The following is a 70,798-nucleotide window of genomic DNA, read 5'->3' as shown; positions in this document are numbered from 1 at the left end:
CAGCCCACTGGCTCGAGGTCCAGGGTAGCCAGAAGGATCCCATGTGTAATATGGGGAGTGGGCTAAACTTCAATACCTTTGCCTCCAGGGACTGTTGGTGTGCAATTTTGACAACAATTTCTCCCATTAACAAGTCTGGTTTTACGACACTGGAAACATATTGCATCCATTCCTATTGATAAGTGTCAAACAATGATCTCTTTTTTGTTTTAACAAATGCATCAAACCCTTAATATTTCCCTATATGACCCAGAACATTTTGTGTTCCAAAGTAGCTCGTGCAAGTATCTGCATTTCAGTGCATCCCATAGCTATGGCTGCGTAGTTTCCTATTTCTAATTTTTTTCTTATGCATAAGCCATGTGGTAGTATTAAGCCATTGCCAAAGATTCCATCGGGCTTTTAGGTTACCCAGACCAATTTGGACCAAGTCTACATAGCCATGTACTTGTTTTTGTATCAGGCTGTCCTGTAGCTGGGACAGAGAGCTTAATTTATTTTTAAGTACCTGCAGGTCTGCAGTATTTTTTTTTAAACACACAACAATGCTAGCAACAAGACAAAACACAAGACAAAACATAGAACACAAAACACAATTTCTATTGTGACAGTAGATTCGTGGTATTGGGTTGCTCTTCAGCTGGCATCAGCTTTTCCTGATTTTCTGAAAGACAAAAAGAACATGTTTCTACCCCTTTTGGGGTGGCAGATTATTGCTTAAAATATTTCTTTTACAAATACGCTTGCTGATTGCAGGCAAAACAGAGAAATTACCCCCATATTTTCCTGTTTTTGTTCTATAGGCAGGCCCCAGCTTTCAATGGCTTCTATCTTTTAAGGGTTATGGGGAAATTATCCCACTGTTTAGTCATTAAATCCATGAGGTGGGGTACCTCAGTTTCCCTTCTTATACAGCAGACCAAGTTTATAACATTTTTCCTGCTGTGTTAAGCTTTCATAGATACTAAGGTCAGAAGGGACCACTCTGATCATCTAGTCCGACCTCCTGCACAGCGCAGGCCACAGAATGTCACCCACCACTCCTATGAAAAACCTCACCCATGTCTGAGCTATTGAAGTCCTCAAATCATGGTTCAAAACTTCAAGGAGCAGAGAAGCCTCCCTCCAGTCAACCATGCCCCATGCTACAGAGGAAGGCAAAAAAACCTCCAGGGCCTCTCCAATCTGCCCTGGAGGAAAACTCCCTCCAGACCCCAAACATGGCAATCAGCCAAACCCTGAGCACATGGGCAAGATTCACCAGCCAGATACCCAGGAAAGAATTTTCTATAGTAAATCAGATCCCATCCATCTAATATCCCATCTCAGGGGATTTGGCATATTTACCCTGAATATTTAAAGATCAATTACTTACCAAAATCCCATTATCCCATCATACCATCTCCTCCATAAACTTATCGAGTAGAATCTTAAAACCAGATAGATCTTTTGCCCCCACTGCTTCCCTTGGAAGGTTATTCCAAAACTTCACTTTAAGCTTTAAGTTTATTTACAGATAATAACTGAGAAGCATCATTACCATATGACTTTAAAGGATTTTTCCAAAAATCATACACACTATACATTCGCAAAAAGAAAAGGAGTACCCGTGGCACCTTAGAGACTAACAAATTTATTAGAGCATAAGCTTTCGTGAGCTACAGCTCACTTCATCGGATGCATTTGGTGGAAAAAGCAGAGGAGAGATTTATATACACACACACAGAGAACATGAAACAATGGGTTTATCATACACACTGTAAGGAGAGTGATCACTTAAGATAAGCCATCACCAACAGCAGGGGGGGGAAGGAGGAAAACCTTTCATGGTGACAAGCAGGTAGGCTAATTCCAGCAGTTAACAAGAATATCAGAGGAACGGGGGGGGGGGGGGGGTGAGGTGGGGGGGAGAAATACCATGGGGAAATAGTTTTACTTTGTGTAATGACTCATCCATTCCCAGTCTCTATTCAAGCCTAAGTTAATTGTATCCAGTTTGCAAATTAATTCCAATTCAGCAGTCTCTCGTTGGAGTCTGTTTTTGAAGCTTTTTTGTTGAAGTATAGCCACTCTTAGGTCTGTGATCGAGTGAGCAGAGAGATTGAAGTGTTCTGCGACTGGTTTTTGAATGTTATAATTCTTGACGTCTGATTTGTGTCCATTCATTCTTTTACGTAGAGACTGTCCAGTTTGGCCAATGTACATGGCACAGGGGCATTGCTGGCACATGATGGCATATATCACATTGGTAGATGCGCAGGTGAACGAGCCTCTGATAGTGTGGCTGATGTGATTAGGCCCTATGATGGTATCCCCTGAATAGATATGTGGACAGAGTTGGCAACGGGCTTTGTTGCAAGGATAGGTTCCTGGGTTAGTGGTTCTGTTGTGTGGTGTGTGGTTGCTGGTGAGTATTTGCTTCAGATTGGGGGGCTGTCTGTAAGCAAGGACTGGTCTGTCTCCCAAGATCTGTGAGAGTGATGGGTCGTCCTTCAGGATAGGTTGTAGATCCTTGATGATGCGTTGGAGAGGTTTTAGTTGGGGGCTGAAGGTGATGGCTAGTGGCGTTCTGTTGTTTTCTTTGTTGGGCCTGTCCTGTAGTAGGTGACTTCTGGGTACTCTTCTGCCTCTGTCAATCTGTTTCTTCACTTCAGCAGGTGGGTATTGTAGTTGTAGGAATGCATGATAGAGATCTTGTAGGTGTTTGTCTCTGTCTGAGGGGTTGGAGCAAATGCGGTTATATCGTAGCGCTTGGCTGTAGACAATGGATCGAGTGGTATGATCTGGATGAAAGCTAGAGGCATGTAGGTAGGAATAGCGGTCAGTAGGTTTCCGATATAGGGTGGTGTTTATGTGACCATCGCTTATTAGCACCGTAGTGTCCAGGAAGTGGATCTCTTGTGTGGACTGGTCCAGGCTGAGGTTGATGGTGGGATGGAAATTGTTGAAATCATGGTGGAATTCCTCAAGAGCTTCTTTTCCATGGGTCCAGATGATGAAGATGTCATCAATGCCACAACAATGGTTCCCGTAACCCACCCAGCAATATTGTTGATCTATCCAACTATACTCTTAGCCCAGCAGAAGAATCTGTCCTATCTCGGGGCCTCTCCTTTTGCCCCTCCACCCCCACGAACATGATACAGTTCTGTGGTGACCTAGAATCCTATTTTCGACGTCTCAGACTCAAGGAATATTTCCAACACACCTCTGACCAACATATTAACCCACAGAGACCTTCCTGCCAACACTACAAAAAGAAGGATTCTGGGTGGACTCCTCCTGAAGGTCGAAACAGCAGCCTGGATTTCTACATAGACTGCTTCCGCCGACGTGCACGAGCTGAAATTGTGGAAGAGCAGCATCGCTTACCCCATAACCTCAGCCATGCAGAACACAGTGCCATCCACAGCTCAGAAACAACTCTGACATCATAATCAAAAAGGCTGACAAAGGAGGTGCTGTCGTCATCATGAATAGGTCAGAGTATGAACAAGAGGCTACTAGGCAGCTCTCCAACACCACTTTCTACAAGCCATTACCCTCTGATCCCACTGAGAGTTACCAAAAGAAACTACAGCATTTGCTCAAGAAACTCCCTGAAAAAGCACAAGAACAAATCCGCACAGACACACCCCTGGAGCCCCGACCTGAGGTATTCTATCTGCTACCCAAGATCCATAAACCTGGAAATCCTGGACGCCCCATCATCTCAGGCATTGGCACCCTGACAGCAGGATTGTCTGGCTATGTAGACTCCCTCCTCAGGCCCTTCGTTACCAGCACTCCCAGCTATCTTCGAGACACCACTGACTTCCTGAGGAAACTACAGTCCATTGGTGATCTTCCTAAAAACACCATCCTAGCCACTATGGATGTAGAAGCCTCTACACCAACATTCCACACAAAGATGGACTACAAGCCGTCAGGAACAGTATCCCCGATACTGTCACGGCTAACCTGGTGGCTGAACTTTGTGACTTTGTCCTGACACATAACTATTTCACATTTGGTGACAATGTATACCTTCAAATCAGCGGCACTGTGATGGGTACCCGCATGGCCCCACAGTATGCCAACATTTTTATGGCTGACTTAGAACAACGCTTCCTCAGCTCTCGTCCCCTAATGCCCCTACTCTATTTGCGCTACATTGATGACATCTTCATCATCTGGACCCATGGAAAAGAAGCTCTTGAGGAATTCCACCATGATTTCAACAATTTCCATCCCACCATCAACCTCAGCCTGGACCAGTCCACACAAGAGATCCACTTCCTGGACACTACGGTGCTAATAAGCGATGGTCACATAAACACCACCCTATATCGGAAACCTACTGACCGCTATTCCTACCTACATGCCTCTAGCTTTCATCCAGATCATACCACTCGATCCATTGTCTACAGCCAAGCGCTACGATATAACCGCATTTGCTCCAACCCCTCAGACAGAGACAAACACCTACAAGATCTCTATCATGCATTCCTACAACTACAATACCCACCTACTGAAGTGAAGAAACAGATTGACAGAGCCAGAAGAGTACCCAGAAGTCACCTACTACAGGACAGGCTCAACAAAGAAAACAACAGAACGCCACTAGCCATCACCTTCAGCCCCCAACTAAAACCTCTCCAACGCATCATCAAGGATCTACAACCTATCCTGAAGGACGACCCATCACTCTCACAGATCTTGGGAGACAGACCAGTCCTTGCTTACAGACAGCCCCCCAATCTGAAGCAAATACTCACCAGCAACCACACACCACACAACAGAACCACTAACCCAGGAACCTATCCTTGCAACAAAGCCCGTTGCCAACTCTGTCCACATATCTATTCAGGGGATACCATCATAGGGCCTAATCACATCAGCCACACTATCAGAGGCTCGTTCACCTGCGCATCTACCAATGTGATATATGCCATCATGTGCCAGCAATGCCCCTGTGCCATGTACATTGGCCAAACTGGACAGTCTCTACGTAAAAGAATGAATGGACACAAATCAGACGTCAAGAATTATAACATTCAAAAACCAGTCGCAGAACACTTCAATCTCTCTGCTCACTCGATCACAGACCTAAGAGTGGCTATACTTCAACAAAAAAGCTTCAAAAACAGACTCCAACGAGAGACTGCTGAATTGGAATTAATTTGCAAACTGGATACAATTAACTTAGGCTTGAATAGAGACTGGGAATGGATGAGTCATTACACAAAGTAAAACTATTTCCCCATGGTATTTCTCCCCCCCACCTCACCCCCCCCCCCCGTTCCTCTGATATTCTTGTTAACTGCTGGAATTAGCCTACCTTGCTTGTCACCATGAAAGGTTTTCCTCCTTTCCCCCCCCTGCTGCTGGTGATGGCTTATCTTAAGTGATCACTCTCCTTACAGTGTGTATGATAAACCCATTGTTTCATGTTCTCTGTGTGTGTGTATATAAATCTCTCCTCTGTTTTTTCCACCAAATGCATCCGATGAAGTGAGCTGTAGCTCACGAAAGCTTATGCTCTAATAAATTTGTTAGTCTCTAAGGTGCCACAAGTACTCCTTTTCTTTCTCCTTACAGTGTGTATGATAAACCCATTGTTTCATGTTCTCTGTGTGTGTGTATATAAATCTCTCCTCTGCTTTTTCCACCAAATGCATCCGATGAAGTGAGCTGTAGCTCACGAAAGCTTATGCTCTAATAAATTTGTTAGTCTCTAAGGTGCCACGGGTACTCCTTTTCTTTTTGCGAATACAGACTAACACGGCTGCTACTCTGAACACTATACATTGTTACAGGGGTACTTATTATCATTAAATTTATTAAAATTATCTTGTTATACCATGCCTTTTATTTAGACAAATTTGTTTGCTGACCAGGTATGTCCTTTATCAGCAGCTCCTTTGTGCTGCTAGTTCTTTCCTTCCTTTATCATTTAGGTAATTTGCATTTTCACAGAAGTTTCCTGCTTTTGGATTTAAACCCATCAGCAGCTCAGAGACTCTATCTTAAAAGGGACACAATCAACTTTCACCAGAGCTTTGATTACTTTTTTAACTTCTACTTCCAAAACACACAGCAATCTGAAAAAGAAAACCCAACCTATTGTGGCTTCCTTTGGAGCCCGAATAGCATTTTAATTAAGTAGCATGGTATGTTTGCATTTCTTTTGCCCCTTCTACTATATACCCTGCACATGTTCTGGGGCAAATGCACATTTCTTCCATAGTTTAACTTCTATAACATGATCCATATAAATTTTTACATAAGGTGTAACTATTTCTTATTTTTTTTTTGCTTACAAAGTTTTCATGTACCTTTATCAAAGTGACAGTCTGATTATTCAGAGCCATTTTAAGGCTCAGTGTTTCTAATATTGCTTCTTTTTGTTTTGTGCACCTCACCCCTGCTGTTGCTTCAGAGGGGCACTGTCTTTTTAATTTCTTATTTATTTATTTACTACAGCTCTCATCTGCTATTTTGTTACAAAAACTAACAAACAAACAGAAATCAACCAACCAAACAAAAGAATGCAGAATTTTTTTTTCTATTCTCCTGATTTTGACTGCCTTGCTGCAGCCACAACTTAAAAACATTTTACATTTTGTAAAGCATTGAGTTACCTTTTAAGGGTAAAATGCCAAATCCCAAAGCCAAACAACACTAATTACCGGTGTCTAGCAAAAAGGTCTGTCAGTTTTGCAACTTTGAATTAAAGAGTCAAATGGATTTTTAGTGGCATTATTTAAAACAAGAACAAAACAAATTGGTCCTTAGAACTTTACATACTTACACACACACAGATAGATACATACACATTTTCTTTTCCTTAACATCCCTTCCACACTGCTCTGTTTTTACATCTTACATTCCCTTTATACATTTGAGGCAGTTAAGTTCCAATAGAACCCCCTTATGTTCTTTTAGCAAATTTGACTAAATTGTCCAGTCAAATGATTTTAATCAGATCGTTTTTGTTGCCTGGCTAATTTACAGACATTCCTTTGGAAAAGGGCCCATTTTTCCTTCAGAACGGCTGCAAAGAAACCAAGAATGCTCTGTCTCTAACACTTTTCCTTTTTAACATTTTCATAAAGTTTAGCTGCTTAATTCCCTCCAGCCTCTGCAGAGTTAACTTTTTCACTCTCTTTTCTCTTCGTAATTCTGCCTGGGAGTGCTGTACATAGGACCTTTTTCCCCTTTCACCCGCTATAATGGCTGCTACCTGGTTAAAGGCAAAGCCCATTTTTTTTCTCAGACTCTTAATTAGTGACTCACAAGGACTATGATTTGCAGGTGCTCTACCCTGCTTCAAGGTTAATTTCTTTACCATACCTTGGAGCACATGATTCTCTCTTTCAATTTTCTCAGAGGCTTTAGCTTGGTCTGCCAGGAATCTCTTTCTCTCTCTTTTTGCATTCCTGGAGTGCCTCTTTCATTATTTTCAGCTGACTTTGGGTATTTGTAGCCAGCACCTTCCAGTTGTCTGCTCCCTTTTCCGTTTGTGCCTTTTCCTCTTTACATGAAGACAAGCGGAGGTAAGAATCCTTACATGCCTCCCACAATAACCGAATTGCTGCTGCATCTCTTTTGGCAGCACTAGGAGGTTTGTATATGAGGATATACAGAGCCGATCTATCCTCTAGGTCTGAAATAGTGCAGACATCAGCTAGGGTTTGTTTAGTCCAAGGATTGTGCCCAAATTTTTGAAGGATTTGTTTAAAAGGTGTAATTTTTTTTTTAATAGAAGGTGAGGTTGGAGTTCCTTCTGACTCCATTCCTCCCTTTGGTACTGGCTTACCCTGTTTTCTTTTAAACATCTTAACACGGATATTTCAATCTCTTTTCAGAGTAGCAGCCGGGTTAGTCTGTATTCACAAAAAGAAAAGGAGGACTTGTGGCACCTTAGAAACTAACAAATTTATTTGAGCATAAGCTTTCGTGAGCTACAGCTCACTTCATCGGATGCAAGTGGTGTTCTCGTCCATCCTCCCCGTGGAAGGAAAAGGCCTGGGTAGGGACCGTCGAATCGTGGAGGTCAACGAATGGCTACGCAGGTGGTGTCGGAGAGAAGGCTTTGGATTCTTTGACCATGGGATGGTGTTCCATGAAGGAGGAGTGCTGGGCAGAGACGGGCTCCATCTTACAAAGAGAGGGAAGAACATCTTTGCCAGCAGGCTGGCTAACCTAGTGAGGAGGGCTTTAAACTAGGTTCACCGGGGGAAGGAGACCAAAGCCCTGAGGTAAGTGGGAAAGCGGGATACCGGGAGGAAGCACAGGCAGGAATGTCTGTGAGGGGAGGGCTCCTGCCTCATACTGGGAATGAGGGGCGATCAACAGGTTATCTCAAGTGCTTATATACAAATGCACAAAGCCTTGGAAACAAGCAGGGAGAACTGGAGGTCCTGGTGATGTCAAGGAATTATGACGTGATTGGAATAACAGAGACTTGGTGGGATAACTCACATGACTGGAGTACAGTCATGGATGGTTATAAACTGTTCAGGAAGGACAGGCAGGGCAGAAAAGGTGGGGGAGTAGCACTGTATGTAAGGGAGCAGTATGACTGCTCAGAGCTCCGGTACGAAACTGTGGAAAAACCTGAGTGTCTCTGGATTAAGTTTAGAAGTGTGTGCAACAAGAGTGATGTCATGGTGGGAGTCTGCTATAGACCACCGGACCAGGGGGATGAGGTGGATGAGGCTTTCTTCCGGCAACTCACGGAAGCTACTAGATCGCATGCCCTGATTCTCATGGGTGACTTTAATTTTCCTGATATCTGCTGGGAGAGCAATACAGCGGTGCATAGACAATCCAGGAAGTTTTTGGAAAGTGTAGGGGACAATTTCCTGGTGCAAGTGCTAGGGGAGCCAACTAGGGGGAGCGCTTTTCTCGACCTGCTGCTCACAAACCGGGTAGAATTAGTGGGGGAAGCAAAAGTGGATGGGAATCTGGGAGGCAGTGAGCATGAGTTGGTTGAGTTCAGGATCCTGACGCAGGGAAGAAAGGTAAGCAGCAGGATACGGACCCTGGACTTCAGGAAAGCAGACTTTGACTCCCTCAGGGAACAGATGGCCAGGATCCCCTGGGGGACTAACATGAAAGGGAAGGGAGTCCAGGAGTGCTGGCTGTATTTCAAGGAATCCCTGTTGAGGTTACAGGGACAAACCATCCCGATGAGTCGAAAGAATAGTAAATATGGCAGGCGACCAGCTTGGCTTAATGGTGAAATCCTAGCGGATCTTAAACATAAAAAAGAAGCTTACAAGAAGTGGAAGGTTGGACATATGACCAGGGAAGAGTATAAAAATATTGCTCAGGCGTGTAGGAAAGATATCAGGAGGGCCAAATCGCACCTGGAGCTGCAGCTAGCAAGAGATGTCAAGAGTAACAAGAAGGGTTTCTTCAGGTATGTTGGCAACAAGAAGAAAGCCAAGGAAAGTGTGGGCCCCTTACTGAATGAGGGAGGCAAGCTAGTGACAGAGGATGTGGAAAAAGCTAATGTACTCAATGCTTTTTTTGCCTCTGTTTTCACTAACAAGGTCAGCTCCCAGACTGCTGTGCTGGGCAACACAAAATGGGGAAGAGATGGCCAGCCCTCTGTAGAGATAGAGGTGGTTAGGGACTATTTAGAAAAGCTGGACGTGCACAAGTCCATGGGGCCGGACGAATTGCATCCGAGAGTGCTGAAGGAATTGGCGGCTGTGATTGCAGAGCCCTTGGCCATTATCTTTGAAAACTCGTGGCGAACGGGGGAAGTCCCGGATGACTGGAAAAAGGCTAATGTAGTGCCCATCTTTAAAAAAGGGAAGAAGGAGGATCCTGGGAACTACAGGCCAGTCAGCCTCACCTCAGTCCCTGGAAAAATCATGGAGCAGGTCCTCAAAGAATCAATCCTGAAGCACTTAGAGGAGAGGAAAGTGATCAGGAACAGTCAGCATGGATTCACCAAGGGAAGGTCATGCCTGACTAATCTAATCGCCTTTTATGATGAGATTACTGGTTCTGTGGATGAAGGGAAAGCAGTGGATGTATTGTTTCTTGACTTTAGCAAAGCTTTTGACACGGTCTCCCACAGCATTCTTGTCAGCAAGTTAAGGAAGTATGGGCTGGATGAATGCACTATAAGGTGGGTAGAAAGCTGGCTAGATTGTCGGGCTCAACGGGTAGTGATCAATGGCTCCATGTCTAGTTGGCAGCCGGTGTCAAGTGGAGTGCCCCAGGGGTCGGTCCTGGGGCCCGTTTTGTTCAATATCTTCATAAATGATCTGGAGGATGGTGTGGATTGCACTCTCAGCAAATTTGCGGATGATACTAAACTGGGAGGAGTGGTAGGTACGCTGGAGGGGAGGGATAGGATACAGAAGGACCTAGACAAATTGGAGGATTGGGCCAAAAGAAATCTAATGAGGTTCAATAAGGATAAGTGCAGGGTCCTGCACTTAGGATGGAAGAATCCAATGCACCGCTACAGACTAGGGACCGAATGGCTCGGCAGCAGTTCTGCGGAAAAGGACCTAGGGGTGACAGTGGACGAGAAGCTGGATATGAGTCAGCAGTGTGCCCTTGTTGCCAAGAAGGCCAATGGCATTTTGGGATGTATAAGTAGGGGCATAGCGAGCAGATCGAGGGACGTGATCGTTCCCCTCTATTCGACACTGGTGAGGCCTCATCTGGAGTACTGTGTCCAGTTTTGGGCCCCACACTACAGGAAGGATGTGGATAAATTGGAAAGAGTACAACGAAGGGCAACGAAAATGATTAGGGGTCTAGAGCACATGACTTATGAGGAGAGGCTGAGGGAGCTGGGATTGTTTAGTCTGCAGAAGAGAAGAATGAGGGGGGATTTGATAGCTGCTTTCAACTACCTGAAAGGGGGTTTCAAAGAGGATGGCTCTAGACTGTTCTCAATGGTAGCAGATGACAGAACGAGGAGTAATGGTCTCAAGTTGCAATGGGGGAGGTTTAGATTGGATATTAGGAAAAACTTTTTCACTAAGAGGGTGGTGAAACACTGGAATGCGTTACCTAGGGAGGTGGTAGAATCTCCTTCCTTAGAGGTTTTTAAGGTCAGGCTTGACAAAGCCCTGGCTGGGATGATTTAACTGGGACTTGGTCCTGCTTTGAGCAGGGGGTTGGACTAGATGACCTTCTGGGGTCCCTTCCAACCCTGATATTCTATGATTCTATGATTCTATGCATTTGGTGGAAAAAAAACTTTTTTTTTCCATTTTTTTTTTCCACCAAATGCATCCGATGAAGTGAGCTGTAGCTCACGAAAGCTTATGCTCTAATAAATTTGTTAGTCTCTAAGGTGCCACAAGTACTCCTTTTCTTTTTGTAATGAGACTGATCACTTAAGGTGAGCTATTACCAGCAGGAGAGCGGGGGGGGGGGAAGAACACTTTTGTAGTGATAATCAAGGTGGGCCATTTCCAGCAGTTGACAAGAACGTCTGAGGAACAGTGACAGAGCCAGAAGAGTACCCAGAAGTCACTACTGCAGGACAGGCCCAACAAAGAAAATAACAGAACGCCACTAGCCATCACCTTCAGCCCCCAACTAAAACCTCTCCAACGCATCATCAAGGACCTACAACCTATCCTGAAGGACGACCCATCACTCGCACATATCTTGGGAGACAGGCCAGTCCTTGCTTACAGACAGCCCCCCAATCTGAAGCAAATACTCACCAGCAACCACACACCACACAACAGAACCACTAACCCAGGAACCTATCCTTGCAACAAAGCCCGTTGCCAACTCTGTCCACATATCTATTCAGGGGACACCATCATAGGGCCTAATCACATCAGCCACAGTATCAGAGGCTCGTTCACCTGCACATCCACCAATGTGATATATGCCATCATGTGCCAGCAATGCCCCTCTGCCATGTTCATTGGTCAAACAGGACAGTCTCTACATAAAAGAATAAATGGTCACAAATCACACATCAAGAATGATAACATTTAAAAACCAGTTGGAGAACACTTCAATCTCTTTGGTCACTCGATTACAGACCTAAAAGTTGCAATTCTTCAACAGAAAAACTTAAAAACAGACTCCAATGAGAGACTGCTGAATTGGAATTAATTTGCAAACTGGATACAATTAACTTAGGCTTGAATAGAGACTGGGAGTGGATGGGTCATTACACAAAGTAAAACTATTTCCCCTTGTTTATTCCCTCCCCTCTCCCCGCACTGTTCCTCAGACGTTCTTGTCAAATGCTGGAAATGGCTCACCTTGATTATCACTACAAAAGGTCCCTCCGTCCCCCGCTCTCCTGCTGGTAATAGCTCACCTTAAGTGATCAGTCTCATTACAGTGTGTATGGTAACACCCATTGTCTCATGTTCTCTATGTATATAAATATCCCCACTATATTTTTCACTGAATGCATCCGATGAAGTGAGCTGTAGCTCACGAAAGCTTATGTTCAAATAAATTTGTTAGTCTCTAAGGTGTCACAAGTCCTCCTTTTCTTTTTGCGAATACAGACTAATACGGCTGCTACTCTGAAACCTTCTTAATTAGTAATACCCTGGAATTTAAACTATGGGGAATCAAACTCATTTGTGATTTTAATACAGAACTTCTTTAATATGATCCAACAGAGTGACCTAGACAAATTAGAGGATTGGGCCAAAAGAAATCTGATGAGGTTCAACAAGGACAAGTGCAGAGTCCTGTACTTAGGATGGAAGAATCCCATGTGCTGCTACAGACTAGGGACCGAATGGCTAGGCATCAGTTCTGCAGAAAAGGACCTAGGAGTTACAGTGGACGATAAGCTGGATATGAGTAGGGTGACCAGATGACAAGAACAAAATATCGGGACACATGGGGGAGAAGCCACAGGCTCACCAGGGCCGACTCTAAGTATTTTGCTGCCCCAAGCAAAAAACAAACAGACAAAAAAACTGGAGTGCTGCCGAAGAAAAAAACAAAACAAAAAAGCTGGAGTGCCGCCGAAGGAAAATATTGGAACAAATGGCATCCCAACCGTACATCAATCAGGACGCAGGACAAACAATTAAATATTGGGACAGTCCCCATTTTATTGGGATATCTGGTCACCCTAGATATGATATGAGTCAACAGTGTGCCCTTGTTGCCAAGAAGGCTAATGGCATTTTGTGCTGTATAGGAGCATTGCCAGCAGACCAAGGGACGTGATCATTCCCCTCTATTCGACATTGGTGAGGCCTCATCTGGAGTACTGTGTCCAGTTTTGGGCCCCACGCTACAAGAAAGATGTGGAAAAATTGAAAAGCGTCCGGCAGAGGGTAACAAAAATGATTAGGGGACTGGAACACATGACTTATGAGGAGAGGCTGAGGGAACTGGGATTGTTTAGTCTGCAGAACAGAAGAATGAGGGGGGATTTGCTAGCTGCTTTCAACTACCTGAAAGGGGGGGGGGTTCCAAAGAGGATGGATCTAGACTGTTCTCAGTGGTAGCAGATGACAGAACAAGGAGTAATGGTCTCAAGTTGCAGTGCGGGAGGTTGAGGTTGGATATTAGGAAAAACTTTTCCACTAGGAAGGTGGTGAAGCACTGGAATGGGTTACCTAGCGAGGGGGTGGAATCTCCTTCCTTTGAGGTTTTTAACACCTGGCTTGACAAAGCCCTGGCTGGGATGATTTAGCTGGGGATTGGTCCTGCTTTGAGCAGGGGTTTGGACTAGATGACCTCCTGACGTCCCTTCCAACCCTGATATTCTATGGTAACTGGTCTAGTGACTGGGGTGGAAGCAGTAGATGTGATTTATCGTGAATTTAGTAAAGCTTTTGATACTGTCTAACATGACACTCTCATAAGCAAGCTAGGGGAAAATAGTCTCGATGAAATTACTATAAAATGGGTGCACAAGTGGCGGAAAGACCATACCTGAGGAGTAGTTATCCATGGTTCAGTGTCATACTGCAGTGTTCTTTCTTGGGTCTGGTACTAATCAGTATTTTCATTAATGACTTGAATGATGGAGTGGAGAGTATGCTTATCAAAATTGTGGATGACACCAAGCTGGGAAGGGGTTGGTCAAACTAAATTGATATCTTTTTTGATGAGATTACAAGTTTGGTAGATAAAGGTGATAGTGTTGATGTAATAGACTTCTGCAAGGCATTTGACTTGATACTGCATGACATATTGATTAAAAAACTAGAATGATATAAAATTAACATGGCACACATTGAAAGACTAAAAGAACATAAGAACAGCGATACTGGGTCAGACCAAAGGTCCATCTAGCCCAGTATCCTGTTTTCTGACAGTGGCCAGTGCCAGGTGCCGCAGAGGGAATGAACAGAACAGATAATCATCAAGTGATCCATCCCCTCTGGCTCATTCCCAGCTTCTGGCAAACAGAGGTTAGGGACACCATCCCTGCCCATCCTGGCTAATAGCCATTGGTGGACCTATCCTCCATGAACTAATCTAGTTCTTTTCTGAACCCCGTTATAGTCTTGGCTAAGGATTAAAAACTGGCTGGCTGGTAGGTCTCAAAATGTAACTGTAAAAGGAGGATTGTCATTGAGCAGGTGTTTCCACAGGGGGCCCAACGCTCTTTAACATTTTTATCAATGATCTGCAAGAAAACCCCAAATCGTCACTGATAAAGTTTGAAGATGACACAAAAATTGGGCTGTGGTTAATAAAATGAAGAGGACCAATAATTAATTTAGAGCAATTTGGATTGCTTGATAAACTGAGCAAACCAGATGCATTTTAATATGGCTTATTCTAAAAGAATACATCTAGGAACAAAGAAGGCATGACCTACGCCCACGATCGGGGACTCTATCCTGGCAAGCAGGGACTCTGAAAAAGATTCGGGTTTCACGGTGGATAATCAGCTGAACATGAGCTCCCATTGTGATGCAATGACCAAAACTGCTAAGGCTGTCCCGGGATGCACAAATAGGGGAATCTCGAGTAGGAGTAGAGAGGTTATTTTATCTCTGTATTTGATACTGGTGCAATGAATGGCCTGCATCATGGTATGTGAGTGTCTCCCATGGGTGGTGGGTATCGCAGGCTAGGGGAGGCTAAGCCTCTCCAAACAGCCAGACCTGGTCCCACCCATGCTCTATCACAAGGCCCCCTCCTGCTTCCTGTTCTTTCCCCATGGCCCCAGCTCGACTGCTTCTCTTCCCCAAAGTGGGCATGAGCTGGGGTTGGGGCTAGGATGGGCCAGCCTACAGCCCGGGACTCAAGACAGGTGGGGCCAGTGCTTGGGCCACCAAGTGCTCCAGGGATGGGGCCCCCCATCTGGCATTCCAGGGCTGGGGGCACTTGGGCCACCCACTCAGCACTCCAGGGCTAGGGGCACTGAGACTGCTGGGGCACTCCATGGCTGGGGGTACTTGGGAAGGCCGGCTGGGGCGGCCCACGACTGGGGTGGGGGAGCTGGCAGCTGCAGTGAGGGGCTCGGAGCTCTGGTGGGAGAGGGGGAGGAAGGGGCACGAGAGGGGACTAGCCCCCACAATGGGCGGTTCACGTGCAACCCATGGTGGCTCCCCTTTGGAGCAGCAAACGTTCCTTTTCTTATACAGACTGTATCTGAGTTCCTGGCCTGCTACGTGTATTTCTTAAACAAAATACTGTGGGGTGTAAATGAAATTCCCATCACAGGGCTAATGAGCAAACAGACCAGTATCTAAAACAGTGGTCACCAACCAGTAGATCGCAATCGACTGGTCAATCCTGGAGCCTCTGGCAGTCGATCGCCATCTCTGGCTGCTGAAAGTCCAGTGGTGCAGTGGGTCTAAGACAGGTTTCCTGCCTGCCCTGGCCCCATGCCACTCTCGGAAGCGGCTGGCATGTCTCTGCAGCCCCTTCGGGGGGGGGGGGCAGGCAGCTCTGTGCACTGCTGCTGCCCCCACCCCCATCCCAGTGCTGACTTGGCAGCTTCCATTGGCCGGGAACTGCAGCCAATGAGTGCTGCGGGGGTGGCACTTGCGGAGCCCCCTCCTGCAGATCTCCTGCTCCCCCAACACTCTGCCCCAGTCTGAGGCCCCCTCCTGCACCCAAACTCCCTCCCAGAGCCCGCAGCCCACACCCCCTTGTACCCCAACCCCCTGCCGCAGCCCAGAGCCGCCTCCTGCACCCAAGCTCCCTCCCAGAGCACGCACCCCTCATCCCTCCTGTAACCCAACCCCTTGCTCCACCCCAGAGCCCTCTCCAGCATCCAAACTCCCTCCCAGAGCCCGCACCCCTCACCCTTCCTGTACCCCAATGCTCTGCCCCAGCCCAGAGCCCCTCCTGCACCCAAATTGTAGGGGACAATTTCCTGGTGCAAGTGCTGGAGGAACCAACTAGGGGAAGAGCTCTTCTTGACCTGCTGCTCACAAACCGGAAAGAATTAGTAGGGGAAGCAAAAGTGGATGGGAACCTGGGAGGCAGTGACCATGAGATGGTAGAGTTCAGGATCCTGACACAAGGAGAGCAGCAGAATACAGACCCTGGACTTCAGAAAAGCAGACTTTGACTCCCTCAGGGAACTGATGGGCAGGATCCCCTGGGAGAATAACATGAGGGGGAAAGGAGTCCAGGAGAGCTGGCTGTATTTTAAAGAATCCTTATTGAGGTTACAGGGACAAGCCATCATGATGTGTAGAAAGAATAGTAAATATGGCAGGCGACCAGCTTGGCTTAACAGTGAAATCCTTGCTGATCTTAAACACAAAAAAGAAGCTTACAAGAAGTGGAAGATTGGACAAATGACCAGGGAGGAGTATAAAAATATTGCTCGGGCATGCAGGAGTGAAATCAGGAAGGCCAAATCACACCTGGAGTTGCAGCTAGCAAGAGATGTTAAGAGTAACAAGAAGGGTTTCTTCAGGTATGTTGGCAACAAGAAGAAAGTCAAGGAAAGTGTGGGCCCCTTACTGAATGGGGGAGGCAACCTAGTGACAGATGATGTGGAAAAAGCTAATGTACTCCATGCTTTTTTTGCCTCTGTCTTCACGAACAAGGTCAGCTCCCAGACTACTGCACTGGGCAGCACAGCATGGGGAGGAGGTGACCAGCCCTCTGTGGAGAAAGAAGTGGTTCAGGACTATTTAGAAAAGCTGGACGAGCACAAGTCCGTGGGGCTGGATGCGCTGCATCCGAGAGTGCTAAAGGAGTTGGCGGATGTGATTGCAGAGGCATTGACCATTTATCTTTGAAAACTCTGGCGATTGGGGGAGGTCCTGGATGACTGGAAAAAGGCTAAATGTAGGGCCCATCTTTAAGAAAGGGAAGGAGGCAGATCCAAGGAACTACAGGCCAGTCAGTCTCACCTCAGGCCCTGGAAATATCATGGAGCAGGTCCTCAAGGAATCAATTCTGAAACACTTGGAGAGGAAAGTGATCAGGAACAGTCAGCATGGATTCACCAAGGGCAAGTCATGCCTGACTAATCTAATTGCCTTCTACAACGAGATAACAGGCTCTGTGGATGAGGGGAAAGCAGTGCACGTGTTGTTCCTTGACTTTAGCAAAGCTTTTGACACGGTCTCCCACAGTATTCTTGCCAGCAAGTTAAAGAAGTATGGGCTGGATGAATGGACTATAAGGTGAATAGAAAGTTGGCTAGATTGTCGGGCTCAACGGGTAGTGATCAATGGCTCCATGTCTAGTTGGCAGCCGGTATCAAGCGGAGTGCTCCAAGGGTCGGTCCTGGGGCTGGTTTTGTTCAATATCTTCGTAAATGATCTGGAGGATGGTGTGGATTGCACCCTCAGCAAGTTTGCAGATGACACTAAACTGGGAGGAGAGGTAGATACGCTGGAGGGTAGGAATAGGATACAGAGGGACCTAGACAAATTAGAGGATTGGGCCAAAAGAAATCTGATGAGGTTCAACAAGGACAAGTGCAGAGTCCTGCACTTAGGACGGAAGAATCCCACGCACCACCACAGACTAGGGACCTAATGGCTAGGCAGCAGTTCTGCAGAAAAGGACCTGGGGTTACAGTGGATGAGAAGGTGGATATGAGTTAACAGTGTGACTTTGTTGCCAAGAAGGCCAATGGCATTTTGGGATGTATAAGTAGGGGCATTGCCAGCAGATCGAGGGACGTGATTGTTCCCCTCTATTTGACATTGGTGAGGCCTCATCTGGAGTACTGTGTCCAGTTTTGGGCCCCACACTACAAGAAGGATGTGGAAAAATTGGAAAACGTCCAGCGGAGGGCAACAAAAATGATTAGGGACTGGAACACATGACTTATGAGGAGAGGCTGAGGGAAATGGGATTGTTTAATCTGCGGAAGAGAAGAATGAGGAGGGATTTGATAGCTGCTTTCAACTACCTAAAAGGGGTTTCAAAAGAGGATGGATCTAGACTGTTCTCAGTAGTAGCAGATGACAGAACAAGGAGTGATGGTCTCAAGTTGCAGAGCGGGAGGTTTAGGTTGGATATTAGGAAAAACTTTTTCACTAGGAGGGTGGTGAAGCACTGGAATGGGTTACCTAGGGAGGTGGTGGAATCTCCTTCCTTAGAGGTTTTTAAGGTCAGGCTTGATAAAGCCTGGCTGGGACGATTTAGTTGGGGTTGGTCTTGCTTGAGCAGGGGGTTGGACTAGATACCTCCTGAGGTCCCTTCCAACCCTGATATTCTATGATTCTATGATTCCCTTCCAGAGTCTACACCCCTCACCCCTCCTGTACCCCAACCCCTTGCCCCAGCCCAGAGCTCCTTCCTGCACCCAAACTCCCTCCCAGAGCCCGCACGCCTTACCCCCTCCTGCACCCCAACACCCTGCTCCAGGCTCACCCCAGAGCCCCCTCCTACACCCCGAACCTCTTGGTCCCAGCCCAGAGCCTACACCCCCCCCACACCCCAACCCCCTGCCCCAGCCCGGTGAAAATAAGTGAGGGTGGGGGATTGCAAGCGACGGAGGGAAGGGGGAAAGGAGTGAGTTGGGCGGGGCCTTGGGGAAGGGGCAGGGTTGATCCTAGGTTGATCTTAAATTTTAAAAATGATCTGGGGCATAAAAAGGTCAGAGACCCCACTCTGAAACCCCCTCCCCCCGGTGAAATTCAGGTGCTACAGTGACCTTGCACTTCCCAAAGGGCCAGTGGAAAGTGGTGACAGCTACTAAAGCTAATATGGCTGCCAGAGGAGCACTTGCTGTGCCCATTCCAAAGTTGGGTAGGTGGGACTCCCCACAGCTGGTCTGCAAGTGGCGGCTAAGGTAACTAGCCCCACGCAGTCTCCCATTGTGAATAACCAGTGCTAAGCTTGACAAGGGTGATGGCAGCCATGATAAGAACCTTTCATGGTGAGCCTGATGTGAGGGGGGGGGTCCGCAAAACCCAAACTTGTCCAAACCCCACCTGTTTAGAAAACAGGTCCAGTTTTGACACTTCTTCCGACTTACAAAAAAGTTGGCGGGGGAAGTTTTAAAATTCTCCAAACGCTTCCTGTCAACACGCCCGAAAGGGAAAACTCCATTTGCCCCAGTTTGCAACGACTTTTGTTTTGAAAGGGAGTCTTGTTAGAAGGGGGGAAAAAGGTCAATATCAAAACAAATCTTTCAGAAAACATTCAAAATGACCAGGACCAACTGTTGTGTTCTGAACTCTTTTCCCCCCCCCCCTTTTTTTCAGTTTGTGAAAATTTGGGATTTTGACCTTTGAATCCAATTTGGGACAGGAACAAACCGCAAATTTAAAAATATTGATGGGAGGGGAAAACCATCTCTTGCCCAACTCCATTGTTCCTAAAGTCACCAAGTGGCAGGATGGTCTAAGGCAGGGATGGCGAAACTTCAGCTCACACACGGCATGCAGCTCTTTTACAGTTAAAGTGCAGCTCACAAAGCCCCTCCCACGCACACCCCCATTCTCCACCTACAAGACTTGGGGGGGAGCTCAGGGCTTCTGCTCAGCAGCAGAGGGAGTCTCAGGGCTTCAGTCATAGATTCATAGATACTAAGGTCAGAAGGGACCATTCTGATCATCTAGTCCGACCTCCTGCACAGCGCAGGCCACAGAATCTCACTCACCCACTCCTACGAAAAACCTCACCTATGTCTGAGCTATTGAAGTCCTCAAATCATGGTTTAAAGACTTCAAGGAGCAGAGAAGCCTCCCTCAAGTCAACCATGCCCCATGCTACAGAGGAAGGCAAAAAACCTCCAGGGCCTCTCCAATCTGCCCTGGAGGAAAATTCCTTCCCGACCCCAAATATGGCTAAACTAAACCCTGAGCATATGGGCAAGATTCACCAGCCAGATACTACAGAAAATTCTTTCCTGGGTAACTCAGATCCCATCCATCTAATATCCCATCTCAGGGGATTAGTCCTATTTACCCTGAATATTTAAAGATCAATTACTTACCAAAATCACATTATCCCATCATACCATCTCCTCCATAAACTTATCGAGTAGAATCTTAAAGCCAGATAGATTTTTGCCCCCACTGCTTCCCTTGGAAGGCTATTCCAAAACTTCACTCCTCCAATAGTTAGAAACCTTTGTGTAATTTCAAGTCTAAACTTCCTGGTGGGCAGCTTATACCCATTTGTTCTTGTGTCCACGTTGGTGTTGAGCTTAAATAATTCCTCTCCCTCTCCTGTATTTATCCCTCTGATATATTTATAGAGAGCAATCATATCTCCCCTCAACCTTCTTTTAGTTAGGCTAAACAAGCCAAGCTCCTTGAGTCTCCTTTCATAAGACAAGTTTTCCATTCCTCGGATCATCCTAGTAGCCCTTCTCTGTACCTGCTCCAGTTTGAATTCATCCTTTTCAAACATGGGAGACCAGAACTGCACACAGTATTCAAGGTGAGGTCTCACCAGTGCCTTGTATAATGGTACTAAAACCTCCTTATCCCTACTGGAAATGCCTCTCCTGATGCATCCCAAAACCGCATTAGCTTTTTTCACAGCCATATCACATTGGCAGCTCATAGTCATCCTATGATCAACCAATACTCCAAGGTCCTGCTCCTCTTCTGTTACTTCTAATTGATGCATCCCCAACTTATAACTAAAATTCTTGTTATTAATCCCTAAATGCATAACCTTACACTTCTCACTATTAAATTTCAACCTATTACTATTACTCCAGTTTACAAGGTCATCCAGATCCTCCGGTATAATATCCTGATCCTTCTCCGAATTGGCAATACCTCCCAGCTTTGTATCATCTGCAAACTTTATTAGCACACTCCCACTTTTTGTGCCAAGGTCAGTAACAAAAAGATTAAATAAGATTGGTCCCAAAACCGATCCCTGAGGAACTCCACTGGTAACCTCCCTCCAACCTGACAATTCGCCTTTCAGTAGGACCCGTTGCAGTCTCCCCTTTAACCAATTCCTTATCCACCTTTTGATGTTCATATTGATCCCCATCTTCTCCAATTTAACTAGTAATTCCCCATGTGGCACGGTATCAAATGCCTTACTGAAATCTAGGTAAATTAGATCCACTGCATTTCCTTTATCTAAAAAATCTGTTACTTTTTCAAAAAAGGAGATTAGGTTGGTTTGGCACGATCTACCTTTTGTAAAACCATGTTGTATTTTGTCCCATTTACCATTGACTTCAGTGGCCTTAACTAATTTCTCCTTCAAAATTTTTTCCAGGACCTTGCATACTACAGATGTCAAACTAACTGGCCTGTAGTTACCCGGATCACTTTTTTTTCCTTTCTTAAAAATAGGAACTATATTAGCAATTCTCCAATCATTTGGTACTACTCCTGAGTTTACAGATTCATTAAAAATTCTTGCTAATGGGCTTGCAATTTCAGGTGCCAATTCCTTTAATAACCTTGGATGAAGATTATCTGGGCCCCCTGATTTAATCCCATTAAGCTGTTTGAGTTTCGCTTCTACCTCAGATATGGTAATATCTACCTCTATATCCTCCTTCCCATTTGTCATGCTACAATTATCCCTAAGATCCTCTTTAGCCTTATTAAAGACTGAGGCAAAGTATTTGTTTAGATATTGGGCCATGCCTAGATTATCTTTAACCTCCACTCCATCCTTAGTGTTTAGTGGCCCCACTTCTTCTTTCTTAGTTTTCTTCTTATTTATATGGCTATAGAACCTTTTACTATTGGTTTTAATTCCCTTTGCAAGGTCCAACTCTACTCAACTTTTAGCCTGTCTCACTTTATCCCTACATGTTCTGACCTCAATTAGGTAGCTTTCCTTGCTGATCCCTCCCATCTTCCACTCCCTGTATGCTTTCTGCTTCTTCCTAATCACCTCTCTAAGATGCTTGCTCATCCAGCTTGGTCTACAACTCCTTCCTATGAATTTTTTCCCCTTTCTTGGGATACAGGCTTCTGATAGCTTCTGCAGCTTTGATTTAAAGTAATCCCAGGTCTCCTCTACCTTTAGATCCATAAGTTCTTCAGTCCAATCCACTTCCCTAACTAATTTCCTTAATTTTTGAAAGTCAGCCCTTTTGAAATCAAAAACTCTAGTTGCAGATTTATTTTTGTTAATCCTTCCATTTAGTTTGAACTGAATTAGCTCATGATCACTTGAGCCAAGATCGTCCCCTACAACCATTTCTTCTATGAGGTCCTCGCTACTCACCAAAATTTAATCTAAAATGGCATCCCCTCTAGTCGATTCAGTAACTACTTGATGAAGGAATCCATCAGCTATCACATCTAGGAAAATCTGAGCCCTATTATTATTACTAGCATTGATCCTCCATTCTATATCTGGGAAGTTAAAGTCTCCCATGATCACGCAGTTTCCATTAGTATTTACTTTATTAAAAACATTAAAAAGGGCTCTATCCATATCCAAATTAGATCCCGGAAGTCTATAGCACACCCCAAGCACTATCGTAGGAGAGACTTTACTAGTTATCTTCCCCAATGTAATTTTTGCCCAGACGGACTCCGTCTCAGGGTGGATACCCAAGTCCTGGCAGGTGCCTCCCATGGGGCTGAAGACTCAAGCCCCAGCACGCACGCCTTGCTCTCGACCTTCTGAACATTGTTGTATGCGGCTCAGAAGTTTGGCCATTCCTGCTCCAGATCATTAATGAAGATATTGAACAAAACCGGCCCCAGGACCAACCCTTGGGGCACTCCACTTGATACAGGCTGCCAACTTGACACGGAGCCATTGATCACTACCCGTTGAGCCTGACAATCTAGCCAGCTTTCTATCCACCTTATAGTCCATTCATCCAGCCCATACTTCTTTAACTTGCTGGCAAGAATATTGTGAGAGACCGGTCAAAAGCTTTGCTAAAGTCAAGGAATAACACATCCACTGCTTTCCCCTCATCCACAGAGCCCGTTATCTCGTCATAGAAGGCAATTAGATTAGTCAGGCATGACTTGCCCTAGGTGAATCCATGCAGCCTGTTCCTGATCACTTTCCTCTCCTCAAAGTGCTTCAAAATGGATTCCTTGAGGACCTGCTCCATGATTTTTCCAGGGACTGAGGTGAGGCTGACTGGCTGTAGGTCCCCGGAGCCTCCTTCTTCCCTTTTTTAAAGATGGGCACTACATTAGCCTTTTTCCATTCATCCAGGACCTCCACCAATTGCCATGAGTTTTCAAAGATAATGGCCAATGGCTCTGCAATCACATCCGCCAACTCCTTTAGCACTCTCAGATGCAGTGCATCCGGCCCCATGGACTTGTGCTTGTTCAGCTTTTCTAAATAGTCCCGAACCGCTTCTTTCTCCACAGAGGGCTGGTCACCTCCTCCCCATGCTGTGCTGCCCAGCTCCCAGACTGCTGCACTGACCTTATTTGTGAACACAGAGGCAAAAAAAGCATTGAGCACATTAGCTTTTTCCACACAGGCACCAACTCCATGGGTACTCCAGGGCTGGAGTACCCACGGAAAAAATTAGTGGGTGCTTAGCACCCTCTGGTAGCCAGCTCCCCCGCTCACTCCCAGTGCCTCCCACCTGCTGCAATCAGCTGTTCCATGGCATGCAGGAGGTGATGTGGGAGGAGGAGGAGGTGCAGGGACAAGGTGTGCTAATGGGAGGGGGCAGAACGGGGGCAGGAAGAGGTGGGGTAGGATTGGGGGTCGGAAGAGGCAGGGCAAGGGTGGGTGGTTGGAGGAAGGGGTTGGGTGGAGTTGGGGCCTGGGGTGGAGCAAGGTGTTGAGCACCCCTGGTACCCGGAGGAAGCTGGTGCCTGTACCAGTGACCCTGTCAAAGAAGGAAATTAAATTGGTTTGGCATGAATCGCCTGCCTTACTAGGTCATTTAAGACTTTGTTTTTGTTAAGAAAATATTTAACTAGAGCACTCAGGAGAAAAGCTTTGTCAAGGATTCAGTGTTTTCATTCCTTCAACTGAGAAAGCCCAAACATCTCAGAGACTTACAAGTCCTCCAGCAAAACTGGATTTGTTATTCCTGACATCTCTAAAGTTAGAACAAGCAAGAAAAAGCCTGTCAGACCTTCTTTGCATCAACTCCCCTATTCTTTGCAGGTCACTATTAGTTCTTTTCACTTTTTTATGCATTCAGAAAGACTTGAGAGGTTTTTGCCTCTTTGCAAAAAAGCCACATGCAGGCTAGGACACCTTAGCGTTTAACAGAATAGTCCAATCACAGCATACATTCTTCTTTCAGGTTCACGAATGGGCTGACAGAAAAGGAGGCACATACCTTTCCTAGTGGGCCTGAGACCAGCCAAACAGCTGAAGTATATGAATTCCCTCACAAATGCAGAGCAGGCTTCCAGACAGCCTGAACTCTGGCAGCCCTTTGTGCATTACTTTAGCAGGGACTCACAGCATAGCTAGGGACTTAAGTAATAGGATCACGTTCACGGCCATTGCTGTGTATGTCACTTATTGAGGCCCAATATCGTATCGGTGGTGTATAGAAACCTGGAAATGCAGCCATGGGGGGATATCCACTATCGCATTGCCCTGTTCAGATAACAGCTGAATATAGAGCCACGGCTGCTGCTGATATGTTTCTGGTACAATTTCCCCAGTCATTTCAGCTAGAGATTTCTCCCTCCAGGGCTTTATTAGAGCATGGTATGAGGAGTGACATGTAATCAAGTACAACTTCAGTTGTGGTATCATTACAACTGAGGAAGACAGTCTTGATGAGGGTTACAACTAGGTTTGGTTTAAACGTTTTCTATCAACATTGTTTTGATGGAAGGCCGGGTTTGACAAGGGAGATTTTGTGGCGTCTCTGTGGAAAGTTGGTGTGTTTAAAAAGATGCGTGGAAATCAAGCTAGTTCTGGGTGGAAATGCTGCCCTGATACTTCCTGGGAGTTGTAGCAGGGCTCCATTCTCTTCTCTGCAGGGACTCCCCTCTCCAAGAGTTAACCATGGGGCATTCTGGGAGATGTAGTCTGGTTGGAGCCGTTGGCCTACAGAGGAGAATGGGAACAAGAGGCAATGCAGTACCATTTCTAAATTGAAATATTTTAGCTAAAACTTTTTTGTTATGTGAATTTCTGCCAAAACACAACAAACAATCCTATGGTAAAAAGAAAAGGAGGACTTGTGGCACCTTAGAGACTAACAAATTTATTTGAGCATAAGCTTTCGTGAGCTACAGCTCACTTCATCGGATGCATTTGGTGGAAAATACAGTGGGGAGATTTATATACACACACACAGAGAACATGAAACAATGGGTTTATCATACACACTGTAAGGAGGAGAGTGATCACTTAAGATGAGCCATCACCAGCAGGATGGGGGGGGGAAGGAGGAAAACCTTTCATGGTGACAAGCAAGGTGGGCCATTTCCAGCAGTTAACAAGAACGTCTGAGGAACTGTATTTTCCACCAAATGCATCCAATGAAGTGAGCTGTAGCTCACGAAAGCTTATGCTCAAATAAATTTGTTAGTCTCTAAGGTGCCACAAGTCCTCCTTTTCTTTTTGCGAATACAGACTAACATGGCTGCTACTCTGAAGTCTGAGGAACAGTGCGGGGTGGGGTGGGGGGGAGAAATAACATGGGGAAATAGTTTTACTTTGTGTAATGACTCATCCACTCCCAGTCTCTATTCAAGCCTAAGTTAATTGTATCCAGTTTGCAAATTAATTCCAATTCAGCAGTCTCTCGCTGGAGTCTGTTTTTGAAGTTTTTTTGTTGAAGGATAGCCACTCTCAGGTCTGTAATCGAGTGACCGGAGAGATTGAAGTGTTCTCCGACTGGTTTTTGAATGTTATAATTCTTGACATCTGATTTGTGTCCATTTATTCTTTTACGTAGAGACTGTCCAGTTTGACCAATGTACATGGCAGAGGGGCATTGCTGGCACATGATGGCATATATCACATTGGTAGATGCGTAGGTGAACGAGCCTCTGATAGTGTGGCTGATGTGATTAGCTGATGTGATCTGATCCCACTGAGGATTACCAAAAGAAACTACAGCATTTGCTCAGGAAACTCCCTGAAAAAGCACAAGAACAAATCCGCACAGACACACCCCTGGAACCCCAACCTGGGGTATTCTATCTGCTACCCAAGATCCATAAACCTGGAAATCCTGGACGCCCCATCATCTCAGGCATTGGCACCCTGACAGCAGGATTGTCTGGCTCTGTTGACTCCCTCCTCAGGCCCTACATTACCAGCACTCCTAGCTATCTTTGAGACACCACTGACTTCCTGAGGAAACTACAATCCATCGGTGATCTTCCTGAAAACACCAGCCTGGCCCCTATGGATGTAGAAGCCCTCTACACCAACATTCCACACAAAGATGGACTACAAGCCGTCAGGAACAGTATCCCCGATAATGTCACGGCTAACCTAGTAGCTGAACTTTATGACTTTGTCCTCACCCATAACTATTTCACATTTGGGGACAATGTATACCTTCAAATCAGCGGCACTGCGATGGGTACCTGCATGGCCCCACGGTATGCCTACATTTTTACGGCTGACTTAGAACAACGTTTCCTCAGCTCTCGTCCCCTAATGCCCCTACTCTACTTGCGCTACATTGATGACATCTTCATCATCTGGACCCATGGAAAAGAAGCCCCTGAGGAATTCCACCAGGATTTCAACAGTTTCCATCCCACCATCAACCTCAGCCTGGACCAGTCCACACAAGAGATCCACTTCCTGGACACTACGGTGCTAATACGCGATGGTCACATAAACACCACCCTATATCGGAAACCTACTGATCGCTATTCCTACCTACATGCCTCTAGCTTTCATCCAGATCATACCACACGATCCATTGTCTATAGCCAAGCTCTACGATATAACCGCATTTGCTCCAACCCCTCAGACAGAGACAAACACCTACAAGATCTCTATCAAGCGTTCTTACAACTACAATACCCACCTGCTGAAGTGAAGAAACAGATTGACAGAGCCAGAAGAGTACTCAGAAGTCACCTACTACAGGACAGACCCAACAAAGAAAATAACAGAACGTCACTAGCCATCACCTTCAGCCCCCAATTAAAACCTCTCCAACGCATCATCAGGGATCTACAACCTATCCTGAAGGATGACCCATCACTCTCACAGATCTTGGGAGACAGTCCAGTCCTTGCTTACAGACAGCCCCCCAACCTGAAGCAAATACTCACTAGTAACCACACACCACACAACAGAACCACTAACCCAGGAACCTATCCTTGCAACAAAGCCCGTTGCCAACTCTGTCCACATATCTATTCAGGGGACACCATCATAGGGCCTAATCACATCAGCCACACTATCAGAGGCTCGTTCACCTGCGCATCTACCAATGTGATATATGCCATCATGTGTCAGCAATGTCAACCCTCTGCCATGTACATTGGTCAAATTGGACAGTCTCTATGTAAAAGAATAAATGGACACAAATCAGACGTCAAGAATTATAACATTCAAAAACCAGTCGGAGAACACTTCAATCTCTCCAGTCACTCGATTACAGACCTGAGAGTGGCTATCCTTCAACAAAAAAACTTCAAAAGCAGACTCCAACGAGAGATTGCTGAATTGGAATTAATTTGCAAACTGGATATAATTAACTTAGGCTTGAATAGAGACTGGGAGTGGATGAGTCATTATACAAAGTAAAACTATTTCCCCATGTTATTTCTCCCACCCCACCCCACCCCACCCCAACCTACCCCCCACTGTTCCTCAGACGTTCTTGTTAACTGCTGGAAATGGCCCACCTTGCTTGTCACCATGAAAGGTTTTCCTCCCCCCCCCATCCTGCTGGTGATGGCTCATCTTAAGTGATCATTCTCCTCCTCACAGTGTGTATGATAAAACCCATTGTTTCATGTTCTCTGTGTGCATATATAAATCTCCCCACTGTATTTTCCACTGAATGCATCCGATGAAGTGAGCTGTAGCTCACGAAAGCTTATGCTCAAATAAATTTGTTAGTCTCTAAGGTGCCACAAGTCCTCCTTTTCTTTTTGCGAATACAGACTAACAGGGCTGCTACTCTGAATCCTATGGTAGAAAAGCCATTTTTTGACCAGCTCTAGTTATGACCCCAACATTGCACTGGTCATATGAAGGCAGTAATGGACCAGTTTGGGAATTTCATCTGGACAATGTGCAATGTCCTAGAGGCCAGCAGACTTTGAAGTTTACTAGATCAATGTTTCTCAACCAGTGTGTCATTACCAAAGGTGGGAGGCAGAGGAGGGTGAGGAAAGGCAGCAGGGTTTGAAGAGATAAAAGTTTGGTCACAATGTAAATCAAAGAGACTCTTGCTCTCTACAAGCATTCCATCAACATCTTGCAACACACAAGTAAGGTCATATACATTAACTGTTCTGGGAATGATACATTACTACAAGATAGGGTTACAAAAAAGTGTTTTACTTTGAATAAGGGGTTTAGAAACACGGGGCTAAAGCAGGATTTAAAAAAAATTAAGAAGGCAAGTCAGCAAGATGCTGGTTCAAAGTAGTACTTTAGAAATATATTTCAGTATATTTCCCCCTCACTCCCCATGCCCATACATTGGGGTTTAACACGTTTAGGGCCAGATTTTCGCCCTTGGCTGCTTCAATAGCTGTGGATGGCTAACTTTAGGCACCCTACATTTGAAAGTTTGGGCCTTAGCACTCAGTAAAGTGCAACTCCCCTTCTACTGCTTTGCTAATCCAATTTGACTCTGTCCTTCATTATTCAAGCTAATCTAGTCCTGGCTTCTTTTCGGCCTAGGTTGCCGAATAGGCCCAGATCCACAGAGGGACTTTGTGTTGTGATGCTGAGCATTGTGCATGAGGTGACAGATCTTTGTTCAAATCCTTTGGGTGGCCAAATGTCTATTTTCACTGATTTGTGAGTCACTCTGGGGCTGAGTCAGGAGATAGATGCTGGGGGCCCTAGAGCGAGGTCGCGGTGTACATACGCAGAGGCAGTGATTTAGGCACCTACAGGATTAAGCAGCAGCCAAATAGGAATTTTGTGGATCACAGCAGTGCTAAAAAAATGGGACTTAGGTGCCTACGTACCTTTCTGGATCCCAACCACGGCAGCTCAGACTATAGGGTTGCCAGATGTCTGTTTTTTTACCGGAACATCCGGTCAAAAAGGAACCCTCCTGGTGGCTCTAGTCAGCACCGTTGACTCGGCCGTTAAAAGTCCGGTTGGCGGCGCAGTGGGACTAAGGCAGGCTCCCTGCTGGCCATGGCTCCGTGTGGCTCCCAGAAGCAGCAGCTTGTCCCCCCTCCGGCTCTTAGGCATACGGGCAGCCAGGGGGCTCCGGCACACCGCCTCCACTGCAAGTGTCGGCTCTGTAGCTCCCATTGGCCAAGAACTACGGATGGGGCAGTGCACGGAGCCACCTGGCCACGCCTACATGTACGAGCTGGAGGGGTGACATGTTGCTACTTCCGGGAGCTGCTTCAGGTAAGCGCTGCCCGCAGCCTGCAACCCTGACCCCCTTCTGCGCCCCACACCCTGTCCTAGCTCTGATCCCCCTCCCGCCCTCCAAACCCTTTGGTCCCAGCCTGGAGCACTCTCCTGCACCTCAAACCCCTCATCCCAGCCCCACACCAGAGCCCGCACCCCCAGCCTCACTACCCCCACACCCCAACCCCCTGCCCCATCCGGGAGCCCCCTCCTGCACTCCAAACACCTCAGCCCCAGCCCAGATCCCCCTCCTACACCCCTAATCCCTCATCCCTGGCCCCACACCAGAGCCTGCATCCCCAGCTGGAGCCCTCACCCCCTCTTGCATCCCAGATCACTGCCTCAGCCCAGAGCCCCCTTCCGCACCCTGAACTCCTCATTTCTGGCCATACCCCAGAGCTCACACCCCCAGCTGGAGCCCTCACCACCTCCAACCCCTTGAGCCAGCCTGGTGAAAAGATAGAGTGAGTGAGGGTGGGGAAAGCGAACAATGGAGGGAGGGGGGATGGAGTGAGCGGGGGTGGGGCCTTGGAGAAGGAGGTGGGCATGGGTGGAGCCTCAGAGGAGGGCAGGGGGCAAGGCAAGGGTGTTCAGTTTTGTGCGAGTAGAAAGTTGGCACCCCATCAGACTATGAACTAAAGATGACCAGGATGACAGCAAGGTCTACATTTTTTTACTCAAACTAGTATTTGAACCTTGTTTCCCCACCACTTGGAGTGAATTCACTAAGCCACTATCATAAATATAAAGGGAAGGCTAACCACCTTTAAATCCCTCCTGGCCAGAGGAAAAAACCCTTTCACCTGTAAAGGGTTAAGAAGCTAAGATAACCTCGCTGGCACCTGACCAAAATGACCAATGAGGAGACAAGATACTTTCAGAGCTGGACCGGGGGGGGGGCAGGGAACAAAGGGTTCTCTCTGTCTGTGTGTTGCTTTTGCCGGGACCAGAGCAGGAATGCAGGTCAGAACTCCTGTAAAGGGTTAATAAGCAATCTAGTTAGATATGCGTTAGATTCTGTTTTGTTTAAATGGCTGATAAAATAAGTTGTGCTGAATGGAATGTATATTCCTGGTTTTGTGTCTTTTTGTAACTTCAGGTTTAGCCTAGAGGGATTCTCTATGTTTTGAATCTGATTACCCTGTAAGGTATTTACCATCCTGATTTTACAGAGGTGATTCTTTTACTTTTTCTTCAACTAAAATTCTTCTTTTAAGAACCTGATTGCTTTTTCATTGTTCTTGAGATCCAAGGGTTTGGGTCTGTGTTCACCTATGCAAATTGGTGAGGATTTTTATCAAGCCTTCCCCAGGAAAGTGGGTGTAGGGCTTGGGGGGATTTTGGGGGGAAAGCCGTTTCCAAGTAGGCTCTTTCCCGGTAATATTTGTTAGACGCTTGGTGGTGGCAGCAATAAAGTCCAGGGACAATAGGTAAAATAGTTTGTACCTTGGGGAAATTTTAACCTAAGCTGGTAAAAATAAGATTAGGGGTTTTTTCATGCAGGTCCCCTCATCTGTACCTTAGAGTTCAGAGTGGGGAAGGAACCTTGACAGCCACCAAGAACCTCACCATTTTACAAATCCTATCAGTGACTGAACTGATTATTTCCTTCCTGATGGTATAGTGGCCCTGAGTATCAGAGGTGCCAACTTTTCCCGGAGCCAGTGGGTGCTCAACCCCCGCACGCCCCCGGCCCCACCCTGACTCCACCCCTGCCCATCTCCATTCCAACCTCTTCCCCAAAGTCCCCACCCCAAATCCGCCCCCTCCCTGCCACTATTGGACTCCTTCCCCAAATCCCCGTCCCGGGACCGCCTCTTCCCCGAGCATGCTGCGTTCCCCCTCCCTCCCAGTGCTTGCCGCTGCAAAACAGCTATTTTGCAGCAGGAAGCACTGGGAGCTAGGGGGAGAAGTGGGGACATGGCGCGTTCAGGAGAGGAGGCAGAGGCGGAGCGGAGGTGAGCTGGGGCGGGGCAGAGAGCTGCCGGTGGGTGCACAGCACCCACCAATTTTTCCCTGTGGGTGCTCCAGCCCTGGAGACGGCGCCTATGCTGGGCATAGATATTGGCAGCATTCTCCTTGCCAATGATGAGCAGCTCGGGTGGAACAGTGAGCGCTAGGTCCCAGTTCAGATTTAATCTGTAAGGGAGAATGGGGTTGTGCCTTCACTGTCAGCTTCAAAATTGTTATCAAATGGTCTAGACAGGTTTGACCAAATCTTTTTTAGGTGCCAAGCTTACATGGGAGGCACTATTGTAGAACCTAGCTCTAACTGCTGGCTATCCGAATTTACGAGTTCTGTTCTCTGATCTACACAGAAATGGCAAAGTCACCTTCTTCCCATCTACCCAGCTTGTGAGCAAGGGGCCTATTCTCACAGAGTTGCTATGCATTCCCAATGACCGTGGGTTCCAGGTCCATGAACAGTGCTCTGGGCATGTGCTTTCCCGATCCAGTCTCACTGGAGAAGGTCCCTAAGGAAGCATCAGCTTGCCCTTCAGGATTTCTCTGAACAGATGATGGATCACATGTTCTAGGCAATACAGCTCCCAGCCTGCATTGCCCATCAGCACTCTGACCTGGCCAGTATGGACAGAAGTACACTCTCTCTCCATGGGGGAAGAGACATACATATTAGGAGCACACACTAAAACTCTCCAAATGCCTGGTTCCAACTTTATACCCTCCCCAAAGGCGAGGGCATCAAAGCTCAGCAGCATGGAAATCCTAATCATTTTAGTCACTTAAGCCATGTTAGCAACACTGGGTGCCTGGTTTGAAGAGATTTCCTATGCTGGCAACTGCTGGTGAACTATTAACATCAGATTTTAAGATGTTCTTTCCAGCTAGTGACAGAACCATGTGACACCTCATCAGAATCAGAGGTTGGAATGTAAAACACATGTCTGGCATATCAGCATTTGCCAGATCAGCAATTGCCATTGGAAATCTTCGCAGCTGCAGGGACGTAACCCTTTAAAGAGAATAATGCCAGGTGCAAGTTAAGGAAAGGCAAGGCTGAAGGTTCTCAGTGGTCACTAATGTACCTGCACTGTCGTTACACTAATGAACTGGGCAGTTTCCAAGATTACTATGCAAGACCTTCAGTTATACTTACTCTCAGGATTAATGAGTGCTAGTTAGATGGCCTGTATGTGATTAGAATCTCCTCTTGATTAACATAACTTAGGAGGCCAGCTGTGCTTCTTCTTTATATATGCTTACTTGCATACCCTCATCTTATTACTGGACCCTTGTCCCATAGGGTCACATCTTATCCTTCTTTGGATTACAGGCTGCTTAAAACAAGAACCATTCATGGTCCTGTCATACAGAACACAGTACAACGGGACTCCTATCCAGAATGGAGCCACTGGATGCTAAATAAATATGTTTACTTAGTGGCAGGGTCAGATGCTTGATATATGAGGACTTGTTCGCTATAAGTTCATGAAACATCCATGGAGCAGTGCCAGGCCAGTCTCAGTTATAGCATCACCTCAAATCTAGAAGGCTGTCGCCTAGGTGGTAAATATCTGAAATCAGGCCTCCAAGATGCGCCTGCCCCCACAGAAACACAAGTGTGAACTGGAGTTGTTGGCTATGCTGCTGTAGTTCTGTCCTAACCCAGCAGAGCTGCATGGGAAACATACCAAGAAAGGCAGGAACATAACAGGTTTACCAGCCAAGAAAGAGCTCTTGGAGTCATGGTGGCTAGTTCTCTAAAAACATCCACTCAAAGTGCAGCGGCCGTCAAAACAGCAAACAGAATGTTGGGAATCATTAAGAAAGGGATAGAGAATAAGACAGAAAACATAATATTGCCTCTCTATAAATCCATGGTACACCTGCATCTTGAATACTGCGTGCAGATGTGGTCGCCCCATCTCAAAAAAGATATATTGGACTTGGAAAAGGTTCAGAAAAGGGCAACAAAAATGATTAGGTGTATGGAATGGCTTCCGTATGAGGAGAGATAAATAAATTTGAGATTTTCAGCTTGGAAAACAGACGGCTAAGAAGGGATACGATAGAGGTCTATAAACTCATGACTGGTGTGGAGAAAGTAAATAAGGAAGTGTTATTTACTCCTTCTCATAACACAAGAACTAGGGGTCACCAAATGATATTCACAGGCAGCGGGTTTAAAGCAAAGAAAAGGAAGTATTTCTTCACACGACGCACAGTCAACCTCTGGTTCTCTTTGCCAGAGGATGTTGTGGAGGCCAAAACTACAACAGGGTTCAAAAAATAACTTGATAAATTCATGGAGGATAGGTCTATCGATGGCTATTAGCCAGGATGGGCAGGAAGGGTGTCCCTAGCCTCTGTTTGCCAGAAGCTGGGAATGAGCGACAGGGGATGGATCACTTGATGATTCCTTGTTCTGTTCATTCCCTCTGGGGCACCTGGCACTGGCCGCTGTCAAAAGACAGGACATTGGACTAGATGGTCTAATCCAGTTTGGCTGTTCTTATGTTCTTATGGCAGTTCTCATTCTTTAACAAAAAGTGTAGTCGTTAATTAGACCTCGACCAATGACTAAATCCACAAAGGGACTTTGGCACCTATGTCTAAATCCTCAGCCCTCCTGCTCAACTCCTTTTTAACCATGTAAAGGTCTGTCTACACAGCAGAGAAAGCCCTATGGCTGGCCCATGCCAGCTCACTCAGACTCAAGGGGCTCTGGCTGAAACCTGAGCTCTGGGACCCTCCCATCTTGCAGGATCCTGGGCTCCAGCCTGAGTCCACGAATCTACACAGCAAGGAAACAGCACCACAGCTCAAGCCCCACAAGCATGATCTAAAATGGGTTTTCCATTGAGAACAGCAGTGGCTTGTTAGTTTAGATTTAGGACATTGTTCGGAAGAGTTTTTCGCAGATTGTCACATCAGATTTCAACTGTTCCCCACAAAGCCAGACAGGAACAGCTGAAGTACAAGATGCCAGACTAGCTGGAGTCAAAGCTTCAATTCAAGCAGCAAATAGATTAACATTTGCAGCTCAGAAATCTGTCAGTCTGACAGGGCAATGCCTGTAAAGAGTTAATTGTTTCTGTTTTTAAAAAACTGTTCCCATTCACAGAGATGGAACAGATTTAAAAACCTAACCAAGCTTTTAAACACAGCTCAGGATATAGCTAGCTACCTTCACAGGAACACAAGCCAAGTGTAAGACAAAGGAATAATACAGCCCCTTCCTTAGTCACTCTGTGCCAGACGGGAAGTCGCACAACACTGACATTGAAGAGGAAATATTTCCCTTCTTTAACTTGTGCTTTCTATCCGGTTACAACATTAGAGCAGGAAAAAAGAGACGAAGATAGAACACATCAGCAAACTCACCATGGCGAGAATCCAACTCATGTCTGCACCAAGCAGCACTAGAGAAACCTGTTGCTGACCCTGGTCAGTTTATAGCTGGAAGTGTGGACAGAGGCCAAAGTTGTTTCTTTATTTCCCCCCTCCAGTCACGGCAGTGTGTGACTTCATACAGTTTCCAGAATCACATGTTGGGTTTATTCCAATGGCTTTAGACAGGTCACAGTCTTGGGCCCGACCTACACAGACTTTGTGCATGCACTTAAGTTTACTTTTTTAAGTGTCAGAGTAGCAGCCGTGTTAGTCTGTATTCGCAAAAAGAAAAGGAGTACTTGTGGCACCTTAGAGACTAACAAATTTATTTGAGCATAAGCTTTCGTGAGCTACAGCTCACTTCATCGGATGCATTTGGTGGAAAAAACAGAGGAGAGATTTATATACACACACAGAGAACATGAAACAATGGGTTTATCATACACACTGTAAGGAGAGGTTTCAGAGTAGCAGCCGTGTTAGTCTGTATTCGCAAAAAGAAAAGGAGTACTTGTGGCACCTTAGAGACTAACAAATTTATTAGAGCATAAGCTTTCGTGAGCTACAGCTCACTTCATCGGATGGCATCCGATGAAGTGAGCTGTAGCTCACGAAAGCTTATGCTCTAATAAATTTGTTAGTCTCTAAGGTGCCACAAGTACGCCTTTTCTTTTTACTGTAAGGAGAGTGATCACTTAAGATAAGCCATCACCAGCAGCGGGGGGAGGCGGGTAAAGGAGGAAAACCTTTCTTAAACCTTTCTTTCACTTATCTTAAGTGATCACTCTCCTTACAGTGTGTATGATAAACCCATTGTTTCGTGTTTTCTGTGTGTGTATATAAATCTCTCCTCTGTTTTTTCCACCAAATGCATCCGATGAAGTGAGCTGTAGCTCACGAAAGCTTATGCTCTAATAAATTTGTTAGTCTCTAAGGTGCCACAAGTACTCCTTTTTTTTTTTTTAAGTGTGTAAAGTTAAGCACATCCATAAATCTTTGCAAAGCTTGGGCCATAACTTGTAGACCTTTCTACTCTCTTGCTCTTGGGGACTTTTTTCCTTCCTCTTTGTTTATGGATTCTGGTTCAAGGATTTTGTTTGATGCAAGACGTCGATGCAGCAGCATTGAAACAAACTCGCCATTCGATTTGCTAAAAGGAATTTCATCCACACCTTTTGCTGTACTTTAATTATCATGGCATCAACTCCGAGCACTCCTGGGGGAATTCTGCACCACTGCGCGTGCACAGAATTCATGTCCCTGCAGATTTCTTTGCTCCCCCACAGAAAAATGACTTCTGACTGGGAAGGAAAGGGAAGCTGCAAGAGTGGTCATGCGTTCCTCCCCAGCAGCTTAGGCGCATCATTTTGGGCACCCAGAACAGATGGAGAGGTAAATCAGTGCGGTGGGGGTAGGGGAGGAAGGGGCTGCAGACACTCTTACCCTGTATCGGGATCAGCTGCTAGTCTCAATTAGGCTGGCGATGGGGAAGGATGGGACTTCCTCTTCCCCTGAAAGGAGCAGTGGGGGCCAGGTCAGACTCACACCCAGAAACCTTCCCCAACTGTAGTAAGCTCCACATCCACCCCTGCTTCCTGTTCCCATTGCTCCAGAGCCTCATGGGGAGGGGTCTCTGTATGGGGAGCTGCTCCCTCATCCAACCAACCCCCATCCATCTGACCCCCCATACCCATCCCCCCACCGAGCCTCACCCCCACACCCATAACCCCTCCACTGAGTCCCCCACACCCGCACCCAAACCCTCACCCAACCAAGCCTCAGCCACTGCACCCAACCTTGCTGCCAAGCCCCTCCCCTCTGCACTCCGACCCTCCCGCCAAGCCCCTTCCCCAGCATTTGGACTCCCCTGCTAAGCCCCACCCACCCTGCATCCGGATCCCCGCTGAGCCCCTTCCCCCTGCATCCATACCCGTAACCCTGCACCCAGACCATCCTCTGTTGAGACCCCCACATTTGAACCCCCACCCCGACAAGCCCCACCCCCTGTACCTGAACCGCCCCGATGAGTAGGGTGACCAAATGTCCCGATTTTATAGGGACAGGCCTGATATTTGGGGCTTTTTCTTATGTGGGCACCTATTACTCCCCACCCCCATCCCGATTTTTCACACTTGCTATCTGGTCAGCCTACCGACGAGCCACCACACCCAGACCTCTACCCCACTGAGCCCCAGCCAGTTGCACACAGTCGCCCACTCCACCAAGCACCACTCCCCTACCACCTGGACCTCCCCACTGAGCCCCTGCACCCAGACCCCCCCCACTGATCCCCCATCATCCTGACACCCAGACCCACCCTGCTGAGCCCGAACTACCTTCACCTGGACCACCCTGCATAGTCCCATGGACCCTGCACCCAGAACCCATCAAAGAGCCCCCTGTGCATCCAGATCTCACACTGAGCCACCCACACTCAGATTGCCCCACACGGAACCCTTTCACCCCATACCTGGATCCCCCCACACTAAGCCCAGCCACACTTGGATCATGCCAGGCTAGGTCTGCCTGCCCCACACCTGGATCAGGGGGCAGGGCTGGGCATGTGTGCGAGCTCTGTCTTTTCGCTTGCAATCTTGGTGTGCCTGGCATGGAGGGGCAGAGCCCTGGAGTGTTTCTGGGCCAGGCCAGGCCCTAGTGCTGTGATAGGGTTGGGTGCAGCCTCATTGCCGAGCCCATGTCCCATCTCCATGCAGCCACTGCCATACGGGAGCCTCCACATTTATTTATTGACAAATAAAATTTGCAGAATTTTAAAATACAGTGCACAGAATTTTTATTTCTTTTGGTGCAGAATTTTTAATTTTTTGGCACAGAATTCCCTCAGGAATAAACTCCTATTGAATGAGCACAGGCCATCATTCAGTGGTTTGGGACTTACCTCCCATAAGCCGCTATTCTGACAGCGACTCCATGTGGACAGACACCCGGGGGCTCCATTGTCTCCAACAAGGATCCATGCAAGTCGACCTCAGAGCCCACACAGCACTCCACTGATGTCGCTTGCAGGATTAGGGCCCACCCCACTGCCTGTGTGTTACTGCTGCACTTGCAAGCAATGGAGGGACCTGGAGACCCCGGGGATAAAAGAGCGGGGGCTGCTGGTGGAGAGCTTTCCTCCAGGGGCCCTTGGCTTGAGAATTCACTGCCCACGGGGCTATGGATACTCAGACGTGGGGCTCCTGCAGCCTCTCCTCTACAAGCTGTTGCCCTGTGGATAACTAATGAAAGAGTCATTTGGGGGAGAGGGAAAAGCGAGTGGGAATGGCTCTATAGCCCAAGGGTTCGAGCTCTCATCCAGGCGGTGGGAGACCCAGGGGTCCAGGCCCGCTGCTCCAAGGACTCTTTAATTATTGGTCCACAGTGGAACAGCTACAACAGGAGAGATTGAGGAGCCCTGCAACAGCATACCCCGTAGCCCAGTGGTCAGAGGTCGCACCTGAGCGGTTGGAGAGCCCAGATCAAATCCCTTCTCCTCCTCAGGTGGAGAGGGGCTTGAACTGGGGGGGGTCTCCCACGTCCCAGGTGAGTACCCAAACCACTGGGCTAAAAGTGATCAGGGAGCTCCGCCTTTGACCCCTCCCCCAACGTCTTGCAGAGGCGCCTAACTCCAAAGAGGGCTCCCGGCTGTGAAGCCCTAGCCGAGACAGGCACCTCCCTGCAGCCCAGACGTAGTCACTTAGAGACCGGTCAGCGTCTCCCGTTAGCTGGCTTAGGTGGCTTCCTGCCTAGCGTGCTGCATTCAAAGGCCCCTCTCCCTCCCTGAGCATTTCGTGCAGAGCCTGGTGCCTAACTCAGTCTGCGCGGATTGCGGGGTCTTTCTAGGTGCCTAAAAGCAATGCTCAGCATCCCCACACCCAACTCCTTCTGCACCAGGCCTTGGGCCCAGATTAAGGCCTAAATACCTAGGAGCCTAAATACCTTTGTGGAACTGAGCCTTAGTAGCCTTGCCACCCTTCTAATTTTTGGTAACTGGACCGTTGAGACCCCGCGCCCTGTCCAGCCTCTTCCCCCAAAGTCCGGCCCCTCCTCCACCTCTTCCCCCCAACCCCCACGCCCTGCCCTGCCTCTTCCCCCAAGGTCCTGCCCCTCCTCCACCTCTTCCCCCCAACCCCCATGCCCTGTTCAGCCTCTTCCCCCAAGGTCCGGCCCCTCCTCCATCTCTTCCCCCCAACCCCCACGCCTTGCCCTGCCTCTTCCCCCAAGGTCCGGGCCCTCCTCCACCTCTTCCCCCCAACCCCCACGCCCTGCCCTGCCTCTTCCCCCAAAGTCCGGCCCCTCCTCCTCCTCTTCCCCCCAACCCCCACGCCCTGCCCTGCCTCTTCCCCCCAGGACCCGCCCCTCCTCCACCTCTTCCCTCGAGTCCCCACTGCCATCTCTGCCTCTTCCCCAGGCCCCACCCCCTCTTTTCCCTCTTCCCCAAGGCCATGCTCCCACCGCTCACTCCTCTGCCCTCCTCTCCGCGTGGCTCACTGGACTGTGTCCAGAGCTTGCCTGCAGGTAGGAGGCAGGGGCTGGCGTGGGTTCATGACCCAGCGCCTCCACCCACCCAGCAGTAACCGGACATTTGGTTCGGGTACCCTTTAGGGTTGCCAGGGTCCCCAAAAACCAGGCACCTGGCAACCCTAAATGGTGCCCAGACACAGAAGCCAAAACCCAGACTGTCCAGGTAAAACCCTAAGCCTGAGCCTCGCTGTGCCTCAGTTCCCCACCCGTACAGTGGGGATAATAACACTGCCCTGCCTCCCAGGGGGGGCATGAGGATAAACACATTAACGAGCGTGAGGCCCTCAGACACTATGATAATGGGTGCCCTAGGAGTACCTCAGACAGACACACAGATAGCTCAGCAACACCACGGAGGCACCAGGAGCAACCGCAGTGGAAATAATAGTAACAATGACAGCAGCATGCTGGAGAATTTGAGGTGAAGTAACTCCTTGTTATTATGATTGAAGACTGGGTGTTAAATCCTATCCTTCCACCCCAGTTGGGAACACGCCAGCAGCTATACAGCCGGCAGCCCTATTGTCTTAGGACTTTCTCTGTAGCACCCCTACCAAGCCACATGCTGTTACCAATGGGTTAGAAAATGAGCTCTATCCTTTTAAGACACATCCCTTGCCTCTGCACAGCTGTGATTGTTTGCAGAGGGGGGCTATAAGTGAGCTGGGAGGGGGCTAGGCTGATTGCAAGGTGTTTTGTGTAGAGCTGGGAGAGCTAGGTTACTGGCATGGTGAGTTTGTGATCTGGGGGTTGCAATGCTGGAGTGGAAGTGAATGAATCCCCATGGAGCTTTTCCTTTGGTTGCTCTTATTGGTAAAACCAGGGGTGGGTTTTCTGGGGACCTACAGCTGCTGTTAAAGCCCTTTATCTCCTGCCCCAAAAGAACTCTGCTCCTATTCCAGTAGCTAAATAAAGCTTAGCACTTATTTCAGGATTGCTGAAATGACAGTCTAAGTATTGTGATCTCCTGGGGGCAGGGACCTGTTTGTTTGTTTGTTTGTTTGTTCTGTGTTTGCACAACAACTAGTGCAAGGTGGGTTTGGCCTGTGAGGTCAGGCTCCTAGATACTCCTGCAAGACCACTAACTGGAGCACTGCGGGGGGTGGAATTTTCCAAAGAGCTCAGTTAGGACCGCTTGGAAACTTAGCTGCTTAACTTGATGCCTGAATGGGACTGATCTCTAGGAAGATCTGGTCTATGGTGGACTAAGGGGCTGGTACTTCTGTTATCAAAAGGGATTGATTCTGATTTAATTGAAGTCAGCAGTAAAAACCTCCTAGCCCAATGAGTGGGTCTCTGTGCTAGTGTTTCCTTAAACTGGGATAGCTATGGACTGACTAGCAACCAGCTTAGTTTAACACTTGCAAACTGGGTTGTTCGCTGTGTGGAGCAGGGCGTGTATGTAGGACAACACTTGGGAGGCTGGGCTCTAACGGGGGAGTAATGACTGGTAGCCCTATCCTGCCTTAATGCTTCCCTGTGGATAGGGTGCTATGACTGTACATAGGTCTATTAACTGAGCTGTCTACTTCAGGATTGTGAAATTCTGCACAAATATTAACTAACCAGCCCCATTCTGAGGGAGGTGCATGTTCCTGCCTTACAGAGAGAGAGGCAAGTGTATGACAGTGAAAGTAGGATTAACTCAGGCAGGTTCTTAGTAGTCAAGCTGGAATTAAATGGTGTAGCTACAGGTAGTGTGTCTTAGTGCAGCAGTTCTCAAACTGTGGGTTGGGATCCTGTTTTAATGGGGTCACCAGGGCTGTCATTAAACTTGTTGGGGCTTAGCCCTGAGCCCCAAGTCAAAGCCCCAACCACCCAGGGCTGAAGCAATCAAGCTTCAGTGTCCTGCAGGACAGGGGGCTCTGGCTTTGGTCCCCCTCCCTTGGGTCTTCTAGTAGTTTTTGCTGCCAGAAGGGGGTTGTGGTGCAATGAAGCTTGCGAAACTGTGGCCTAGGGGATAGAGCACTGGTCTGGGACTTGAGACCTGAATTCTATTCCTGGCTCTGCCACAGGCCTGCTGGATGACTTTAAGCGAGTCCCTTCCTGTGAAATGGGGAATAATGAAGCATTCTCAGGACCTGGTTTAGGAATGACTTTGGGGAAGTTTTATGCCCTGTACTAGCTAGGAGGTCAGAGTAGAGGATCACAGTGGTCCTTTCTGGCCTTAGAATTGAGTTCCTGACTCTTAATCTTGTGTTCAGTCTATTTCTAGTATAAGAAACTAAGTAGTTAGAATACCATTAATATGCCTGGCACTTACTAGACCAGCCCCTGCTCTGATCAGCCCACATTATAGCTGTGGTGATCCTTCTGACTCTGCATTATGGAGCTGATAGATCTCCTAGTTTGTCTGGAGTGACAAGCCCCAATTACTGATGCCTCATAGATACCAAGATCAGAAGAGACCCTTCTGATCATCTAGTCTGACCTCCTGCACAATGCAGGCCACAGAATCTCTCCTACCCACTCCTACGAAAAACCTCACCTATGTCTGAGCTATTGAAGTCCTCAAATTGTGGTTTAAAGACTTCAAGGAGCAGAAAATCCTCCCTCAAGTGACCCATACCCCATGCTACAGAGGAAGGCCTCTTCCAATCTGCCCTGGAGGAAAATTCCTTCCCAACTCCAAATATGGCAATCAGCTAAACCCTGAGTATATGGGCAAGATTTCACCAGCCAGATACTACAGAAAATTCTTTCCTGGTTAACTCGGATCCCACCCATCTAATATCCTATCTCGGGGGATTAGGCCTATTTATCCTGAATATTTAAAGATCAATTACTTACCAAAATCACATTATCCCATCATACCATCTCCTCCATAAACTTATTGAGTTTAATCTTAAAGCCAGATAGATCTTTTGCCCCCACTGCTTCCCTTGGAAGGCTATTCCAAAACTTCACTCCTCTGATGGCTAGAAACCTTCATCTAAATTTCTAGTCTAAACTTCCTGGTGGCCAGTTTATACCCATTGGAACTGAGCTCAAATAATTCCTCTCCCTCTCCTGTATTTATCCCTCTGATATATTTAGAGAGAGCAATCATATCTCCCCTCAACCTTCTTTTAGTTAGGCTAAACAAGCCAAGCTCCTTGAGTCTCCTTTCATAAGACAAGTTTTCCATTCCTCAGATCATCCGAGTAGCCCTTCTCTGTACCTGTTCCAGTTTGAATTCATCCTTTTTAAACATGGGAGACCAGAACTGCACACAGTATTCTAGGTGAGGTCTCACTAGTGCCTTGTATAACGGTACTAAAACCTCCTTATCCCTACTGGAAATGCCTCTCCTGATGCATCCCAAGACCGCATTAGCTTTTCTCACAGCCATATCACACTGGCGGCTCATGGTCATCCTATGATCAACCAATACTCCAAGGTCCTTCTCCTCTTCCGTTACTTCTAATTGATGCATCCCCAACTTATAACTAAAATTTTTATTAATCCCTAAATGCATAACCTTACACTTCTCACTATTAAATTTCATCCTATTACTATTACTCCAGTTTACAAGGTCAACCAGATCCTCCTGTATGATATCCCAATCCTTCTCTGAATTGGCAATACCTCCCAGCTTTGTATCATCTGCAAACTTTATTGGCAAACTCCCACTTTTTGTGCCGAGATCAGTAATAAAAAGATTAAATAAGATTGGTCCCAAAACTGATCCCTGAGGAACTCCACTAGTAACCTCCCTCCAGCCTGACAGTTCACATTTCAGTAGGACCTGTTGTAGTCTCCCCTTTAACCAATTCCTTATCCATCTTTCAATGTTCATATTGATCCCCATCTTTTCCAATTTAACTAATTCCCCATGTGGCATGGTATCAAACACCTTACTGAAGTCTAGGTAAATTAATCTACTGTGTTTCCTTTGTCTAAAAAATCTGTTACTTTCTCAAAAAAGCAGACCAGGTTGTTTTACAAAAGGTAGATCATGCCAAACCCATGTTGTATTTTGTCCCATTTACCATTGATTTCAATGTCCTTAACTACTTTCTCCTTCAAAATTTTTTCCAGGACCTTGCATACTACAGATGTCAAACTAACAGACCTGTAGTTACCCGGATTACATTTTTTTTTCCTTTCTTAAAAATAGGAACTATATTGGAGAATTGCTAATCATACGGTACAACTCCTGAGTTTACAGATTCATTAAAAATTCTTGCTAAATTTAAATTTAAAATGGCATCCCCTCTAGTCAGTTCAGCAACTACTTTGATGAAGGAATCCATCAGCTATCGCATCTAGGAAAATCTGAGCCCTATTATTACTAGCACTGGTCCTCCAGTCTATATCTGGGAAGTTAGTCTCCCATGAGCACACAGTTTCCATTAGTATTTACTTTATTAAAAACATTAAAAAGGGCTCTATCCATATCCAAATTAGATCCCGGTGGTCTATAGCACACCCCAAGCACTATCGTAGGGGAGGCTCTACTAGTTTTCTTCCCCAATGTAATTTTTGCCCAAATGCACTCTGTCTTATCCATTGCATTACTTCTTATTTCTTTACATTCTACCTCATCATTGATATACAATGCTACTCCACCACCTTTACCTTTATTTCTGTCTTTCCTAAACAGCACATACCCTTCAATACCTGTAGTCCAGTCATGACTACTATTCCACCATGTTTGTTATCACTATAATATCTGGTTTCACTTCCTGCACCAGTAGCTCTAGTTCCTCCATTTTGTTACCTAGGCTCCTTGCATTGGTGTATAAACATCTTAATTTTTGCTGTTTGGCCTCGCTCACGTTTTGTACCCTATTAGGCACGGTCATTTTACAGCCAGTATAACCTATTAGACTGGTATCCACACTGCCCTTCCTCCTTGTATACATTCTCCTACCCACAGCTGTATCCTTTCTTACTTCGTTGTCTTCCCTTTCAACGCTAAAAGCCAGTGTGGAGATTACCTGAACATCTCCCCCAAATTCCTAGTTTAAAGCTCTCTTAATCAGTTGTGCCAGCCTCCATCTTAGAAGTCTATTTCCTTCCCTACTCAGATGAAGTTCATCCCGAGAGAATTGTCCTCTGTCCATGAATGCCTTCCAGTGGCCATACATCCCAAAGCCCTCCTTATAGCACCACTGCCTAAGCCATCTGTTGATAGTCATAATCTTGTCACACCTTTGTTGCCCTTCTCTAGGAACAGGCAGAATCCCACTAAAGATCACCTGAGCCTCAATTTCCTGAAGCGTCTTCCCTAGCCTAGCATAGTCTCCCTTAATACTTTCCAGAGAGAATCTAGCCATATCTTTTGTTCCCACATGAAGAATAATTAGGGGATTCTTTCCTGCTCCCTTTAGGATCCTTTTCAAACTCAGGTCTACATCCTGTATCTTAGCACCCGGAAGACAGCACACCCTTCTATTCTCTGGATCAGCTCTGGTTACAGGCCTGTCTATTCTCATTAAAGAGTCCCCAATCACATAGACCTGCCTTTTCCTGGTGACAGTGCTATTCTCCAGTCTCTCCCCTGTTCCCTCTGGCTGCAAGTTCTTTCCATTCCTATTCTCCCTTATAATCCTCTTCAACCCATCCTGTCTTCCCTGTTCTAGTCCTGTGTAAATTTCTCTATTGAATCTAAACTGTCTACATGCCTATAGAGCCAATTCTCATCTGAATATTTCCCTAAATTGGAAAAGGAATAAAAACTGAATTTTAAGCAAGCAAGTAAATAGCTTGATCCCCATCCCCCTGAAGGGAGAAGTTGTCTGATCTACCTTAAACATAAAGGCATCCAAGTCTGGGTTGATGGTAGGCTCCTGTGACAAGGCACTGCTTGTTTTCCCTCACTTCAAGATGTCCTTAACACTGAGCAGACTGAGGCTATGGCTATGCTACAAAGCTTATTGCCATGCAGCTGCTGTAAACTCTCTCTAGCACAGCCACTCTAAGCTGCCGGAAGAGAGCTCTCGTCAGATTAATTCATCTACCCCCACAATGAGCAGCAGTAGATATGTGGGAGAGAGAAGCTCTCCCACTGACATAGTGCTGCCCACTCTGGCACTTAAGTAGGTGTAACTTATGTTGCTCAGAGGTGGCTTACTCACATCCCAGAGCAACATAAGTTGTACCAACATAACCTCAGTCCCTCTTAGCCAGCAGAGCTGCAGGAAGGCTTCATAGAATATCAGGGTTGGAAGGGACCTCTAGTTCAAGCCCTTGCTCAAAGCAGGACCAATCCCCAACTGAATCATCCCAGCCAGGGCTTTGTCAAGCCTGACCTTAAACTTCAAAGGAAGGAGAGTCCACCATCTCCCTAGGTAACGCATTCCAGTGTTTCACCACCCTCCTAGTGAAAGTTTTTCCTAATATCCAATCTAACCCCCCCCCCCCCACTGCAACTTGAGACCATTACTCCTCGTTCTGTCATCTGCTGCCACTGAGAACAGTCTAGATCCATCCTCTTTGGAACCCCCTTTCAGGTAGTTTGAAAGCAGCTATCAAATCCCCCCTCATTCTTCTCTTCTGCAGACTAAACAATCCCAGTTCCCTCAGCCTCTCCTCGTAAATCATGTGTTCCAGTCCCATAATAACTCTTGTTGCCCTCCACTGGATGTTTTCCAATTTTTCCACATCGTTCTTGTAGTGTAGGGCCCAAAACTGGACACAGTACTCCAGATGAGGCCTCCTCAATGTCTAATAGTGGGGAACAATCACGTTCCTCGATCTGCTGGCAATGACCCTACTTGTACATTCCAAAATGCCATTGGCCTTCTGCAGAAAAGGACTAATATCCAGCTTCTTGTCCAATGTAACCCCTAGGTCAACAGTATGTCCTTGTTGCCAAGAACTGCTGCCTAGCCATTCGGTCCCTAGTCTGTAGCAGTGCATGGGATTCTTCCGTCCTAAGTGCAGGACTCTGCACTTGTCCTTGTTGAACCTCATCAGATTTCTTTTGGCCCAATCCTCTAATTTGTCTAGGTCCCTCTGTATCCTATCCCTACCCTCCAGCGTATCTACCTCTCCTCCCAGTTTAGTGTCATCTGCAAACTTGCTGAGGGTGCAATCCGTACCATCCTCCAGATCATTTACGAAGATATTGAACAAAACTGGCCCTAGGACAGACTCTTGGGGCACTCCACTTGATACTGGCTGCCAACTAGACATGGAGACATTGATTACTACCGGTTGAGCCTGATGATCTAGCCAGCTTTCTATCCACCTTATAGTCCATTCATCCAGCTGATACTTCTTTAACTTGCTGGCAAGAATACTGTGGGAGACCATGTCAAACCGTTGCTAAAGTCAAGGAACAACACGTGCATTGCTTTCCCCTCATCCACAGAGCCTGTTATCTCGTTGTAGAAGGCAATTAGATTAGTCAGGCATGACTTGCCCTTGGTGAATCCATGCTGACTGTTCCTGATCACTTTCCTCTCCAAGTGTTTCAGAATTGATTCCTTGAGGACCTGCTCCATGATATTTCCAGGGCCTGAGGTGAGACTGACTGGCCTGTAGTTCCCTGGATCTGGCTCCTTCCCTTTCTTAAAGATGGGCCCTACATTTAGCCTTTTTCCAGTCATCCAGGACCTCCCCCAATCTTCAGAGTTTTCAAAGGTAAATGACCAATGGCTCTGCAATCACATCCGCCAACTCCTTTAGCACTCTCGGATGCAGCGCATCCAGCCCCACGGACTTGTGCTCGTCCAGTTTTTCTAAATAGTCCTGAACCACTTCTTTCTCCACAGAGGGCTGGTCACCTCCTCCCCATGCTGTGCTGCCCAGTGCAGTAGTCTGGGAGCTGACCTTGTTCGTGAGACAGAGGCAAAAGAAGCATGGAGTACACTAGCTTTTTCCACATCATCTGTCACTAGGTTGCCTCCCCCATTCAGTAAGGGGCCCACGCTTTCCTTGACTTTCTTCTTGTTGCTAACATACCTGAAGAAACCCTTCTTGTTACTCTTAACATCTCTTGCTAGTTGCAACTCCAGATTTGGCCTTTCTGATTTCACTCCTGCATGCCCGAGCAATATTTTTATACTCTTCCCTGGTCATTTGTCCAATCTTCCACGTCTTATAAGGTTCTTTTTTGTGTTTAAGATCAGCAAGGATTTCACTGTTAAGCCAAGCTGGTCGCCTGCCATATTTACTATTCTTTCTACACATCATGATGCCTTGTCCCTGTAACCTCAATAAGGATTCCTTAAAATACAGCCAACTCTCCTGGACTCCTCTCCCCCTCATGTTCTCCCAGGGGATCCTGCCCATCAGTTCCCTGAGGGATTCAGTCTGCTTTTTCTGAAGTCCAGGGTCCATATTCTGCTGCTCTCCTTGTGTCAGGATCCTGAACTTGACCGTCTCATGGTCACTGTCTCCCAGGTTCCCATCAACTTTTTGCTTCCCCTACTAATTCTTCCTGGTTTGTGAGCAGCAGGTCAAGAAGAGCTCTTCCCCTAGTTGGTTCCTCCAGCACTTGCACCACGAAATTGTCCCCTATACTTCCTAAAAACTTCTGGATTGTCTGTGCACCGCTGTATTGCTCTCTCAGCTGATATCAGGGTGATTGAAGTTTCCCCATAAGAACCAGGGCCTGTGATCTAGTACCTTCCGTTAGTTGCCAGAAGAAAACCTCATCCTCCTGGTCCGGTGGTCTATAGCAGACTCCCACCACGACATTGTTCCATTGATGGTTCCCTAAAGTTGCAGTTTCATATCCTGAACTTTAATGCATAGTTAAAGCTTCCACACCAAGTCTGCCTCCTCATGTTCATACCCTGCAATAGGTCTCCATATACAGTAGGTAACAGAGGGAAGAACTAGATTTGTTGATTCTCATTATGGCAGGAAGAAGTTAATTTCTCTTCCAGAACTATTGGCTCTGCAGGACTCGCAATAGTAAACTTAATTCCCCCGCCCCCACCAGTTTGAAGAAGAATCTCAATACCCACAAGGAGCAGGACTCAGATGATGCTTTTAGTTTCGTAACCGAGAGATTGGCTGCTCGGATAACAGTGCTCTGACTGGGCTCCAGATCAGCGACTGGTGTCTCTCGTGCTGCAATAAAATGATGTGTATTTAAAACATTGCACGGTGTCATCAGGGCTGAAGCTGGCCAAGACTCTGGATGCTCTGCCTTCATCTTGCAGCCCAATCCCGAAAATGGGCAAGTCTTAGGCATGTTGCCCCAACCAGATCTTCGATAGTGGAATCCCCTTTGCCCTTCAAACAGTAAGGCCCAGAGTTTTTCCACGCTAGCAGCTCTGACTGCACTGAATCATACATGTACCTTTCTAGAAATAAGAAAACTGCCTTAAATCACCTTCTAGCCTTTGGGCCTGGCCCAATTGCTGTTGGAGAACAATGGTTAGACCTGGCTCGCAGTCTTAAGGTAGCCTGGATGGTAGCTCTGTCCAGTAACCCAGCTAAAACCCTGCTTGTCTCTGGATCTGGTGATCCTGATTTAATGTTGCCTTAACAGGGCTGTGCACATAAGACAAGGCTGTAGTTTAACAGCTGGAAATTGAGCCCATTGGTCAATTTATTCACATCTCCCAGAAGTGATGGATGAACCTCCCCATGCCCAAGTTGCTTTTGATTCCCACTGCAGCTCTGAGCGGGGATGGAAGTAGAGTGACTGGCTCCCTGTTTCTAGGCATGAAACACTGACTGAACCAGACAGGAAAGCCACAGTTTCATGGATGCAACTTCTTTGTGTGCCTCTTCCCCATGCAGCGGGAGTGTATTTCTGTCCACATTGGCCAGGCTGGCGTGCAGATGGGCAATGCCTGCTGGGAGCTGTACTGTCTGGAGCATGGGATCCAGCCAAATGGAATCATCTGTTTGGAGAAGTCCTTGGGGCAAGCTGATTCTTCCTTTGGGACCTTCTTCAGTGAGACTGGGTCGGGGAAGCATGTGCCCAGAGCACTGTTCATAGACCTGGAACCCACAGTCATTGGTAAGACACTGGAATCTGCCTCGACCAGATCTCTTCTTTGAGTTTCAATCACTGACCTGCTGGGAAGAGGGGAAAACACAACCACCCTCTCCACTTCTCAGTGGCTTCTAACAGGGCGCTCTTACCGCAGATAACCCAGCGTTTGGTGATAATTCTGTCTTTGAGCCCAGATCCACAAAGCTGTTTAGTCTCCTAACTTCTGTTGGTTTCCATGGAAATTAGGAGCCCAATACCTTGTGGATCTGGGCTTTAGTGCCTTGCTGTTGACCGAGTGTGGATTCGACAGAGGCCCTGGAACATGCTCTACAATAAAACTTCGACTAAATCACAGCTCTGAAGCTGAGGCCCTGAAGGTGTTCATGACCCTCTCCTTCCTTACAGATGAGATCCGAACTGGGACCTACCGCTCCCTGTTCCACCCTGAGCAGCTGATCAGTGGCAAGGAGGATGCTGCCAACAACTATGCCCGTGGCCACTACACAATTGGGAAGGAAATCATAGATCCTGTGGTTGATAGGACTCGTAAAATGGTAAGTGGGTAAACTCCTCTTCCTTTTTTCCCTTTAGAAGTTAAAGGGGCTGCACCCCAGATGGGAATAATGCTGGTGAAAGGGATGAGGGACTTAACAGGAGTGTTGGGGAGTGGGTAGAACTTCAGTCCAGGGATTTTCTTCATACCATGCTCCCCTCATTGTCTCTGTGTTGGCTGAGGTAAGCTAAATACAGAGCCAATCATTCCTGGTATAAGGAGGTGAAGCCTTGACTTGCTCTTCCTGTAGTTAGCCTAGAAATAGAACTCCATGTGGGCACTTCTCAAATACTCCTCTAGCACTGGTAATCTTACTGAAAGACAGCTGTTCATTCAAGAGCAGATTTAGTGCTGTCAAGCACCAGCCTCTCATGGGCTAGATAGCTTGAAAGCCTACCGCTGGCTGACAGTCGAGGAATAATTGTATCCGATGAAGTGAGCTGTAGCTCACGAAAGCTTATGCTCTAATAAATTTGTTAGTCTCTAAGGTGCCACAAGTACTCCTTTTCTTTTTGTATCTCACTTGCATGTGATTGTTGTGTAGGGGTTTATTGTGAGTAGCGTGACCAACACTAGTTCAATGTCCTCTGACTTTGTGCAGGCTGACCAGTGCAGTGGCCTTCAAGGGTTCCTGGTCTTCCACAGCTTTGGAGGAGGCACAGGCTCTGGATTCACGTCCCTCTTGATGGAGCGCCTGTCAGTAGAGTACAGCAAGAAGTCCAAGCTGGAGTTCTCGGTGTACCCTGCCCCACGGGTCTCCACTGCGGTGGTGGAACCCTACAATTCCATCCTGACCACCCACACCACGCTGGAGCACTCGGACTGTTCTTTCATGGTGGACAACGAGGCCATTTACGACATCTGCAACCGGAATCTCAATATCGAGCGTCCCTCCTACCACAACTTGAACAGGCTGATAGCCCAGATAGTGTCGTCCATCACTGCTTCCCTGAGGTTTGATGGTGCCTTGAACGTGGATCTCACTGAATTCCAAACTAACTTGGTGCCTTATCCCCGCATACACTTCCCCCTCACTACCTATGCGCCCATAGTCTCAGCAGAGAAAGCCTACCACGAGCAGCTCTCGGTGCCTGAAATCACCAACGCTTGCTTTGAGTTCTCCAACCAGATGGTGAAATGTGACCCTCGCCGAGGCAAATACATGGCTTGCTGCCTGCTGTACCGGGGGGATGTGGTGCCCAAGGATGTGAATGCAGCTATAGCAGCCATCAAAACCAGGAGGTCCATCCAGTTTGTGGACTGGTGTCCAACTGGATTTAAGGTGGGCATCAATTACCAGCCCCCCACAGTGGTGCCGGGGGGAGACCTGGCTCAAGTGCAGCGGGCCGTCTGCATGCTGAGCAACACCACAGCTATTGCAGAAGCCTGGGCCCGGCTGGATCACAAGTTTGACCTGATGTACGCAAAACGGGCCTTTGTGCATTGGTATGTGGGGGAGGGGATGGAGGAGGGGGAGTTCTCCGAAGCCAGGGAGGACCTGGCTGCTCTCGAGAAGGACTATGAGGAAGTTGGCAGGGACTCTGCTGAGGAGTTGGAGGAAGGTGATGATGAATATTAAACTTTGCATGGCTACTAAAAAGTAGATCTTAACAAAACAGCTGGCGTCCCCTTGATATCCCCCTAATCACTGGAGAAAGTGTTCCATATATATGGAACACCAATCCAGAGATGTCCCCTCTCTGTGCTGGATGAAGTAACTATAATATATTTTGTGGATTCTGTCCTAGGCAAGAGACTGAGCCTAGAAACTGAAAATAAACCTCTGAACAGCAAACATGTCCCCTTGGTCTTTGGTTAAGAGTCAACGGGATGTAGTGCTTCCAGTTCTCTAGCATTTTGAACAAGCAGATATGTAACTTGCTAGTGGTGTGATCTGGTTGTATTGGAGATAGGCTGCAATACTTGCTAACATGAACTCACTGGTCTTCACCTAGCATCCATCTTCTATGCTAAGTGAGATACTTTGCAATCTTCAGCTTTGTTCACCACTTTACACTCAGGCTCATTTGTGCCCATTTGTCTGTCCCCCTGACTCTGCTCCAGCTCACTGGCCTAACCTTCATAAAGGGAAGGCAGAGCTGATCAGCAGCTCCCTGGACCTCTCCCTTCCAGCAACAAGGTAAATGCACTTCAGAGCTTCTACACAGGGCTAGAGCCATCTAGGACCAATTTGTCTCCTTAAGGTCTTGCTGGATCCCATCCCTTAACTATCTCACTGCAGGCTCTTCTCCTTACTGCTCTCCCTCTCCACTCACTCACTAAGTCCTCCCTCTTCATACTTGCTCCACTCCCTCACTCTTTTCCCCCACTAACCCCTCTCACATAGACTCCATTCAGGCCCTCTGTTCCTTGTGCATGCTGCTCCTCTTGCTCTTCTTGGGGCTCCTACCAAGATCATGACCCAGCAATGACTTTCAAGTGGCTTCTACACAATCACAGCTAGGGTGGCAAAAGGATGGTGGTAGCATGTCATGGGCCTTCCCCTGCTGACCAAGCAGCAGCTTGGATGTTGCTGCCTAAGAAAATTAGCAAGTTTCATTCAACGTGTGTCTGGAGCTATTGAACAGGGGTGTTCCAAATCAGAGGGAGCCCCTCTGATTCTGAGGGGGCTGGATCAGGGATGGGGCAGTAGAAAGCAGCATCTAGCACTGGAGTACTTGTTGTGTTACTGGGGGTTAATGACCTGTATTGGCAGTGCCCTGTGCGGACCCTGCCTAGGGCTATAAATTCTTCATTTTTCCCAACTAATGCCCTACTTCACATGACTAGAGCTTGTCTTCTAGACAAGCAGCTGGGTCTTTTCTAAATCAGGAAAGGTTCCCAAGTAGAGAGATACTGGAAACACACCTGGTATACACATGAATGCTTTTGCCAGTAGTGTTTATACTAGGTCCCCAAACAAAACAAGCTCTGCCAGCACAAGCCCTTCTATACAGCCCTAACTGCATCTTCACTAGGGCTTTTGCTAGCCTAGAAATACCCATTGCAACACTGGGCATTGCTACACCCCACTGGGCATTGCTATACTAGCAAAAGTTTCCCATGGAGCCTTGGTCTCTGGTGGGCTTAGTGCCCATCCAACATCACACTCAGCAACACTGAGGTACATTTTCACTGTTCCTCTTGTTGTGTTACAGCAGGGTGTAGACTCCCCAGTGGAGATCACCAGGCCCCTATGTGCAAGGTGCAATATAAAACCATGGAGATGGCTTCCAGAGAGTTTACGGTCTCAATAAATAAGGGACAAAGCCTGGGGCAAAGGAAGTAACTGTGCCTAACTTGGGCCATGTCTACACTGAGTGCTTTACTGGGACGCTATATAAAAGCACTCCCAGTGCGGATGGAGCTATAACAGCAAAACTGCGTCAGACCCACCCACTACAATCACCCCTGCTGGTGAAATGATGCTTTACTATGCTGGTAAAAGCAGTGTTTGCTGCTGTAGCTATCTCTGTGCTAGGGGCTGCTGCCACCATGGCTGTGTCGGTCAGTGATCACACCCCTGATCCGTATAGTGAGGCTGGCAGAAGTCTGTTGGGCAGCCCTGGCTGTAGGAAGGGGGAACTGAGGCACAGCAAGAGGTGGAGGGGTTTGCTCAAAGTCGTACAGGGAATGTGTCAGGATTGGACTGAGATGTCCCTCACCCCAGGACGGGCTGTCCTCTTTACTCCACGGCGGCTGGGATAAATGCTTTCCTCCTTGCATTCTCGAGCCAGGGTCAGGCCACTTATTTTTGTCTTTCTCCACTAGATGATGCTAGTGAAGTGGGGAAAGCATCTTACGTGCTTGGTCAGTAGCTTCATGCTGACAGTAACTTTATTAATGGGTTTGGCTGGTATGTTGACCTGGCTTCTCTGCTGTGTTCTGGGTAGGTTCTTATACTGTGCTCCTCGCAGTGCACCATGATTGACCGCTCTCCTGAGCTTGTCCTCTCAGCAGCGGAAGAAGTGGGGGCAAAGGAGTTTATTTCACTTATATAAACACGTTGCTGTGTTTGTCGGAGAAGGCAGGTCCAAGAAATGCACCTTGCGCGTGGAGTAGAAGGTGGTGACGTTTGGGATTGGCCCTCCTTCCTGGGCAAGTTCATTCCAATGGGCTTGGACTGAAGAGAGAGTTTTGGCTCCTGCACAGATGAGCTTCTCGAGATGCTGCAGACAGATCCTATTACACATCCTTAAGCTAGTGACAGGACAGCTCATCATTTGTATTAAGATTGTGACCAGGTGCCTGGACTGAATCACATGAAGAATACCACACTCAGGACAGACTGCAAGCAATAGGGCAAACAATCACCAAAAACTGGTGGTTTATTTTATAACTAGATTCACCAAACCATGATCAAAAGAATTTCTGTAGCACCATGCTGGTTAACAAGAAGTCAAATACAATCCCCTTTAGGCATTCCAGCCCAGTCCAGATGAGTTGGCCCATTACAGTGAGAGGTTACTGAAAACCCAATTCACCCTAGGTCAGGGTCTACCAAACACAAAGGATCAGACACTTATCCCCAAATCAATTTGTATCTCAGATCTTACCTAAATATCATGCTATTAGCTAATCCTTAGTAAGCTAAATAAAGGTTTTATTAATAAAAGAGAGAGTTACTGAATGGTTAAAGAATCGTATGCATATGAACTGTTTGTAGATGGACTGCTGGCTTACAAATCTCTCTCTGGTAACCTCCAAAAGACTGTGGAAGGTCCTCAGGCCATAGTTGACAATACTCCTTTTAGTTGTAAATCCACAGTTCAGAGGATTGGAGCCAGAATGAGACAAAATGGAGGTGTCCCAGGGGTTTCCTATATCTTCTGCCATGTGCATGGAAAGTTGCTGTCCCCAAAAATGCTCATAGTCCCTATGTGTGAAAAGTTACTAACAAAGATGAAGTCCAAGGTCATGTGTCCACATCACATTCTCTTATATGTTTTGCTGAATCACGGGGGGGGCGGGCGGGCATTGGCTCCTTGCTGTCTGAAGCAGCCTCAGGAACAGCGAGCTGGAGAGTTGATTCTTCTTAATGGCCAATCCAGCTTGACTAGTCCCTTCACAATGGGCTGGATGTAAACTGCCTTGGGGCTCTCTCTACAAGAGCTAACACAAATAGCCAATATTTGTAACTCCAGCTACCGTGATGATGCCTAGATTAATCCAGAAAAATCATACTTGACAGAATGAAAAGGAGTATTTGTGGCACCTTAGAGACTAACAAATTTATTTGAGCATAAGCTTTCGTGAGCTACAGCTCACTTGATCGGATGCATCCGATGAAGTGAGCTGTAGCTCACGAAAGCTTATGCTCAAATAAATTTGTTAGTCTCTAAGGTGCCACAAGTACTCCTTTTCTTTTTGCAAATACAGACTAACACGGCTGCTACTCTAAAACTTGACAGAATGTAACTTTTCCATGGACATCTTACACAATACACTTTGTATAAGATTTGTTGCATTTGTATAACAGTTGGTAGCCACAATGATACACATGGCCACTTTTAATCATACAGCATCACAATGATAATGCCCAGAGATCAGGGCCTCATTGTGCTAGGTGCTGTGTGAACAACCAAGAGTGCCCCTGCTCTGAAGAACTTGCAATCTAACCACCCAAAGGGTGGAGGGGAAACTGAGGCCCAGAGAGGTAAAGTAACTTGCCCAAGGCCCTGTGGCACAGTCAGGCTTAGAACTGAGGTTTCCTGATTCCTAGTCCTGCCCTATCTATTTGACTTTCTGCCACAGTCAGCTGACTAGAGCGCAGGCCCTTGGAAGCCCCATTATTAATGGGAGTCTTTAGTTAAGGCCCTTTGGAGCCTTCCAGGACTTTGTGTCTTACTGTGGGAGGTTGGCTGCAGTTTAATTTGAGGTATTAAGGAAACAGCCAGTCCAGCCAGAAACTGGACAGTATTAAAGCTGGTGCAGTATTAATGACCTCAGAAGCCGACCTGTTATTAAAGCCTTCCCGTTACCTAACTCACCCTGACCAGCCTGGCTTGTGATTCACCAGCCATGCTGTGATGCTACTGATACTCAGGGTCTAGGTAAGAGGCAGCGTGTCAATTACAGATCAGCACACGGGTCTGAACTGAGTCGGTGCTCAGGCAGGTTATGCTCCGAACAGCCAGACAAGAAATGTGTAGCTAGAAAAGCATCTAACAGGAGGCTGTAAGTTGGAGTCTGTCCCACATGTGCTAATGTACAGCTGTGCCTGGACCCCCCCAGCACATCTGTTACTGGACTTTGGTGAGGTGGATTCTACTAGGTCACTGGTTCAAATCCAGCCCAAACCAGCAGTCGCTGAAATTCATTTCCAGTGACCTATGTGGGTTAAAAATGGTGGTGCTCACTCTGATTCATAGACCAGCACCCACCGGACAGCGCTTGTCTGTCTTCCCAACAGACATTGGCCCAGTAAAAAATATTACCTTCCCCTGCCCCATTGTCTCTCAGAGATCAGCCCCCTAAATGGCCTATTAGCCCCTATGCCCAAGGCAGGATCTGGGGAATGAGTTGCCTTCACCCCTATGGGTGGCCCCTGAACTGCAGTGTGGGGTACATAGCAGCCCTGCTCCTGCCATGAGCTCTCTGCAGGCAGCCTCTCAGATGCCAGCATCCTATAGAAGGCCGAGGAAATGCTCGTGTGTGATGTGGTCCAAGGGGCTGGCAGAGTGAGGGCTGGATATGGTGGAAGCTTGTGCTGGGGTTAGAGAAAGTATTTTAAGGTTGCCAAACTGGCACCTTTTCAGCAGCACTAAGCTGAGAAGGATGGAAGACAGGCCTGTCTGTTGGCTTCCTAATGCCATCATCTTAGTCCAGAGGTTCCATGGGTGGGGGTCTTATGCTGGTATATTGACTTACTCAGCTAGGATAGAGCATGTCTACGGCCGAGTACTGGAGCCCCTGCCACTCTCACATGTATGTATCCTCACAGTACCCAGGGAGGAAGGGTATGACTGTTATACCCATTGCACAGGTGGAACTGAGGCCCAGAGAGTGTAATTATCACACAGGAAGGCTGTAGCTGACCAGAGAATTGAACTTGGATCTGCCAAGTCCCAGACTAATCCCCAACCGCTGAACCACCCTTTGCCTGGGTTTAGGCTATAGAGAGACTTTAAGTAGCTTAATCACTGGCTTTGGCCCCACCCCAAAGAAGAATGGCTCTTTATTTGACTTCCTTGTGGGCTCCTCAGCAACTACAGAGGGGCTGAGGATCACAGCTGGCAGGTGTCCTCTTTGTGCAGGAATCAGGCTGCTTCCAGCCCCAAGTGTCCCCCTCCCCACAAAGCAGTGCAGGGCTCCAAGCACAAATCAGAACAACTCAGCTACCCTCCGCTCTCCTCCCCTAGTGCTCAGATCCCCTCACAGCAGGTGGGAAGCCCTGACCCAGCAGCAAGAGCAGCACTTGCCCCAGGGTAACAGTTTCATCTAGGAGCGGAGAGTGAACTCTGCTGGGCTGGAGAGGGAGTTTTCCCAACCAGACTCTCTACTCAGAGTCACCTCACCCAGCAAAGGGACCAAGCTAAGAGATGTGGCTACCAGAATCCCAGAGCCCATTCTCAGGGGGGCCTTCACCCTACTACATGCAGGCCTGGGACTCACCCACAGCCAGTCCTGCCCTTTCAGGGGCTGGCTCCAGACTCCTCAAAAATAGCTTCCCCCCCCCCTCCATAAACTTATCCAGCTCAGGCTTGGAACCAGTTAGATTTTTTTTTGGGGCCCACTGCTCCTCCAGAACTTAGATCATAGAATATCAGGGTTGGAAGGGACTTCAGGAGGTCATCTAGTCCAACCGCCTGCTCAAAGCAGGGCCAATCCACAATTTCTGTCCCAGAACCCTAAATGGCCACCTCACGGATTGAACTCACAACCTTGAGTTTAGCAGGGCAATGCTCAAACCAGAGCTATCCCTCCTCACTTGATTTGTGCCAAATACATCCCTACTGAACCCAGGAGTCCTGTCATAAGCCGTTTTTTACTTTATTTCAGGTTCTTACCTGGATCCCAAAACCACTTTTAGAGTCCTGGTTTGCTAAAGGCCTATGAAAGCAGGGCTTAGACAGCACTGGCATAGCCCACGCAGATACAGTGAGAGCTTCCCCACCCAGCTCTTGAACATCAAATGAATTGAATGTGAATGGGGCAGGAGGGGGAAGGTGTGGCCCAGTGATTAGAGCACTAAGCTAGGATTTAAGAGACTTGCTCTGCCACAGCCTTCTAGTGTGACCTTGGGCAAGTCACTTTTGCCCAGGTTCTCAAGTCTGTTGTCACACTGGGAGTTAGGAACCTAAATACTTGAAAAGATCTGGGGTTTAGCCTCTGTGCCTCAGTTTCCCACCTGCAACAGCACTGCCCTTCCTTAGTGAGGAGAGCTGAATTAAAGATGGTGAGGTGCACATGTGAGGGCTAGATAAGCCCCTCAGTGAGGTAGTTGTTTACACATGTATAAAGGGACATTTGCTCAGACAACTTCAGCCTGGTCCCAAATGCTCACAGGTATTGAGGCACCTAACTCCTATGGGAAGCAATCAGAATTAGGTCCCTAATCACATTTGAGGATCTGGGCCTTAGATTTCAGCTGAAATCTAAGGCCCAAAGGGTATAAGTACCAAGGACGGAGAGGAATTCTTTACTGTAGGCTAGAAGACTTTGGGGAATAGAGATTTAAATGAATGAAGAAAAATTTAGGTTGTGCATCAGGATAATCCTCCCTTCCCTGCATTAGGCCCTGGAAGAGTCTCCCAAGGGGTCTTGTGATAAATGTTGCTGAAGGCATGGAGAACTGGACAGAACATCTCAGCATGCATTGCAGGGAGAAACCTGCCAAGGGTGATGGGGAAAGACCAGCAAAGTCTTTCCCCATCTTTAGTGCTGATGATTCATAGATACTAAGGTCAGAAGGGACCATTCTGATCATCTAGTCCGACCTCCTGCACAGTGCAGGCCACAAAATCTCACCTACCCCTCCTACGAAAAACCTCACCTATGTCTGAGCTATTGAAGTCCTCAAATCATGGTTTAAAGACTTCAAGGAGCAGAGAAGCCTCCCTCAAGTCAACCATGCCCCATGCTACAGAGGAGGGTGAAAAACCTCCAGGGCCTCTCCAGTCTGCCCTGGAGGAAAATTCCTTCCCGACCCCAAATATGGCTAAACTAAACCCTGAGCATATGGGCAAGATTCACCAGCCAGATACTACAGAAAATTCTTTCCTGGGTAACTCAGATCCCATCCATCTAATATCCCATCTCAGGGGATTAGGCCTATTTACCCTGAATATTTAAAGATCAATTACTTACCAAAATCCCATCATACCATCTCCTCCATAAACTTATCGAGTAGAATCTTAAAGCCAGATAGATCTTTTGCCCCCACTGCTTCCCTTGGAAGGTTATTCCAAAACTTCACTCCTCTGATGGTTAAAAACCTTCGTCTGATTTCAAGTCTAAACTTCCTGGTGGCCAGTTTATACCCATTTGTTCTTGTGTCCACATTGGTGCTGAGCTTAAATAATTCCTCTCCCTCTCCTGTATTTATCCCTTTGATATATTTAGAGAGCGCAATCATATCTCCCCTCAACCTTCTTTTAATTAGGCTAAACAAGCCAAGCTCCTTAAGTCTCCTTTCATAAGACAAGTTTTCCATTCCTCAGATCATCCTAGTAGCCCTTCTCTGTACCTGCTCCAGTTTGAATTCATCCTTTTTAAATATGGGAGACCAGAACTGCACACAGTATTCTAGGTGAGGTCTCACCAGTGCCTTGTATAACGGTACTAAAACCTCCTTATCCCTACTGGAAATGCCTCTCCTGATGCATCCCAAAACCACATTAGCAGGGTCTAGGATTCTAGGATCACATTGCACAACCAGCCTGCTGTGGTTTTTAAAAACACCCAAGGCCAAATTCTTCTCTACTATTCCAGTCTGTGGCTGTAGTAATTCCAACCAGCAAGAGTCACTCTCCAGTCACAGTGGAAGGAGTAGAAGTTGGGGCTTATTTTGTTTATTACTAACTTCACTTTCCCCATGAAGAGAGGAGAGTCCTAGGGTTGGTTTAGGATCATATTGCTGACTGCTACTTATCCCTTTCTCTAAGGGTTTGCAAACACCTAGATGTGATTTGGTACCCTGGGATATTTGGATGCAATATACTTAGATGTCTAAGTTTCTTCCTCATGAACCTAGTGGTTGATTCAAACTTTCAGAATCTAAGTTCAGGGGAAGGAGTTAATTCAGGCACCTATATCTGACACTCCCATGTGTTTAACTTTAGACTAGAAGAGGGTCTCTGGCTGCCCAAAACCTACCGTGTCCACTACCAGCTGTAATAGAAGCAGAAACTCAGCACCTGAAAGTCAGGTCATTTATAATCTTGTACTAAGAGTTATGCAAAAGCCTGAAGTGTGGATACCGACTGTTAGAATTCCCACCTCCAGGTTTTGCCAGAATTAGCTGAATGAGGGAGAAGAGTTTGCAGTTAAGAATTTATTCCTGAAGTTCAGGTTCAAACACAGGCAAGCAGAAGACATGACATGCAAAATACTATCAGAAGTTACAGCATGAAAGAGGGTAGTGTGTTCGATTATGCATTGAGGTGCAGACTGCAAGTAACCCTAGATACACCTGGCCCATGAAAGGAACAGCATTGTGAGGCTAATGCCTAAAACAAGCGTTTAATAATCTTCTGCCTCCTCCACCTCTTCATCCCCATCTGCAGAATCCCTGCCAACTTCTTCATAGTCCTTCTCGAGAGCAGCCATGTCCTCCCTGGCTTCGGAGAATTCCCCCTCCTCCATCCCCTCCCCCACATACCAATGCACAAAGGCCCGTTTTGCGTACATCAGGTCAAACTTGTGATCCAGCCGGGCCCAGGCTTCTGCAATAGCTGTGGTGTTGCTCAGCATGCAGACGGCCCGCTGCACTTTAGCCAGGTCTCCCCCTGGCACCACTGTGGGGGGCTGGTAATTGATGCCCACCTTAAATCCAGTTGGGCACCAGTCCACAAACTGGATGGACCTCCTGGTTTTGATGGCTGCTATAGCCGCATTCACATCCTTGGGCACCACATCCCCCCGGTACAGCAGGCAGCAAGCCATGTATTTGCCTCGGCGAGGGTCACATTTCACCATCTGGTTGGAGAACTCAAAGCAAGCGTTGGTGATTTCAGGCACCGAGAGTTGCTCGTGGTAGGCTCTCTCTGCTGAGACTATGGGCGCATAGGTAGTGAGGGGGAAGTGTATGCGGGGATAAGGCACCAAGTTAGTTTGGAATTCAGTGAGATCCACGTTCAAGGCACCATCAAACCTCAGGGAAGCAGTGATGGACGACACTATCTGGGCTATCAGCCTGTTCAAGTTGTGGTAGGAGGGACGCTCGATATTGAGGTTCCGGTTGCAGATGTCGTAAATGGCCTCGTTGTCCACCATGAAAGAACAGTCCGAGTGCTCCAGCGTGGTGTGGGTGGTCAGGATGGAATTGTAGGGTTCCACCACCGCAGTGGAGACCCGTGGGGCAGGGTACACCGAGAACTCCAGCTTAGACTTCTTCCCAAACTCCACAGAGAGACGCTCCATCAAGAGGGATGTGAATCCAGAGCCTGTGCCTCCTCCAAAGCTGTGGAAGACCAGGAACCCTTGAAGGCCGCTGCACTGGTCAGCCTGCACAAAGTCAGAGGACATTGAACTAGTGTTGGTCACGCTACTCATACTGGGTCCCCTCTTCCTTTCTATCACCATCCAGACATCAGCTACTTAACATGTGACCATTATTTGATAATGGAAGGTCTGTGTGTAATGTATAAATACAAAAATCAGAAGTAGTTTGTAATGACAAACTGTTGGGGAACTGAAGATTGCTGGACCTTAGCATGAGAACTCCCAAAACAGCAACCAGATAAAATTGGTGGAAGATTTTATTGAATAAGTCAGCCAGCAGAGGTAGAACCCAAGTAGAACACAACCCCTGTACCAAGCAAGCAAGATGCTGGTTCATGAGTCAGCCAGAAGAATGATTCTAGTCAGCATTCACTGAATTCTGGTTTGGTGCTAGATTCCTGTACAACAGCTGGGTGGGCAAATACCATTACAGGTAGACATTGTGGCTGGTCTATTCTTGGGTTGCTCTTTCACTGAAAATTCCAGCTACAAAACCCCAACACAACGATCATGTGGAAGCAAGTTACAATTATGCCTCTTGACTGTCAGAGGTAGGCTTTCAAGATATATAGGCAGTGCAAGGCTGGTGCCTGACAGCACTAAACCTGCTTGTAAATGAGCAGCTGTCTTTCAGTAAGATTACCAGTGCTAGAGGAATATTTGAGAAGTGCCCACATGGAGTTCTATTTCTAGGCTAACTACAGGAAGAGCACGTCAAGGCTTTGCCTCCTTATACCAGGAGTGATTGGCTTTGTGGGTGCTGTATTTAGCTCACCTCAGCCAGCAAAGACCATGAGGGGAGCTTGGCATGAAGAAAATCCCTGGACTGAAGTCCCTCATCCCTCTCACCAGCATTATTCCCGTCTGGTTTAGATGGGGTGCAGCCCCTTTAACTTCTAAAGGGAAAAAAGGAAGAGGAGTTTACCCACTTACCATTTTACGAGTCCTATCAACCACAGGATCTATGATTTCCTTCCCAATTGTGTAGTGGCCACGGGCATAGTTGTTGGCAGCATCCTCCTTGCCACTGATCAGCTGCTCAGGGTGGAACAGGGAGCGGTAGGTCCCAGTTCGGATCTCATCTGTAAGGAAGGAGAGGGTCATGAACACCTCCAGGGCCTCAGCTTCAGAGCTGTGATTTAGTCGAAGTTTTATTGTAGAGCATGTTCCAGGGCCTCTGTCGAATCCACACTCGGTCAACAGCAAGGCACTAAAGCCCAGATCCACAAGGTATTTGGGCTCCTAATTTCCATGGAAACCAACAGAAGTTAGGAGACTAAACAGCTTTGTGGATCTGGGCTCAAAGACAGGATTATCACCAAACACTGGGTTATCTGTGGTAAGAGCGCCCTGTTAGAAGCCACTGAGAAGTGGAGAGGGTGGTTGTGTTTTCCCCTCTTCCCAGCAGGTCAGTGATTGAAACTCAAAGAAGAGATCTGGTCGAGGCAGATTCCAGTGTCTTACCAATGACTGTGGGTTCCAGGTCTATGAACAGTGCTCTGGGCACATGCTTCCCCGACCCAGTCTCACTGAAGAAGGTCCCAAAGGAAGAATCAGCTTGCCCCAAGGACTTCTCCAAACAGATGATTCCATTTGGCTGGATCCCATGCTCCAGACAGTACAGCTCCCAGCAGGCATTGCCCATCTGCACGCCAGCCTGGCCAATGTGGACAGAAATACACTCCCGCTGCATGGGGAAGAGGCACACAAAGAAGTTGCATCCATGAAACTGTGGCTTTCCTGTCTGGTTCAGTCAGTGTTTCATGCCTAGAAACAGGGAGCCAGTCACTCTACTTCCATCCCCGCTCAGAGCTGCAGTGGGAATCAAAAGCAACTTGGGCATGGGGAGGTTCATCCATCACTTCTGGGAGATGTGAATAAATTGACCAATGGGCTCAATTTCCAGCTGTTAAACTACAGCCTTGTCTTATGTGCACAGCCCTGTTAAGGCAACATTAAATCAGGATCACCAGATCCAGAGACAAGCAGGGTTTTAGCTGGGTTACTGGACAGAGCTACCATCCAGGCTACCTTAAGACTGCGAGCCAGGTCTAACCATTGTTCTCCAACAGCAATTGGGCCAGGCCCAAAGGCTAGAAGGTGATTTAAGGCAGTTTTCTTATTTCTAGAAAGGTACATGTATGATTCAGTGCAGTCAGAGCTGCTAGAGAGAAAAACCCCAGATTTATGGTTTGAAGGGCAAAGGGAATTCCAGTATTGAAGATCTGGTTGGCACCACATGCCTAAGACTAGCCCATTTTCAGGATTGTTCTACAAGATGAAGGCAGAGTATTCGAGTCTTGGCCAGCTTCAGCCTGATGACACTGTGCAATGCTTTCAATGCACGTCTCATATGGCAATAACATATTAGATACTGGACTGCAGCAGTCAGAACAATGGTATTAGAGATAGAATCACTGAATATCACAATTGGAAAGGACCTCAGGAGGTCATCTAATCCACCCCCCTACTCAAAGCAGGGCCTAATTCCAACTAAATTATCCCAGCCAGGGTTTTGTCAAGCCTGACCCTAAAAACCTCTAAGGAAGGAGATCCCACCACCTCCCTAGGTAACCCATTCCAGTGCTTCACCACCTTCCTAGTGAAAAAAGTTTTCCCTAATATTCAAGCTAAGCTTCCCCTACTGCAACTTGAGACCATTACTCCTGGTTCTGTCATCTGCTACCACTGAGAACTGTTTAGATCCATCCTCTTTGGAACCCCCCTTTCAGGTAGTTGAAAGCAGCCATCAAATCCTCCCTCCCTCCCTCTTCTCTTCCGCAGACTAAACAATCCCAGTTCCCTCAGCCTCTCATAAGTCATGTGCTCCAACCCCCCCCCCCCAATCATTTTTGTTGCCCTCCGCTGGACTCTCTCTAATTTTTCCACATTCTTCTTGTATTGTGGGGCCCAAAACTGGAGATTGTCTGCACTGACATGAAATTAAGAGTAACACCTTAGTCCCTATCTTGTGCATATTGAGTGTCCTCTTCAAACTGGGCAGGGCTGGGCAATTAATTTTACTAGTAAAAAGAAAAGCAGTACTAATCTGTCAACTTCATGATAGTCTCTAAGGTGCCACAAGTACTGCTTTTCTTTTTGCAAATACAGACTAACACGGCTGCTACTCTGAAACCTAATTTTACTAGTGTGAGCCCTGCAAAGCCGGTGGTTTTAGAAGAGAAAAATTCTTTTCTGGTTTAATCATCAGAACCCCATTAACTAATTCCAGTTTTCCTATATTACCTACCATGAATGGAGACCTATTGCACAGCATGAACACAAGGGGGCAGAGTTGGTGTGGAACCTTTCACTAGGCATTAGAGCAGGCAAAGAAAAAAGTGGAACCTTAGTGACCCATCAATGGAGTTTAAGCCTTCCGGCAGCTGTGCTGGCTAAGAAAGGACAGTCAGTCTGCTCGGTGTTAAGGTTATCCTGAGGAAAGGGCTAATGAGCAGTGCCTAGTCAGGGGGACCGATTAGTCCAGACAGGGATGCCTTTATGTCCAAGTAGGGAACCAGGTTAGATCAACCAGCTTCTCTCTTGTACAAGATGGGGTTCAAGCTATTAACTGAATTTTAATCAGGCAAGTGTTTATTCCTCTTCCAATTCAGGGAACTATTCAGATGAGACAAATGACTCTCGAGACATGTAGGCAGTTTATATTCGATTCAGTAGAGAAATTTATACAGGACTAAGACTGGGAAGACCGGAGTCAAAGAACCAATAATCTGGGGCTGGTCACTCCAGACAGACACCTCTATCAGTTTTTAGACAGCTCCTTGCTACAGAGTCAGGATCATCACCACAGTTCAAATGTAGGATGTGAGCTGATCAGAGCAGGGGCTGGTGTAGTCAGCTCCAGACATATGGATGTTATTCCAATTACTTAGTTTCTTATAACGGAAATAGATCACAAGATGAAGAGTCAGACACTAGATCCCAAGGCCAGAAGGGACCACTGTGATCCTCTAGTCTGACCTCCTAGCTAGTACAGACCATAAAACTTTTCCAAAGTCATTCCTAAAGCAGGGCCTGAGAATGCATCGTTATCCCCATTTCACAGAGAGAGGCAGTAACTTGTTCAAAATCACCCAGCAGGCCCGTGACAGAGCCCAGAATAAAATCCCGGTCTCCCGAGTCCCAGACCAGTGCTCCAGCCCCCAGGCCACACAGCAGCTAACACCACCATTTAATTCCAGCTTTACCATGAAGACTCTGCCCAAGTTAGTGCTAGATTCACGGTCATACACCTGCATCCCTCTCTGTAGGCTGGGAACATTCACCTCCCTTGGACTGGGGCTGGTTAGTTAGTATTTGTGTAGCACTTTGAAATGCTGCAGTAGACCCAGCTCAGGTGACAGGTCCATAGACAGTCACAGCACCCTAGCTGCAGAGAAGCATAAAGGCAGGACAGGACTACCAGTCATTATTCCCCAGATAGAGCCCAGTCTCTTAAGTGTTCTCCTGCATACACACCCTGCCCCACACAGGGAACAATCCAGTTTTCAAGTGTTAAACTAAGCTGGTTGCTAGTCAGTCCATAGCTATCCCAGTTTAAGGAAACACTAGCACAGAGACCCACTCATTGGGCAAGGAGTTTTTACTGTTGACTTCAATTAAAATAGAATCAATCCCTCTCCATAACAGAGGTACCAGCCCCTCAGTCTGCCATAGGCCAGATCATCCCAGAGATCAGTCCCATTCAGGCTTCAAATTAACCAGCCGAGTTTCCAAGAGGTCCTAACTGAACTCTTTCAAAAAATCTGAGCATAAGCTTTCGTGAGCTACAGCTGTAGCTCACGAAAGCTTATACGCAAATAAATTTGTTAGTCTCTAAGGTGCCGCAAGTACTCCTTTTCTTTTTGCAAATACAGACTAACACAGCTGCTACTCTGAAACTTGGAAAAATCTGTCTTTCCCCCCCATGCTCTAGTTATTTGTCTCACAGTAGCATGCAGGAGCCCTACTTCACAAACTAACATCCCCCTGCATTAGGTGTTGTGCAAAAACAGAACAAAAACAGTCCCTGCCCCCAGGAGGTAACAATATTTAGACCGTCAGCTCAGCAATCCTGAAATAAGTGCTAAGCTTTGTTGCACTACTAGAATAGAGGCTGAGTTCTTTAGAAAAAAGTGCCTCTAACAATAACTGCAGGTCCCCAGAAAACCCACCCCCAGTTTCATCAATAAGAGCAACTACTCCAAAGAAAAAAAGCTCCATTTGGATACATTCACTTCCACAGAAGCATTACATCACAGCTTGTAACCCAACACTTACAAACAACCCTATCACAAACTCACCATGCCTGCAGCCTAGCTCTCCCAGTTCTACACAAAAGAGCTTGCAATCAGCCTAGCCCACTCCCAGCTCACTTATGGCCCCCTCTGCAAACAATCACAGCTGTGCAGAGGCGAGGGGGTGTGTCTTAAAAGGACAGAGTGCATTTGCCAACCCATTGTTGGGTTGCCAACTCTGATTGAAGGTATTCTGGAGCCCCCCCCCGCCCCGCCCAAACATGACATAATGCCATTTTCTTAAAATAGCCTATTAAAATCTCCAGAATTGCTTTCAATAGTCACTGGGAGATTGATGCCGATTCTGGGAGACTCCAGGCTAATCCTGGAGGGTTGGCAACCCTAATAGCATGGGACTTCATAGGGGTGCTACAGAGAAAACCCTAAGAGAGCTGTAAAGTTGCAGGCGTTTCTGTCTGATGTACTCCTCGGGCTCCCATTATCATAGGGTCTGAGGACCTCACCCTTGTTAATGTGTTTATCCTCACGCCCCCCTGGGAGGCAGGGCAGTGTTATTATCCCCATTGTACGGGTGGGGAACTGAGGCACAGCGAGGTTAAGGCTTAGGGTTTTACCTGGACAGTCCGGATTCTGACTTCTGTGTCCGGGTGCCATTTAAGGTTGCCAGGTGCCTGGTTATCGGGGACCTGGCAACCCTAAATGGCACTCAAACCAGAAGTCCGGTTACCACGGGATGGGCAAGGTGTCGGGTCATTAATCCGTGCCAGCCCCTGTTCAGCCTAGGCAGGTAGGTTCCTTGACACACAGGGCCGGATTAAGGCTGGGGCTTTAGGAGCTACAGCCCAGGGCCCTGGCTCAAGGGGGGCCCGCAAAAATAAATCACAGGCAGTGATCTCCAACTGCAGGCCGCTAAAAGTCTCGAGGCGCAGCAGGGCTCAGGCAGGCTGCCCGCATGCCATGGCCCCATGCTGCTCCCGGAAGCGGCTGGCTGCTAGCATGTCTCTGCGGCCCCTGGCAGGGGAGGGAGGCTGCTCTGTGTGCTGCCCCCGACCCCAGCACCGTCCTCACAGCTCCCATTGGCTGGAAACTGGCCAATGAGTGGTACGAGGGCGGCGCTTGTGGGCACGGGCAGCGCATGTAGACATGCTGTCCCCTTCCCCTTAGGGGCTGCAGGAGCCAGCTGCTTCTGGGAGCAGCGGGGGGCTATGGCAGGCAGGCAGCCGGGAGCCGCCTCTAGTAAGCACTTCCCAGCTGGAGCCGACACCTCACACCCCCTCTTGCACCCCAACCCCCTGCCCCAGGTCAGAATCCCCCTCCTGCACCCAAACTCCCTCCCAGACCCTGCACCCCCTCCTGCTCCCCAACTCCCTGCCCCAGGTCAGAATCCCCTCCATCACCCAAACTTCCTCCCAGACCCCGCACCCCCTCCTGCACCCCAACCCCCTGCCCCAGGTCAGAATCCCCTCCGTCACCCAAACTCCCTCCCAGACTCCACTCCTCCTCCTGCTCCCCAACCCCCTGCCCCAGGTCAGAATCCTCCTGCACCCAAACTTCCTCCCAGACCCTGCACCCCCTCCTGCACCCCAGCCCCCTGCCCCAGGTCAGAATCCTCCTGCACCCAAACTCCCTCCCAGATCCTGCACCCTTCTTGCACCCCAACCCCCTGCCCCAGGTCAGAATCCCCCTCCTGCCCCCAAACTTCCTCCCAGACCCTGTACCCCCTCCTGCACCCCAACCCCCTGCCCCAGGTCAGAATCCCCCTCCTGCACCCAAACTTCCTCCCAGACCCTGCATCCCCTCCTGCACCCCAACCCCCTGCCCCAGGTCAGAATCCCCCTCCTGCACCCAAACTCCCTCCCAGATCCTGCACCCCTCTTGCACCCCAACCCCCTGCCCCAGGTCAGAATCCCCCTCCTGCACCCAAACTCCCTCCCAGATCCTGCACCCCCTCCTGCTCCCCAACCCCCTGCCCCAGCTCAGAATCCCGCTCCGTCACCCAAACTCCCTCCCAGGAAAAAGACTTGTACACAGGGGCCACACAAAGTCTAATAGCCCCAGGCCCACCGGAGAGTTAATCCGGCCCTGTCTGGCATAGTCCTGTGAATGGAAGGGGAAGGGGGCAGAGGGCAAGTGCCGCGGTGGGGAATTGAGAGACGATGCGGGGCACGGGTGTGGCCTTGGGGGAAGAGGCAAAAAAGGGGTTGAGCCCTCTTCAAGGGAAGAGGTGGAACACAGCACGCTAGGCAGGAAGCCCCCTAAGCCAGCCAATGGGAGAGGCCAACCAGTGGGGGGGTGCTAAGCCCACCACCTCCTCACAGAGATGGATGCTTAAATCTGGGCTGCAGGGAGGTGCCTGTCTCGGACCGGGAGCCCTCTTTGGAATTAGGCGCCTCTGTAAGACGTTGGGGGAGGGGTCAAAGGCGGAGCTCCCTGATCACTTTTAGCCCAGTGGTTTGGGTACTCACCTGGGACGTGGGAGACCCCCCCAGTTCAAGCCCCTCTCCACCTGAGGAGGAGAAGGGATTTGATCTGGGCTCTCCCACCACTCAGGTGTGACCTCTGACCACTGGGCTACGGGGTATGCTGTTGCAGGGCTCCTCAATCTCTCCTGTTGTAGCTGTTCCACTGTGGACCAATAATTAAAGAGTCATAGAGTACTTAATCATAGAATATCAGGGTTGGAAGGGACCTCAGGAGATCATCTAGTCCAACCCCCTAAGTCCTTGGAGCAGCGGGCCTGGACCCCTGGGTCTCCCACCGCCTGGATGAGAGCTCGAACCCTTGGGCTATAGAGCCATTCCCACTCGCTTTTCCCTCTCCCCCAAATGACTCTTTCATTAGTTATCCACAGGGCAACAGCTTGTAGAGGAGAGGCTGCAGGAGCCCCACGTCTGAGTATCCATAGCCCCGTGGGCAGTGAATTCTCAAGCCAAGGGCCCCTGGAGGAAAGCTCTCCACCAGCAGCCCCCGCTCTTTTATCCCCGGGGTCTCCAGGTCCCTCCATTGCTTGCAAGTGCAGCAGTAACACACAGGCAGTGGGGTGGGCCCTAATCCTGCAAGCGACATCAGTGGAGTGCTGTGTGGGCTCTGAGGTCGACTTGCATGGATCCTTGTTGGAGACTAGGCAAATGCCTTAACTACATGGTCATCCTTCTGTAAGAAAAAGGTCTTTCCCTGTAGCCATATTGTAAGGCCTAAGGCCTTTGTCTGCAGTCATAGTAAGAGAGCAGCAGCCATTCGCTAAGAAGCAGGAAGTCACATCCTCACATTCCATCGAAATTACATTAAAACACTGCCCTAATCATCACCAGATAAAGAAACAAATCTGAAGATGGTTAAAGAAAATGTAGTCTGGTAGCATTCTGTCTGGCAAGTGACTTGCCCAGAGTCCCACAGGAAGCCTGTGGTGGAACAGGCACCTCTCAAGACCTAGGCTAGTTACTCTCATCAGAGCATCCGTCATCCCAAGAGCATCCAATTTGTCTTCAAAGGCAACAGCTAGGAGAATGGACTAAGCACCGTGCCCCTGTGAGTACAGAGGGTTTAATGTCTCGGACACCCCCCAAGAAGGGGTTCTGCGGCTTTAAACTTGCAAACAGCTTCCCCCTCTTCAGGTGGAGCCTCTTGCAAGCAGGCTATAAAGTTCCAGTGAGTTACAACAGGAGAGCTATCAGAAACTGTAGCTCAGAAAGTGTTTAGACTCAATTGCCATGGTAGGTTTCTACAGCTGAGATTTTGTAG

At 47.6% G+C, this 70,798-nt stretch overlaps 3 protein-coding genes across 6 annotated transcripts in view; 2 read left to right on the top strand and 1 right to left on the bottom strand.

Moving 5' to 3' along the window:
• The first annotated feature begins 40,377 nt into the window (after positions 1 to 40,377).
• Positions 40,378 to 51,930, top strand: LOC119855557 (tubulin alpha-3 chain-like). 2 transcript variants are annotated; one of them, XM_038401837.2, is made up of 4 exons: positions 40,378 to 40,426; positions 49,384 to 49,606; positions 49,988 to 50,136; positions 50,737 to 51,930. In XM_038401837.2, the coding sequence occupies exons 1-4, from the start codon at positions 40,424 to 40,426 to the stop codon at positions 51,712 to 51,714; spliced, it is 1,353 nt and encodes a 450-aa protein (XP_038257765.1). In that variant the 5' UTR covers positions 40,378 to 40,423; the 3' UTR covers positions 51,715 to 51,930. The 2 variants fall into 2 exon arrangements, with proteins under 2 accessions (XP_038257765.1, XP_038257758.1); XM_038401830.2 differs by lacking the exon at positions 40,378 to 40,426 and having other exon boundaries at positions 49,378 to 49,606.
• Positions 51,931 to 60,536: 8,606 nt separating this feature from the next.
• Positions 60,537 to 67,200, bottom strand: LOC119849950 (tubulin alpha-3 chain-like). 2 transcript variants are annotated; one of them, XM_038387397.2, is made up of 4 exons: positions 67,103 to 67,200; positions 63,264 to 63,486; positions 62,733 to 62,881; positions 60,537 to 61,802 (listed from the first exon to the last, which is right to left on the bottom strand). In XM_038387397.2, the coding sequence occupies exons 1-4, from the start codon at positions 67,103 to 67,105 to the stop codon at positions 60,819 to 60,821; spliced, it is 1,359 nt and encodes a 452-aa protein (XP_038243325.1). In that variant the 5' UTR covers positions 67,106 to 67,200; the 3' UTR covers positions 60,537 to 60,818. The 2 variants fall into 2 exon arrangements, with proteins under 2 accessions (XP_038243325.1, XP_038243324.1); XM_038387396.2 differs by lacking the exon at positions 67,103 to 67,200 and having other exon boundaries at positions 63,264 to 63,492.
• A 3,450-nt stretch (positions 67,201 to 70,650) lies between these two features.
• Positions 70,651 to 70,798, top strand: part of LOC119849949 (tubulin alpha-3 chain-like) — a 6,454-nt gene continuing 6,306 nt past the window's right edge. Inside the window, exon 1 of one of the 2 annotated variants that reach the window (XM_038387394.2) lies at positions 70,651 to 70,770. In XM_038387394.2, the coding sequence (XP_038243322.1) occupies positions 70,768 to 70,770 (3 nt within the window). In that variant the 5' untranslated portion in view covers positions 70,651 to 70,767. The remainder of the gene's footprint in view (positions 70,771 to 70,798) is intronic. The other variant, XM_038387395.2, reaches the window with a different exon arrangement.

This window comes from Dermochelys coriacea, chromosome 1 (assembly GCF_009764565.3).
Source record: "Dermochelys coriacea isolate rDerCor1 chromosome 1, rDerCor1.pri.v4, whole genome shotgun sequence".
NCBI lineage: Eukaryota > Metazoa > Chordata > Testudines > Dermochelyidae > Dermochelys > Dermochelys coriacea.
Note: the sequence above shows the minus strand (reverse complement) of the source record. Positions and strands in the feature narration are given on the sequence as shown.

Excerpts from the sequence above, each read along its gene's own strand:
- LOC119855557 (XM_038401830.2), top strand. The coding sequence starts at position 49,378 with ATGCAGCGGGAGTGTATTTCTGTCCACATTGGCCAGGCTGGCGTGCAG. Across the intron at positions 49,607-49,987 it reads CCTGGAACCCACAGTCATTG|ATGAGATCCGAACTGGGACC; the intron begins GTAAGACACTGG and ends CCTTCCTTACAG. Across the intron at positions 50,137-50,736 it reads TTGATAGGACTCGTAAAATG|GCTGACCAGTGCAGTGGCCT; the intron begins GTAAGTGGGTAA and ends GACTTTGTGCAG.
- LOC119849950 (XM_038387396.2), bottom strand. The coding sequence starts at position 63,492 with ATGCAGCGGGAGTGTATTTCTGTCCACATTGGCCAGGCTGGCGTGCAG. Across the intron at positions 62,882-63,263 it reads CCTGGAACCCACAGTCATTG|ATGAGATCCGAACTGGGACC; the intron begins GTAAGACACTGG and ends CCTTCCTTACAG. Across the intron at positions 61,803-62,732 it reads TTGATAGGACTCGTAAAATG|GCTGACCAGTGCAGCGGCCT; the intron begins GTAAGTGGGTAA and ends GACTTTGTGCAG.